General features: G+C 42.2%; 3 protein-coding genes across 3 annotated transcripts; all 3 read left to right on the top strand.

Moving 5' to 3' along the window:
• Nucleotides 1-10,606: 10,606 nt before the first annotated feature.
• pparaa (peroxisome proliferator-activated receptor alpha a) lies at nt 10,607-28,111 on the top strand. The gene is made up of 8 exons (XM_071924473.2): nt 10,607-10,758; nt 15,141-15,374; nt 17,921-18,075; nt 21,718-21,856; nt 23,032-23,231; nt 23,989-24,255; nt 25,010-25,253; nt 25,909-28,111. The coding sequence occupies exons 2-8, from the start codon at nt 15,179-15,181 to the stop codon at nt 26,151-26,153; spliced, it is 1,446 nt and encodes a 481-aa protein (XP_071780574.2). The 5' UTR covers nt 10,607-10,758; nt 15,141-15,178; the 3' UTR covers nt 26,154-28,111.
• A 582-nt stretch (nt 28,112-28,693) lies between these two features.
• On the top strand, nt 28,694-31,626 carry cdpf1 (cysteine rich DPF motif domain containing 1). The gene is made up of 3 exons (XM_071924459.2): nt 28,694-28,841; nt 29,368-29,479; nt 30,139-31,626. The coding sequence occupies exons 1-3, from the start codon at nt 28,729-28,731 to the stop codon at nt 30,265-30,267; spliced, it is 354 nt and encodes a 117-aa protein (XP_071780560.2). The 5' UTR covers nt 28,694-28,728; the 3' UTR covers nt 30,268-31,626.
• Nucleotides 31,627-33,827: 2,201 nt separating this feature from the next.
• LOC144538106 (uncharacterized) lies at nt 33,828-37,112 on the top strand. The gene is made up of 3 exons (XM_078282064.1): nt 33,828-34,512; nt 35,063-35,227; nt 35,760-37,112. Exons 1-2 carry the CDS (start codon nt 34,089-34,091, stop codon nt 35,224-35,226), a joined length of 588 nt encoding a protein of 195 aa, XP_078138190.1. The 5' UTR covers nt 33,828-34,088; the 3' UTR covers nt 35,227; nt 35,760-37,112.
• The last annotated feature ends 26,263 nt before the right edge of the window (nt 37,113-63,375 follow it).

Genomic DNA, 63,375 nt, shown 5'->3' with positions numbered 1-63,375 from the left:
ACAGTGTCCCTATGCATACTTACAGTCTCAGATCTGTCAGGTCGATTTATGTCACGAATAACAATGAAAGACCTCAAGACATATATTACCTCAAGATATTGGCAGTTGTTGAAAGAATATCTCTTCTCCAGTAGACAAGGGAAAAACAAAACTGGTTAGCTCTTGGATTTCATTCAATTTAACATCGTATTCCGTGCTGATGGCACGCAAAACCTTTTGGCAATAAGTAATGCGTTTTTACGCCATTTTATACTTCGATTTCCTGTACTTACAAGACAGTTTGACTGTTGCGTTTTAATTGATGAAATTCCGTGTTTTACAATTCAACGGTAGCATCTACCATCAAAGTATCCTATAATGTTTTATTTTAGAGAGAAAGGGATATAGCAATGTGGATTTGGCCTCCGAGCTGAATGTACACTTCTGATTTATGAAAACACATCTTAAGTTGTGTTATAAAACTGTGGAAAACGGCAAAATTAAAGGAAATGTGAGAGCGAACATAAAAGCTAACACACTACACATGCACACACACACACAGACATGCTCAGACTAACACACAGACGGACTCTCTCTCTCTCTCAGACACACACACACACACACACACACACACACACAGTCACATCGAGGCAAACACCCAGACACATTTGATGCTATGTACCCCACAATGGACCCTGGCTCCTAAGATGAATGGGGTTCCCACGCCTCTCCCAAGGAGTGCAGGGCACAGCCTCCTCCTCTGAGCATTCACACACACACACACACACACACACACACATACCCACTGCAGACACACACACACACACACACACTCAGTCTTACTCAAACACACACAGGTGCACGCAAGTATAATACAGAGCCACACACATACACACACATTTTCGCACTCATGCTCTGGTAAGGTACAAGGACACATTCTAAAAAGCAGACACACACACACACACACACACACACACACACACACACACACACACACTCAAAACATCAATTATTATTCAGAGCACTCCCAGCCATGATAAGCATGTCACATTTAAAGCCGGAGTCTGACAGACTTATTTTTTTAGAAGCGCTTTAGCAATTTGCCTGAAGATGCAGCTTTTAATTTCTTAAGCTGCAAACCAGAGGGGAAATGAAGAACGAGACTTACTTTGGGTATTTCACTCTCAGGCAAGACTCAGTTACACCTCATCTCACTGTGTGTGTGTGTGTGTGTGTGTGTGTGTGTCAGTCATAAAGTCTGGTCTTGTTTTGCGGGGAGAATCCAAATGAAGCAGAAACAAAAGGTCTGTCGGCAGACGAGGTTTGTGGGAAAATCTACCAGTTTGTGCATTTTCTAAAGGTTCACGACTGGCAAATAGAATGTTCTCGAGTGTGTGTGTGTGTGTGCATACGTGTGTGCATACGTGTGTGTTTGTCTGCATTTGTGTGTATGTGTGTGTGAGTTTCAAATTCCAAAATCTATGACTTTCCGAATCAATAAGAAATATATTGTAATATTTATTTTTTGTACCACTATAATTTTTCAGCCATATGACACTGTGTTGTTTTTTTTTTAATCCAGTAGAACTTCCAGTAGATTTTTTTTTTCTATAGAAAAATTATATTTGGGGTTTTGTGTTATTTCCAGTATACGTTTTAGTATATCATTTATATAATTTGAATTTACTCTATAATAGAATGCTAATACTACTCTTCTGAAATGGCTTTCGTTTTGATGATTCATAGTGTGTGTGTGTGTGTGTGTGTGTGTGTTTGTGTGTGTGTTTGTGTGTGTGTGTGTGTGTGTGTGTGTGCAGGTGTGTGTGTATAATATTTACAATATTATAAATAAAATTATTTATTGCAATAAATGTTAAATATTTTATGTTAAATATTTTAAGATAAAATAATTAATAGCGTGGGCAGTTTACTTTGGTACTTGTTCATTTCTTAAAGTTAAATTGATGCTTTTTAGATTTTTGAGATTTCAAACACATTTATAACTTAAACATTATGTTTTTATGAACCAAAATTGAAACATGATTTAAAAAATGGGAAATAGAGAAAATGAATAGAAATGTTGAACAAAAAGCCACAACACACTGCAGCAGAAAACACTCGATACAATTCTAATGACATAATATAATTCCCATTGGTCATTTTCTGAACTGTAGGCTTTTCTGAGAGATGAATCAAGCGTTTTTCAGCGTCGGCCAGTTTATGGTAATACAGTTAGCCTAAATTTGGGCAGTGATCGCTCTAACATATGGTGCATCCGCCCTAATGATACACTGAAGTAGCTGCTTGGAACGTTTATGAGCTTCTGTACTCTGGTTGACATGGACACCTTGGTGTGTGTGAGTGTGTGTGTGTGTGTGTGTGTGTGTGTGTTTAGGCAATATATCTGCACAATTTTGTGTGTGTGTGTGTGTGTGTGTAGATGTGCAGGTGTGTGTAAGTATTAATATATAATATGCTCTCATTGGTTTTTCTAATTTCTTTCTCTTTCATTTACAGGCTGATTATTTGGCTGTGACTTAATTTTCCTGGGCAGACCGCAATATAAAGGTTAGTTTCAACATTTTATTAATTTTGCATTCTTGAATTCTTAATACTTGCAGTTCGTATTTACTTCATATTTTATGAGGTATTTAACTTTGTGTGTCCATGCCACCACACTGCCTTGATTTCCCCAAAGCCCAAATCGTTTTTCCTTCACCTCTCTAGTGGGAAATGACCGTTCTTTAACTCGATGTTTCAGCGTCCCGCAGGCACCCAACACCACTTCAACACTTTGCATTTAGTTTATTGAACACAATCCGGCTCACATTGTTCTCCTCGGCACACAGCGCCGACTGTGGCAGCGAGTGACGCGTCCCATCAAAACCCGCTCCGTCGCGTTGTGTCATGTCATCTGAATCAGTAAGTCTCTGCTCCAGCTCAAAGATAATCTCCTCAAAGGAAATTAGTCGGGGGAAAAAGGGGAAAGAAAAGCCGTCAGCCTAAAGGTCAAATGAAGATTAGAGGGAAACAGTACACGAGGGCACGCCGGCTGGCACCCGGAACTGCACAAAGGCCTCATTGTCACGGGAGCCCAGAGCTCAGCACACACACTCCCTGTGTGCTGGGGGAGACGTGACACCTGTTGGTGGGTTCGCTCCACTGCAGGCAGAGGGAGCGGACGGCTGCTGCAGGACAACAGTGGAGCGAAGTCGAGCTCACTGGAAACGAGATAAGACATTCCCAGGCACACCGACGTCTCGAATATTGGATCGGAAGACTCCCACGTGAACACTGTGCAGGGTTCGAATCTGGCTGTTGGGTTTTTGCCTCACGTCATCCCGTCTTTATCTCCCATCTTTCCCGTCCCGTCCCAGGGTTTACAGTGAAATAAAAACCCCCGAATGACTAAAAAAAAACAAAAAAAGGTCTTGAAAAACCACAGATTGTTTTTGATTTAATTTTTTCAGGTAATTAGTTTGAACCGAACCCTCGAGGCACGCAAGGTCCACTCGCTTCAAAGGGCGGAGCGGCTAATCTCGGATCAGTTCGCTGATCGTTCTTGACAGTTTTAAAACAATTTTATTGTTTACGGCGGCGCGCGTCCAAAACATCGGGGCGGATATTCTTTTAGAGAGGTTGCGTGAGGACACGCGGCCACGAGGCGGTCTCAGCTGATAAGATAATTACTCTTCTACAGACTGAATGTAGATTTCTTTTTACAAAATTGCCGTATAGCAGCGATAACACCTGCACACAGTGGGTGCTCTTTACTTTAGAAACACTGGACTATAATTTACTTCAGATTTAGATGGATAAATGATACACTACCAGTCAAAAGTTTGGACACACCACATTTTCCTTTATGTTTTTACTATTTTCCACATTTTGAACAATAGTAAAGACATCAAAACTATGAAATAACACAAATGGAATTATGCAGTGACCAAAAAATGTGTCAAACAAATCAAAACGATCTCATATTTTAGATTCTTTAAAGTAGCCGCCCTTTGCCTTGGAGGCAAGGCAAAGGGCTTGGAAAGAAATTCAGACATAGGCATCGACTTCACTATTTATATTTGTCTAAGAAACAAATTTCAAGCATTTAAGCAGAAGCCTTTAGATCAAAATGGCTTTAAGAGAATGAAAGACATAGTACATTCAATCAGGTGTGTCCAGACTTTTGCCTGGTAGCGTAGACAGCGTTTAGTGAGAGGGCTTGTCCTCTGTAAACCTGACTTCGACACACATTAGCTGTAATAGAGACGCAGCGAGATGCGGACAGTCGGCTTTGGTGTATATTTTACAGGCTTAGGCACTGGGAAGCTTGTGTTGAGGCCTCTGTGTCGGGGCAGATTTGTGTGGCATTTATGGGATCCCCGGCCTCTAATAAAACAGCCGCAAACTGGTGCGTGCGTGTGTGTGTGTGTGTGAGGACTTAAGGCTGTGACTCACTTTAATAAGTTTGACCCACCTCACCTCCTCACGTCTCCCCCCGTCGCTCCCCGACTGGAAGGGAAACCACAGCAGCGCCGCAGCCTCTCCCGTCTCAGGCAGGAAACTCCCTGAAAACGACCGCAACCTGCCTCCTCTCACCTTCTAGGCCCTCGCCCAAACACACACACACACACACACACACACACGGACACGGACACACACATACAGATCGACTTCTTGTGACACACACGCATGCAACTACACTCAGAGACACACACACGCTTAAGCTGTAACAATGAGAGTTTTAGATTAGTAGTGTGTGCACGTAGGTGTGTGTGTGTGTGTGTGTGTGTGTGTGTGTGTATTCACTAGAGAGGTGTCACCTAAACCAGCAGGTAACAGCATGGCAGCCCTGCTAATTGCCAAACAAGATCCTCCTGAATAATACAGACAGAAGACACTCTCACTCCTCATCTGTGTGTGTGTGTGTGTGTTTCACGCACATACATTGGAGTGTGTACCTGCGTTCGCGTACATGTGTTCACAAGTGCATTCTGGTTATGTACGCTGCTTATTATGTATGTGTATTACATGTGCGAGCCTTCCGGGTTCATGCGGACCCGGGGGTGCCGGCGTTATGCGATGCTAATCTGTAAGACAAGAGGTGAAAGCCTAACCTTTCAACACCCGACAACATCTAACTCTCTCTGCTCTCATTTGTCTCCATCAGGCCAAGGCAACCTGAGAGAGACGAGGTGACTGACCAGGCTGAGCTGAAGAGGAGGTGACCTGTCAAGCACAAGTGGCACACAGGATTTGTAATTGCACAATCACAGCGTATACTAAAAATTAAACAAAAAACACGATTTAGCACGGTTTATTCTGCTCCTATGCCGCGTTCACGTCATATCGGATTTCCCGTAAATACGAACTGCCACCTGGGGAAAAAACGTTCACGTCAACCTCCGAGTCGTAATTACATGTAGGACATGTGGGAATCTTTTGCGGGCTCGGATGTCTCCCACTTGCCGTCCCGAAGTGCGGAAGTGTGTCTGCACAAGCGGTAAACATAGCAGGGAATCCACCGATGTCGGCAGTCAAAAGTAATAAAAATCTAAATGATCAGTTATATTCACAGAAATACAATCGGGAATACAATTGACCCTACTTACGAAAAAGCAAGCAATATCTGCTGCAGTTTGTTTATGGTTGATTTTAAATTCATAAATATAAATTATTTTGGGTGCAGGCATTCCATCGAGTAAAACACGTGAACGCTTTTAAGCTGTAGCAAACAAAATGTCATCTCATCCTTCCACTTCTTCCAATATGACGTGAACGCAGCATTAGTTGTAGTTTTTAAAAGAGGACAGGCCGCTCCCCTCAGTGTTTTTTCTCATTTTCATGGAGAGGTTAGCAAGGCTGAGAGAGCCACTTAGTGCAGGAGGCAGTGGAGAGAAGCTTCTGTCAGGATCTGATCCCAGACCAGCTGAGGTTGCATGCTTTTCCAGAGGCCTTAAAAGATTTTGAAAATGAATGAATGGCCTTGAAAGCACTTTATTTTTTTTTTATTGAAATGTAGCACCCAAATTCATCAAAATGCCTCAGCTTTTTATCTCTCTCCTCTTATCCTAGCATGAACACTTCACACCCCGAGATAATATCTGCGTAGCCGCAGTGTTCAGTTTAAAAGTGATTGATTTGACAATGACGTCTTCACTTGACAGGAGTAAAAAAAATGAAAAGAATATTAAATTTCACCAAACAAGACCCTGAAAGTAATTGAAAAGTCCTTGAATTTGGCATCCAAGTGAGAGTGGGAACCCAGTGTGAAAGAAATAGAGCATCTATTTCCAAAATATGAAACACATCGAGTGTTTCATTCCAAAAAGCTAGGAAAAAAATATAGGTCATTCAATTCTCAGGAATGTTTGTATTTTGTCGACAAAGGTTTTGAAATAGCTAATAACTTGAATGTGTTTCTGTAAGGAGTTTTACTTCCATGCCTCTAATCATTTTATAACAGTAGGTGTCTTTGTTTTTTACATGTTGGATAACTCATTTTATAGAATCAAAATATAGGATATCCCCTTTTTTAATTGCACACTTTGCATTTTCTCTGTAGTTCTGTTCTTTCCCTGTGCTTCTCTTCCCGGTCTCCTGAGGTCGCGTGTCAGTCTGAGTCGATGTTCACTCAGCCGCCCGTCAGGCTCGGGACACGAGAGACGCCTGCCGGAGATAAACTGTCCTTTGGGGTGAGGTAGTAGGTTGTATAGTTTTAGGGTCATTCCCAAGCTGTCAGATGACTATACAACTTACTGTCTTTCCTGAAGCGACTGTGATGACATCATCATCATCATCATCATCATCATCATCGACACAGAGGAACATATCGCTTGGAGTTCACCAATGTAAAAAAAAAAAACGTTTTGGAAGTTATCTCTTATCTCCACTTGCATGTTCATTTTCAAAATAATATACACTGAATGGACAAAATATTAGAGACACTTAACTCTTTTCATGAAGTACACTGATGAGGTGAATCCAGGTACCTTATTAAATCTATATCAATCACAAAGGAGGAGATGTAGATGAAGAGAAGCGGACGAGTTACAGAAGGATTTTTAAGCTTTGAGACAATTGAGATGTGGATTGTGCAAAAGGGGCTGCAACTCAGGAAGATGTACCTGATATTTTGTACATTCAGTGTGTATTCATTTGAAGTTCATTATTCAATATTTCTAGATCCAATTTGTAAAACTGGTAGGAATTTTTCAACTGAGGACTTGAATTATTTACTATGAAAAGTGCTATCATTTGTTTTAATTCAGGGCTGTTAATCATTTTGTAAGTGTAGGAGTCACTTATTTCAAATACGCTTATTACAATTGCAAATGTTGTAACTGAGGCCTTCATGCCTGGAGTGGCTAATATTTGAATGATGGTTTTAATTGCACAGAAACGAAACATAATGTAATAACCTTGTGTACCAGCGATCGGATCCGACCTGCGGACAAATCCTCAGACTCGAAGCTCCCACGATCGGACCACTGACTTCCCTCTGACTTCCCACTGACTTGCATGACTTATGGTGTTCGCACAGGGTGAGGTAGTAGGTTGTGTGGTTTCAGGGTTGTGATTTTACCCCATCAGGAGCTAACTATACAACCTACTGCCTTCCCTGGAGGGCAGCAATACATCACAGTAGAGCCACATCAAGTTCGGACACAGTGGGCGACTAACGGATAAAAACACCCAGTCTCGTCACCTTTTCACTGGAGGAAAAGCTGCCGGAGGGTGTTGTTGTAATGAATAAAAGATTGCCGTTTGATTTCTAAAGTTGGGGTTTCATCGAAGGGGTGAGTGCCGCAGAATCACAATATGCATTTGCAACAAAATTATCACTTACTAATCACTCAGCAGACTTCTGACTGGCCATGAAAGAAAGGGAAGTGCATGCCGAGGAACTGGCTTTAGAAATGGAACTTTATAAGCATCATTAATGTTTTAATGTTGTACTGTTTGATGAATAAATAAAGACTGGATAAAAAAAATAAAAATAATGTCAGAACAAATCATGAGTGGAGTCTAATCTTTTCAACGTGTCCAAAAGTACAGAGGGTGCGGCGGTGATGCATTAGTTGTTGGAATAGTTTCTTGGAAATGCTGGCTTCCTCTGTAATCCTTAAAAGCAACTCATTCTATTTCGAAACCTGGGTCTTAATAGTCTGCATGGCTTAGGCTTTTACATTTAGACGCACATATCTATCTATCTATCGATCTATCTATCTATTGATCTATCTATCTATCTATCTATCTATCTACTGTATCTATCTATCTATCTACTGTATCTATATCCTCAAACGTTTGTGCATCCCTTGTCTTTCTGCTTATTTTTTGTGCTTCAAGATCATTTTAAAGGCAGTTATTTGGGTTTTTCTGTCTGAAATCTACATAACTTATTTCATCAAAGTCAAAGAAAATTCTAGAAAGTAATTTGAAGGTATGAAATTCAAATAAAAGAAGAAAAAAAAATCCAGTGTCCCCCCATACTGTTTAATTTGAGCTAAATGCATCACTGGGAATTATTTGTTCAGCATTTCATATGTTAAACTAACATATTTAGATTGTAGTTATAGGTTTTGAGCAAAAATTTTGATTAAAAACTTCAATTATACTGTTTTTTAGTCAACAAAGCGGATATCTGGTTGCCTAAACGTATCTCAGTTGGATTGCAGAATGGAGTCTAAGTCAGAAAACATGAGCATAGTGTTGAATTTGTGTTTCCTTAATTGGTGGCACAGGAGACTGGAGGTGCCGAGGTATCAACCAAAAAATAAATTATCACCCTCCCACTTGTCTGTGTGAAAATTCATTGGGCACACTCAGTGGAGTTTCATTGTCTGGCTTTGCCATGGAAGTCAGTGGGGAAAGCTGATGGCAAAAAATCTGCTGAAAGTGTGTGTCTCTCTCTGTGTTAGTACAGTATGTATATTTTCAGAGTAGAGACAGATATTGAAATATTGCTGTGCCTCCATACACAGTAGATGGCGCCAAATATTACATGTTGTGTAGGCTGGTGCTGTGTGTGGGGAGTTGGCAGTCCGTACCCCAATAATGCACACTGAGTAGATTAATTGGGAAAACTGCCTTTCTGTTTCTCAAGGGGAATTTCAGCTGTCTGCACCATCTCTGCATCAAACCTTCTCTGTATATATTAAAGGGTCTGATGGGGATTTCAGGTTTGAGGAATGCACTGTCTGCAACCATAAGATCACATCTCAGTGACAAAAACTTAATATAGGCTACATAAGGCTGTATGGTGCATATGAAGAGATCATTTCCAAAATCCTACATATCACTTTTGGGGTGAAATGTATTCCCTGAGGCTCATCATTTAGTATCTCTAAAATGTAGTGGGTCCAGTATATAAAAGCGTTTTCACTTTTTTCAACCAATGACTCAAGTTACCTGTACTACCCTTCAGAAAGTACTAGAATTTGTTTTAATTCTGCGCTATCAGTCATTTTGTGAGAGAAGAAGTTTTTAATTTGATATACACTGAATATCAATCAAAATACTAATTGCTCTTTTTATGAAGTCCAGATTTTTAAACTTTAAACTAAGATGTGGATTGTGAAAAAGGGGCTGCGACTTAATACCAGGAAGATGTCCCTAATATTTTGTATATTCAGTATAGGCTTGTTAGGGTCTATTCCAGATGCAATGTATTGGAGCACCTTCTATTGTGCAGATATTGTGTCTTGTCTAACCCCTAAAAGATCAATTTGGATTTAGGTAGCCTATCAGGCCAATGCCAGACCTGGCCTCACCCCTACTGGCGCCCTTAGTTGACATGCACCACATAACTACTTTTCAGTTAGCTCATTAATATTTAAATTTGACAGTTATGCGGTCAAAGGTGTGCTTTTAAACGGATAGTGTCAGTCGTCACTTCTGATTGGCTGAACCAGTTGTAAAACGTCCTGTAATCTCACACCTTTGACCGCATAATTGATCATTTAAATATTAATGCGCTAACCGAAAATCACCAAATAGCAACCATGCTATTCAAGAACTACATTGTTCTACATTGTTCTATATTGTTATAATGTTTAATCAGTATTGTAAGATTTGCGTTATTTTTTGTTATTACAAACGTGTGTTGCTGCGGTTTTATCAACAGCTTGGTCTCGAGCACAGTCTCGAGCGGCTGATTGATTAATTTTAACTGCTTCAAGAAACAGCCAATCACAATTTAGGACGGAAGTAAGTGTGTTTTAATGGCATTTATGCTTTTATTGGGTAGTTAACAGCAGAGAGAGATAGGGAAGATTATGTGTGTGTGTGTGTGTGTGTGTGTGTGTGTGTGTGTGTGTGTGTGTGTGTGTGTGTGTGTGTGTAGGCTAGAACATGCTGGGTCCGAGGCTGGATTCGAACTCGTTACGCGGCGGGTATACCACGCGCCGAGCCACCAGGAAGTGAGTGTGTCCCGGTCCCGCCCCCGCCAGGCCAGTGTTGACATCTCCAATCACGACACAGAAAGAGGGGGTGGGGGCGGTCCGGTTCCAGATCCCTGCACTCCCATTGGTCGAAACCATAGGTGTGTCAGGAGGTGTGCGCGCCTCGCTCGCTGTCCATCACGACGTTACTTCCTGCACGGGGAACGAGCAGATTTTGACAGGACGGAGGGAGGCACAGGCAACACATCAAGTTTTAACAGAGTTCAGGATCTGTCGGAGCGTCCTGGGACTAATATCTCCTCTTCTGACCACAGAGCTGTCAGGCAGACTTCCATCCCCGCGACATCATCCCGAAATGCTCCCGACAGCAGCCGCCGAGGTAAATAATAGCCCCTTATCTCAAAGCTGTGCTGTTATGTAATTGTGATTATAAAACATTAAGGGGATTTGTTCCTCCTTTTCCCTGCAGTCTGATGGGATTTAACAAACTTCCATTCTTCAGTATTGCAGTTTTCTGACCAAGTGATGTTTCTGAGCCCACTGAAAAAAGATAAAGTGAGTTTAGGGCTTGATTAAGAATAAGTTGCTGCTGTTTTCATTTGTAATGCAACGTGTTTGACCTGCAGTAAAGCTATTCCTAAACAAGAGTGTAACATATAAAAGCATTGCTCATTGTTCTCACTGTTGTGTTGTATGTTGGGAAGGAGCGCCACTTGAACTTCCTGCCTTCACCTGTTTTTGTAATAAACTGTGGTGCAGACACACACACACAAACGCACACACCCACACCACATCAGTATGATGAGAACAAAAGATTTCTTTGTAGAAGACCTCACTGTTTTCCACTGATCCTCCAAAATAAGTTTTCATTTCTTGGCCAGTTCAGCAGTAGCCTAATGCCTCGATCCTCTCTCTGTATCACAACTGAGACACAGAGCCAGAGACAGTGCCAGAAATTGTGTCTGGTACTGTAACTAAATATAGCAATAATATTGTAACTGCAGCCAATGCAGAACTTGGTCTGAGCAAAATGTGGAAGTTTGTTAGGGGAATTTCCCGTACGTCTCTGTGTTGTATGTAGATAACACCTACATACATACACCTGTTGTGCCTCAGCAGATTTTGGTCTGACAGCACAGGGAAAACCTTTTTGTGGAAAGATCAAAGGTCTCTGAAAGGTCAAAACAGCTGATCCTGATTCAGCAGAGTGCAAAGACAATGGGGGGGCAGAGATATTCTTTTATTCCGCACTCATACAGACACTCAACACTCAAATACACAAGAATAGGCCTGTTAGACAGTTGTTGGGTCTTTAATGAAAGGTGAAAACAAAGCATCAATACCCATAATGCTCATTTGATTGTTTAAGATATCGCCGGTACTTTTGAATAATTAATTTCCTGACCTGTTCTGACCTTAAACACAGATGAGCAATGTTTTATTTTTTCTGATTCTGACTCTGTTGTATCCCTGTTGTCGACTGGCTGTCGTCACCCCAGCAGAGCTCTCGTTTCCTCTTCTCCTGTGACCTAAAGATAAACCCTCTGTCTGGGATTATAGTTCCTCTGGGAATTAAAACACAATGTCCTGTGAGGTGAGAGACGGGGTGGGGTGGGGGGGTGGGGGGGTGGGGGGGGGGCTGTGTTTGGATCATCTAAGAACAGGAAACAAAGTCAAACTACCTCACATACTGGAAGAACAAGTGACCAGGAAAGCAAGAATTGAAGATGATATTTTACTTGAACACCACCAGAGTCTTAAGAATGATTTGTCTTTGATATCTTAACACACTCACCCAGCAAAGTTATGCTGTATTGTATAAGGACCATCCACTCTTTCCATGCAGTGGACTCATATTACAGACTAGGAGGATCCAGAAAGAAGCTGTGACCCCTACCTGATTTCACCTGTTAAAACCATTTCAGTCATGAAGGGGAGACAGAGGCTACGGTTACACTTGCTTCAATGTGACTTTTATCATCCGATCACGCCAGAACGCACGTCTGGGTGCACAAAAATTGGATTTTGCTCTCACTGCTGTAAGATCTTTTAAAGCCAGATATGGAAGCTGTCAGGCTTGCATTGTGATGGGAATTCTACATATATTCCTGATGCAACCCAGCCAAATGTAATCTATATCTATCTATCTAGGCCTAATCTAAGATGGAAAACAAGAGCGGGGAAATGTAGTGCAGGTGCAGATTTAGATAAAGCTGCAGGAGACGCATAGCCATGTTTTCAGGCCAAGTGTTGACTGTAGACACACAGTGATGCGATCTCATAAAATCAGATTTTTAGAATAAGCTCTCAAAAATCGGGTCAAAGACAGATTTTTGAGACACAGATTGCTCAAAAGGGGGGTACAACTCAATATTCAAATGGTGGGGACTAATGTTTTGCGCACTCAGTGCACTAACTGTGGTCCAAACTGTGTTTAGCCTGTTGCAGAAAGCAGCAGACTTGGCCTAGTAATCCTTGCCAGGAGCGTCAGTTTGTCAGAGGACAGATGTCGTGCGTCAGAGCAGAGCGGTTACACAACAGCTGCCTGGTCCTGTACGGTCCCAAGTTCTCATAGATCCTCACTCTCTCTCACCCCACTGTTCTCTCTTGCAAATTTAACAGTAAAAATGCTGCTTCAAGCCACATACAGGCTCAAGCATACAGGTACAAGCATGTGCTCAAATTTACACACACACACACACACACACACACACACACACACACACATATAATATTAGCCTATTGTCAGAACTTGTCTCCTGAAATGCTGTAATACAAAGACAAGATAAACAAGAACCAGCATGCTGTGCATCAATCACGTCCTCGATGGCCTCTTGTGCTGGAGTCGACGGTGTGCATGTTTTTTACACCCAGAAAGATAAAGAAAGCACTTTGCCTAATGCATACTGTTGTTGTGTTCAACCATTAGCAGTATCTTAAAGATTTAGAAAGCATATGTTCAGTCAAGACCCTCAGCAGTGAAAACAAAAGTTGCCCAATCTCCCATATTAGCTAACATTTCTCCCCTAACTCAGCTTACAGATGTAGGCAGCTGTGTAAACCGAGATTTTACGTGGAGCTCACATGGGCTAATGGCCCCGCGGTCAAGTGTCTCTGTATATTAGATGATAAATGCGCAAGCAATTTCTTCCCAAATGGGCCAGTAACTTTGTAACTGTTACAAGACGGGTAAAACTATACAGTAACATAAGATCATTGGCTGAATGACAGTGTTTCTTCAGGAATGAGGAGGCTGTGATTACAGGGTTTGATCTTTCAGGATTTTTTTGTTTTCCTGCCTTTATCCTGCATTTTTATGATATCAATGGCCAGAAGACACTTGGTAAAATCCCCATCTGACAACAGCAGATCAGTCTATAGTACAACAACAATTACTGGAAGTCGGAGAGAGTGTTATAGAACATGAACATTTCGCTATGGTGCTGTGATGTTACGTGATGGCTCTAACAGATGTTTTCTGCCCCACTGTGAACAGCTGGGAGTTCGACCAAGTTCCCTCCCACATGTAAGAGACACACTGAGACAGATTAGACAGGCAGACAGACAGCCAGGGTGAGCAGACAGACAGGGAGGGAGGCAGAGAAACAGACAGGTAGTGGGACAGGCAGGGAAACAGACAGAGAGATCGACAGGCGAACAGACAGTCAGAGAAAGAGACATGCAGACAGACAGACAGAGACAGATAATCAGTCATCACTGTAGCTGTCATATAGATTTTAGACTTAGATTTATGGTCTTCAATTTCTACAGCTCTTCACTTCTTTGTTTGGAAGTTCTCCACACACTCAGAAGTTATTTAAACAGTGTTAACACTTAAGAGAGTATTGTGTTTGTGCTTACTGAGCATTTTCAATCTGTCTGTATAGACTCTGGAGACTGTCAGAGGTTTGCAGTAAACTGGGAATGTGTACTTTGGCTGGTCTCAACAGGCAGGTCGGTGTTTAGTCAGTGAATAATGCACTTGAAATAATGCTGTAGTGTTGACTCTATGGGCATGGCTCACTCGCGTCACGATCACCTGTATAGAGCTGAACTGAACCGAACAGCCCCACCCCTCTCTGGTAGTGGCAGCCTGAGATTTATACTCATTGTATAAATACTGTCTGCATTGCGTAACAGATCCCCTGTCACAGGCTCTGGTTTTAGGTGAGGATTGGGGTTAATTCTTATTTATTTGTGCAGATTTATTCGAAATGTGTTGACTGAAACAGCAATCAATTTAGTCAGTGATCCAGCGTGTGTTCTTAGTTTTGAATGTCACAGACAGGAGGGGGGGCAAGGCACCTAGGAGCTCCTTCCACACCCAGGCTTTTGCTTCTGCAGCCTTTTTGGAGCATCCATCCCGGCCCAGAAGTCTTCCTCCTTCAGCTCGGCAGCCCCCGTCACTGCCGGTGTCCACCAGCTGGTTCTTTGGTTGCCGCCATGATAGGCACCAGCCACCTTCTGGCCACCGCACCTAGCAGCCTCTTCCGTGATTTTGAACTGGGTCCATTCTGACTTCTACATCCCCAACCTCCTCTGGGATACAGGAGAAGCTCAGTTGGAAGTGAGAGTCGAAATCATTCCAAACAGAGTCTTCTTCCGCTTCCTGCAGTGATTGGCTCGAAATTGAATTGACTGCAACTCTGGTTTTATTTACATGGCACAGTCGTCTCTCTGTCTCCTGTCAGTGTTGATCTCTTCATGCTTACTCCCTTCTCCACTGTCCCTCCCTCTCCATCCTCTCTCCTCTTATCCCAGTCCGGTGAGTGAGGGGTTGTTTGCCCCAGTCCTGCACCATGGTAGACATGCCGGGGGGTCCCTACAGCCCCCTGTCCCCAATGGGGGACTCCCTCCTGGACAGCCCGCTGTGTGGAGACCTGATGGAGGACCTGCAGGATATCTCCCAGTCCATAGGGGACGACACGCTGGGATCCTTCGATTTCCCCGAGTACCAGAGCACCGGCTCGGGCTCCGAGAGCTCCATCACTCTGGGTGAGTAGCAGTGAGGAGCGTTAGAGAGACCGTCTCATAACTAAAGGGTTTGTCACCGCTTTGATCAACAGCCCTGTGTCCTGTCAAAAAGATAAGAGTGTCAGTTAAATGCATAAATGTAAAGTTTCAGACTCAGCTGCTTGATAGGGCTGAAGAAAGAAAATACTATGTGCACATTGAGTATGTTTACATGCACAACAATACCCCGATTAGTGGGAGTAATCAGCGTAAGGCAACATTTTGATTACAACTCTTACATGGTGCAAAGTAACATGATTTCTCTAATAACCCAGGTTACACGGATTCATTTTATAATTGGGCAACCACTCGTCACTCCACTGCACTGAGCCGTGTTGTTTGGTTTGTAAATACAAACCTGCATCCGGTGACCGACATGCCCAATTTGAAAAAGCCGAAAGAAATCTGACTAAGGTGTTTACATGCCCTAATAAACTGAAAGATTGAGCAGGAATCTAGGAGTATTAACCGGGTTCTGCTTACCTTACCACGATTAAGATAATCAGACAAAGGCATTTAACGGTTTCAGTGGTCGGAGTATTGCCTTAATCGGGTTAAGATCGAATTATTAGTGTGCAACTGTGCATGTAAACGTACTTTGTACATTGTGACGTGCTGATGATCTGTGTCACATGTCCTCCCCCGTCTCTCTGCCATCTTTCCTCTCATTTGCCACTACTGTATACACAGTGTGCATGTAAAACATAATAATTTCAGGTGAAAGCTATAATGCCTAATTGATTTCACATGCTAAAATTCACTTAAGTCATGGAGGGGAGACGTCGATGAAGGGGAGCAGACAGGCTAAAGAAGGATGTTTAAGCTTTGATTCACTTGAGGCATGGATTATACATAATGGGGTCCAATTTAACTTAATTTAACAGTGATCCTGATATTTTTTGCAGATAGTGTGTGCTGTAAAAGATGGCAGGAGTGACAAAAAACTAATAATCTTGCAAAATGAATATAAAAAGTGCTGAGCTGCCACTGCAATTATTTGGGAAAAAGACAACTGGAATGCTCAGGTATTATTATCTCTAACACTAGATATTTAAAAGACACACACACACAAACTCAAAATCACATTGCACATGCCAGTGTTTATTTTGGTCTCATTCAGGAACTACTGCTGACAGGTAATGCTGATCCTGCTATCATAACGCTGTGACCTCCTGACCTTCTGGCTCCAGTGTGCCATTTGCTAAAGAGGCTTGTATAGAGGACTGTGCATCTCCGTGATAACACAAGATTAGATACAACTCTGTCTCTCTCTCCCTTTCTCTCCTTCATGAAATACCATCTCCACATTCCTGAGCGGCACTTGACTAAACACCCGTGCCTTCTGTAATTTAAGAGATGCATCAGCTAAAATTCCTTAAGTCTGCACAAGTCAATTATGGACCAGAGCAGGAAAGTCTGCCAGGACGCCTCAGGCCATCTGGTGAAATGCAGTGTCTGGCTAGGAATTTAGGTTAATTTATCCTGATAGAACAAACTCTGCGTGTTCTGTCAAGACGCAAATGAAAGATCATTTTTATGAAGCTGTACTTGACTGATAACTTGTTTTTGCTCTCACTAGGATGAAGTAGTATAACTGATTTGTTTGCTGGGAGTCCAATATTGTTTCTGAATTTTGTTGAATCCACCTTAATAAGTCTTCCTTTTGTTATAGTTGCTTGTTTGATATGATTGTTTTGTTTGTTTTATTTTACAGCAATTTGCAATTTTAAGAAAATCTAGTTATTATTGTAGCCACTGTTATTGCTAGAGTTGCCATGCTATGGCATTTAGCATAGTTTTGTTTGTGGTTTGACAAGTCCTGACAATCACTTTGAATACACAGACTAAGTTGGAAAAATGGAGCCTGTATATTGCACATTGAAATATTTTCCCTATATTTTCCTAGGTTTGCCCTCTGTTCCCTGGCATGACACTATGCTATGAAAATTAAAAGGATATTGTTTCACTCAGAGCCTGTATATAGAAAAATGATGTTAGTACTAGATCAAAATTCTCCTTGCAAACCAGAATTTAAATAGAAACTAATCGAGATAGCCAAATCCTTAGGCCTACTTAGTGCCCAAAATCCTTTAGCTCCATCCCTCCTCTTACGTAACTGTGAATTTCAAGGATATGCTTATGTCAGCTGACCAGTGAGCCTGGATACCTACAATGCTTTTATTCTAGAAAGCTGTAGAAATGAAGAGTTTTATTACAGAACGGCACATATCCATCTTGGCAAGAAAAAAATCTTTACCTGAAGTTTATCATTCAAAATCTAAAATATAGAGGATCCAGTTAAAAGCTAAAAGTGTTAGCAGTTTGTCAACAAAGGACTTACCTACTATCCTTTAAAAAGCACCTTAATTTGTTTTGTGCTGTGAATCATTTTATCAGTAGTGAGTAGAGCATGTGTCACTTTTTTCTAACGGTGGATATCTCAGTTAGGCGCAAAGCTCTTCAGAGACTGGCCCGGCTCTCAACCTGCTCACTGTGTTCTCTTTTCCGCTGTGTGTTGTGTGCTGCAGACACCTTGACCCCAGCCTCCAGTCCCTCGTCGGGGGTGTTTGGAGCGGCGCCAGGCCCCAAGGAGAGCTCCGGCCCCCTCAGCCTGGAGTGCAGGGTGTGTTCAGACAAGGCTTCGGGCTTCCACTACGGGGTGCATGCCTGCGAGGGCTGCAAGGTGAGAGACTGGAGACTAGAAGTGGCATACCAGTGGCAGCCAGTTACATATCAAATTTTGCCGTGTGAAAATATCTAAACCTCAATTTTCACTTCAACTGAAGGGTCACATGGTCTTCTGTGGGTTGAGAAAATTCTCTGACCTCTTGGTCTTATGAAACCCTTTCAAAACCCACTAGATAATGTCCAAAATGCATTGTCATCAAGCTAAAACCAAGGCTTGTCTTAGTTCCTGAAAACTAGATTTTCGCCCGACCGCGACGATATTGTACATGCTGTGTGTGCACATTTGTACCTGTATGTTTGATCACACCCTGTTTGTTTGACATATTCACGCACGTAATTCATGCACATAAAGGTCATACGAAGATATAAATGTATGCATAGACAAATAGCAGTGCTGGCATGTCTCGTCCCATCTTGGCTATACATCAGAATTGATGATTACTTGTGCTCCAAAGGGAAAGGCTGGTGGAGTTGTTGGCCCTGGTGCCATCTCATGTGGCTGTGCAAGTGGAACAGAGCTGAAGAGAACAAATACCAAACACACACACACACACACACACACACGCACTCAGACACGTAGAAGCTTGGCATGTAGAGGCACCTGACATAGTGGCCAGTGGAAAGTTTCTGAGGCATGCCGCCAGGTCATGTGAGGTGGGGGACAAGGTGGCCTTGGTTGACACATCACCTCTCCCCTGCTTGGCACAGGGCCCAACTGAGTGACGTTAACACACACACACACACACACGCAAGCATACACACGTAGACCTACTTTTGGCACAGACCACTGTTGTGTTAATGCTAAATATTATCTTCTTACAGAGTCAACTTTGTGATGTATGATAATGATTCTCAATATCAAAACTCGTCTACTTGTATCTTTTGTTCTTTTGGCAATGAGAAAAACAGTTGGATGTCTGCAGGACCAAGACGCTCTCTGTAGATTAATTGATTTCCTAACAATGTAACGACAAATCCGAGTTGCTCATAACTGAGAATACCTGAGACTATTTCAGGACCAGCTGTGGTCTCCCTGTGCATCACAATAATTTCAGAATTCAAACCATGACACCCAAAACATAACTGAAACTATTTGGCCCATTGGCCCGGTTGTTTGTCTGGGGTTAAAAACCATCAAGACTTATCATCCTACAGCTTGTCTAGTCATGTGACCCTGTCATAGCTCTCACCACAGGTTGTTGCTACTAAGCTGAGCCTCTATTTTCTCTTTCTATTTTTACATGGCTTTTTTAACTTCTGACCTTGTCTGCCTTCCAGTTTCCCTTACAGCAGCCACATCATCCCCTTTGGTGTTATATTTACCCAGTAACAACCACTTAATGATCCAGAAACATTTTAATCATTTTATTAGGAACAAGCAAGTTCTTTATGGAATTTGAATTTTCTTAATCAGTTGTTTTTAGGTTTATAATCTGGTGTTGGCAGTGATTAAATTCAGAGAGGAAAAAGGTCCTTTTCCCTAGAGGAAGTAACACTCATGTGATGTCAGGCGGATGGAGGATAGAGATGTTTCATTGGCTGCTCATGTTCTTCCTCCTTCTGTGTTTTTTGCATAATTGCCCCTTTTGCCCCTAGCTGGAGCTGGAAACTCCAGCTGGAGACAATCTGGGAGATTTTCTCACTGTTCTGGACAGGCGCTTTGTCCTCGACTTCACTCTAATCTGTGCAGGACAAGAGAGATGGACACAGGGCATGGGGCGAACATTTCACAATTTTCAATCCTCCATCCAAGATCTACAAAATCTCCTATCGATTGCACAATGCACAATACGTACGTGTGCGTCTGTGTGTTTGTGAGCACTCAAACACTCACCAGCTCCCTTCGGACCTCCATCGCTTCATTTATCAGGATGACTGACGCTGCCTGACGCAGCACACAACCTTTTCCTAAGTCGGACCGCCGCTATCCCTGTCACAGGTCAAAGTACTGACATGATGACACAACGTTGCTGGACGCTGTGCACGTGCATTTTGACAGGACTCTCTTCCTAAATTCACCCACCGAAGATAATTACACCATCATGGAAACCTCTCGCTTGTGATATGCAGAAGTCCCATTTCTCAGTTTCCATGCCGGACGGGCGCTGCGTATCATTTTCAACACCTCCCTTTAAGAGCGGAGCGCTCAATAGCGGGAATGTGAATGGAATGTGCTGCGATGCCACGGTGTGAGTGCCTGAGTCTGCGGCGGAGACGGTGTGACACACAGACATACTTTATTACTGTTTCCTCAAAACCCCTGAACTTCTACCTGCTCCCTCATTATAAGTCGGTGTGAAGAGTCCCAGCAAAACGCCTAAACCTAAATCTTTCTCTGTCTCACTTAACAACATTCCCTGTTTGCCCTTAAGGCAGCGTTAGACCATAAATCTCTTTGCTTACGTCTTTGCTCGTATAACTCATGTCTCACAGCTGTAGATCATAGCAAAGCACTATCCGCTGGTTGTATCTTCACACACATAGACATGCAAAGACATGCATACTGCACACACACACATTCACATCTGTTTTGTTCCTCTTCGTTCAGCTCTGTTGTCATGTATTGCTGATGACTATCATATGGCGCTACTCTGCATGCTTTGGCCTTCACAGTTTTTTCCCCTTCACCATTTTCACAAAGATGACACTCAGCCCTGCCCGCAAAACTACAATTTTTGGTAAAAGAACACGAAAAGATGATCCATGAATTTTCCATGTCGGCTGGGTTGATGTATGATACGGAGCCCATAACCACATGTCATAACCGCTCCCAACGTCTCGGCAAGTCGCAGCCAAGGGCTCTGCCTCTGTAACGAGAAGCGCGATGTATTGCGCGGCCTTGTGGATGGAAATATATTGCAGGAATATTCATATAGCGGCCATTTGAAAGTGAGAGGTGAGGAATGTCCGGACAGAAATGCCAGGCGTTGAACACGTTTCAGCGCTGTAGGTGTGTGAGTGGCATAGGATCACATCTCTGACCTTTGTTTGACTGGTGTTGGCCTGCTGCTCTGTATGTGTGTGTGTGTGTGTCAGAGGCCTGCAGGATGTCCTGTCCAATCAGAGTTCTTCTTCCAAAAGGTCAGGGTTGATACTGTACCTTGAAGCCATATTTAAAATGTATGCACTTGCAGTACATTAAGGAATTGTGGATAAAACTCAAATACAAAGGACTTATTCTATAGTAAAATATATAGCAGTCAAACAAGGAAAGTAAAAATGAAGTCACCTTTAGGATTTACAGTACACCAAAAAGTTAGTTTCCTGCCCTGTATGCAACTGTGTATGATCCCACTTTTGAATGATTCAAACCTTTTTCATAAAGTTTGTCACACCCAAATGAGTGAAATATGACTGAAGAGTCCATTTGATACTAAATTTATTAAACACAATTCTGTAATCATGTGCAGAGAGGGCTGCAGAAATAGCTTGTAGCCTCCTGACACTTTAGCGCATATGAAACTTAGTTAAATGAGGGGATCTGGTGTCAGGGAAATCAGTGAAATCTGATCACAAAGGTCACTCAAGAGAAATTCACTGCCGCCTCTCTATTACATGTATGTATTCAGTATACGCCATTTATCAGACACTTGTAGCCAACTTTTGCCAACTCTATCTGTCTCTCTGTCTCGACCAGGGTTTCTTCAGGAGGACAATCAGGCTGAAGTTGGATTATGATAAGTGTGAACGCAGCTGCAAAATCCAAAAGAAGAACCGCAACAAGTGCCAGTACTGCCGCTTCCACAAGTGCCTCTCTGTCGGCATGTCCCACAACGGTAAGGTCTCCGAAATGAACAAACGAAGCACTGTATGTCTATGCTGCAAGATCACAGTGCCTTAGCTCTTATTTTTCTTATTATTACTATTTCTATTATTCTTACTATTTCTTATTTCTTATTTTCCTAGCAGTTCTCTCATACATGATCATTTGAACTCCTCATTATTGGTTGCTTGTTACTGTATGTGATCTAGAAATTGAAGCTTATTCTACTGTTGCACTCATTGTATGTTGATAAGAATGTCAGTGCTGAAAATATATATTGTTAAATGTAAAATTTAAACTGTAAAATTGCTCCATATCAAGTGTATTAGCACTGTAATGTCCTTAAAGCCATGAAAAAAGTGATGAAATAGTCAAAGAGCTAGCTGTTATTTTTATGTAACAACATGAACCTAAACCTCGGCTCCCAAAGTCCTCATTTGACACAGTAGCCACGGGTTTTTATCACAAGATGTTTGCGTTGTTAAGAGTTTCTGTGCTATCTAGATTATCAAAGCCGTTATGATCCCTTACAGCAACAGCAACCCATGTCCTTCTGTGACTTTCTGCGGAGCTAGTCCAGTGTGTTTGCACTGACTGGGTTTTGGTAGAACATTGTCCTGCAGCGGCCTGCTTGACATTGAGAAAGTGCAGGCCCATATAGCCCCACATCTGGAGAGTTATCTGTAGTGATTGCCAAAGGGTCAGTGGGTTTGTTGAGAAGGCCTCCCACTGCAGATAGATCAGTGTCAGAAAACACAGTCAAGTGGGAGACGGCATGTTTCCCTCAGAGGAACAGAACACACTGGATCGTGTGTGTGTGTGAGTGTGTGTGTGTGCTTTTTATCTGTGTGTTTGTATGTGTGCACATGCATGTCTGCTGCAGAGGAGTCTGTCTGATGTCAATAGCACATACCTACCACATAACTATTTATTATGTATAAGGATATCCTTATATGAAGTTTCATTCTAAAATGAGATATCTGCCATTTGGAAAAAAAAAAAAGTATTTTAACTTTTTAAATTATTAGCTATTTTAAAGCCTTTGCCTGCCAAATACTAAAATGTTGAGGCTGAAATAATCTGTATTGTTGAAATGTTGAATGATGAGCTTTGAGTTACAGTTGTTTCTAACAATGAATATATTGCGTTTTGTAAGGAAACCTTTCATATCTATGTCTCCATCCCCAGCCATCCGGTTCGGTCGGATGCCCCAGTCGGAGAAGCTGAAGCTGAAGGCGGAGAGCCAGATGGGGGACAGCGAAGTGGCGAGCCCCATGCTGGCCGACCACAAGATTCTGGTCAGGCAGATCCACGAAGCCTACATGAAGAACTTCAACATGAACAAGGCTAAAGCACGGCTCATACTCACCGGGAAGACCAGCAAGCCGGTGAGGGAAGGGGATGGAGCGAATGGATGGAGGAAAAGGGAGAGATGGAGGGGGTTAGGATATAGGGATGGGACGATATTTTTATCTCACGATACGATTCGATACGCGATATTAGGGTTCACGATTCGATACAACCACGATACGATGTAATAAATAAAAGTTCAATGATACCAAAGTATGACTGTGCAGAATTATGCTTATTTCTGAGCCAGAAATCTTTCTAGCAATGGCACTGGCTTGCTAGAATGTAAACAACAATTTAAAAATGTCATTACAAAGTGCAGATAATATAATTTGGATGGAGAGCTTGTGACATTGTGATGGGCAAACCGTCTCATTTGTGATTACTACAGCAGAATAAAATAGAGCTAATATCATGATTAATTTTTCTGCCCCACGATACGTATTGTCGCATTTTTGTATTGCCATATATTGAATTTCGATATATTGTCCCATCCCTATTAGGATAAAAGAAGAGGAAGGTTGAAGAGGGATGGGGAGAAACGGAGAGAAAACAAAGGGTTTAATCAGTAGTATGGCATCCAGCTTGTACGTCTGAGAAATAAATAGTCGAAAAATTAGAAGAGGAGAAAAGTTTGAGGAGATTCTTTATTCAGTATATTGGTCATCTCTGTCGTCTAACCTCTTGTTCAATGTTTCTATGAAATCAAGAAGACATGAAGGTCTGATAATACCAAATGTATGTCACGTACCAAAACCCGACACACTCCCATCTCCTCTCTCTGTCTCTCTGCAGCCTTTTGTCATTCACGACATGGAGACGTTCCAGCTGGCGGAGAGGACGCTGGCGGCCCACCTGGTGGACGGAGGCAGTCCGGGGCCCGAGGGGGACCTCTGGGCCGGGGAAACGGCTCCCGCTGGGGGGCCCGAGGAGCTCCGGGACAGGGAGGCGGAGGCCAGGCTCTTCAACTGCTGCCAGAGCACCTCGGTGGAGACGGTCACCGAGCTGACGGAGTTTGCCAAGGCCGTGCCGGGCTTCCAGAGCCTGGACCTGAATGATCAGGTGGCGTGAGTTCAAGGGGTTTTTCTGTCATTGAATGTGAGGAAGTACAGATTGTAGGCTTAATTTGTTTTCCAGTGTGATTAGTTAGAAAAAAAAGGATTGATTGAGGCTAAGAATGATCACTGATTTTTCTACAATGATAAAATACCTTCTTACCTTAATTCAAACAAGAGGTGGTTCTATTGGGTTTTGGTGTGTGGAGGAATTTGTTGAATGTGCTCTTTGGTTTAGGATTTTTGCTTAATGGAAAAAAATAGTTCCATGACACTCTTCAATTTAAAAAGCCTTTACTTCATGGCTTCATGTTCAAAAGAACATACACTATCAAAAGTTTGGACACACTTTTTTCTTTATTTTTACAATTTTTCCCATTTTAGAATAACAGTAAAGACATCAAAAATATGAAATAACACAAATGGAATTATGCAGCGACCCATAAAGTGTTAAACAAATCAAAACTATCTTATATTTTAGATTCTTTAAAGTAGCCGCCCTTTGCCTTGATGGAAAGGCAAAGGCTTTGGAAAGAAATTCATACATAGGCATCAACTTCACTATTTATATTTGTCTAAGAAACAAATAAGCAGAAGCCTTTAGATCAAAACGGTTTTAAGAGAATGAAAAACATAGTACATTCAATCAGGTGTGTCCAAACTTTTGACCGGTAGTGTATTAAAACAACTCTGATGCGTTTTGGCCGTGCTGGAGCCTCCTCACCTTCCTGACCTCCTTCCTTTGCTCGCCTCGTGCGTAGGTGACTCTGCTGAAGTACGGAGTTTACGAAGCCCTCTTCACCCTGCTGGCCTCCTGCATGAACAAAGACGGCCTGCTGGTGGCGCGCGGCGGGGGCTTCATCACCCGAGAGTTCCTCAAGAGCCTCCGGCGGCCGTTTAGCGACATGATGGAGCCCAAGTTCCAGTTCGCCACGCGCTTCAACTCCCTGGAGCTGGACGACAGCGACCTGGCTCTGTTCGTGGCCGCCATCATCTGCTGCGGAGGTAACTGACATGGTGGGAAGAGCAGGAGGTGAATAGATAAGAATGGTGTGACAAGTGCGAAATCCTATTCACTTTCTATGGGCAAAAATCAACATTTTCTGTGGTTGCTGTTTCTGTGTTCTAATCATTTATATGAAATGTTGTGGTGTTGTTAATTGCCCTTAACCTTTTCACATCTGTCAAACAACTGCATGATCACAGTAGTTGAATTATCTGGGAGTCACAAAATGCTAACAAGCTAGCAAACTTCTGTGCAAACTTCCGTTCAAGAGGGGAGTCATGTTAGCATTTTGAGACTTCAAGAAAAAAGCATTTTAATGATCATGCTGTTGTTTGACAACCGTGAAAAGGCAATGACAAATGATTTACCCCATTTACATTTCACATAAATTATTAGAACACAGAAAAAGCAACCACAGAAAATGTTGTTTTGTTCATAGAAATTGAATAGGGTTTTGCACTTAGGCGTGGTTTTTGCCGCATCATCGCCATTCTTTCCTATGGTTGATGATGGGAATTGAATGAATGGAAGAGTGCAAGAGTGTGCAAAATTTAGCCGAAACTGAATCTTCCCTCTTCTCCATCCCCTCCATCGGTCTCCACTCTCACCACTCTCTGATCCCCGCTCTCTGATCCCCGTCTCTGTCCTTCCCAGACCGTCCAGGCCTGGTGGACGTGCCTCCGGTGGAGCGGCTGCAGGAAAGCATCGTCCAGGCGCTGCGGCTCCGCCTGCTGGCCAACCACCCCGACAACACCTTCCTCTTCCCCAGGCTGCTGCAGAAGCTGGCCGACCTCCGCGAGCTGGTCACCGAGCACGCTCAGTTGGTGCAGGAAATCAAGACGACGGAGGACGCGTCGCTCCACCCGCTCCTGCAAGAGATCTACAGGGACATGTACTGAGAAACTGGGTTACTGTGTGCTCGGTATATAATATAAACTGGGTGTACATAAACATTTACTGATACTATTATGGATATCGATGTACTGTATGTAGATTATCGTGCGGTTTCTATGGATGCACACCGGTGTTTTCTGCAGAAGAAGAATGGAAAGACCGCTCAAAAAGCATTTAGACCATGTGACACTAAAATGCGCCGCTGGAACAAAACAGAAGTGAGATTCTTTTAGGGGGAATGGCAGCTCTTGCAGGTGACATGGCCCATCTAACCATGGAGACACGGTGATGGACGCACTTTTTTGAAGCGTATGTGCAGAGAATTTACACCGTAGATGTGTATGGATATTTTCAAATGCAGTGACTTGTACTTGTACCCAGTTGGCATGAGTTAAGAGTTCTCCTGGATGAACACATGTACCCTACTTTCAAACTAATAGGGCATATGCAAGCGTGCATCGGTGCACAGTGACTCCTGCAGTCATGCACTGACATTAGATCTTCATCGTGCCTGTGAACAATATTGCACTAAGCAGTTAATGGCCTTGATACAAACTGTACACAAACTGATATGTGTGTTCTTAGCCTCTAGAGGGTTTTAACAAAATTAACAAAACAAGAGCATTGAGCCTTCTCTCAGCCCTGGTGGCTCTGTACTGCTGTGAGATCTTTTTTGCTGGCACAGTTTTTTGGTGGATTTATATCCCAGAGAGCAAAGACGACCCTAAACACCACTGTCATCCTGATTTTGATGAAGAAGGTGGAAAATGACGTCCTAAACACTGTTTCCCCTTAAATACGCTGAGTATATAGAATATTAGGGACACTTACTGTTTTCATGAAGTACGCTGATGAGGTGAATCCAGGTAAAAGCTATTATCCCTTATTGATTTCCGTTATTAAATCTATACCAATTACAAAGGAGGAGATGTAGATAAAGAGAAGTGTAAAGAACCAGATTTAGAGAAGGATTTTTAAGCTTTGAGACAATTGAGATGTGGATTGTGCAAAAGGAGCTGCAACTCAATATCAGGAAGATGCTCCTAATATTTTGCACATTATGTGTATATGATCATTTAAAAGGCCTTTTGGGTGTGGTTAATATCGTTGTCATGCTCTTTGAAGTCCACGAGTGCCTTGTGGAGAGCTGTGAAGTTTCATGTTGGTGTTTGTTTCAGTTTGATTTCACTCATCAAACACATACAGATACATATTTGGAGTAGCTTTGTTAATATACGGGTAGATATATAACCATTTAATGTACTGGACCAGGGAATGTACTCACATAGTATTGAATCGTTAATCATGAACAACACTGCCATCTTTATATACTGAGAAATGTTGGCTAGTCATGAGATCTGGAGTGGACTGGAATGAACTGAATCAATGAAATTAAAGGCAATGAAATGAATCATATGGCTTCAGCACCAACTATAAGGGCCGTGTCCTGATGTGTCTGGATTTATACAGACACAACGTTCACTTTTTGTCCAAATTTGTTTAATTCAGTTCACATTTAATAACCCAGTATGACCCACATTTGATTTATGTTTCAGATCAAGGTTGCAGAGTGCAAAAAAAAGTATTTTTGTACAAATCCTGCTGATAACAAACACAAAAATCTGTTTTTCCATGAAAAAGGCCAGTATTGAAGGACTTATTTTGACCACAAACACATCTATGACATTACGTTAGTTCATGCTTTGTTTTGTAAATACAAGAAGAATGTGATGGCCAGGGTGAAAGGGACGCTTGTATCAGGAGACAGTAAAACATAACACAAAGCTGAGCTGGTGGGCCTTATTTACTGTATTTGGGTGAACAGATTGCACCTCTCCATGTAGTACTGAAACAATGTTTCTTGCTATCATGAAACTGAACTGTTGACCTTTTTCATTATAAGCAATGTACAATGAACAATCATGTATTATCTATCTCAATAAAATCAGGCAGCTCAATGTGATGTTGTAGCCTAAAATAAAGTGACCTGTTTAACTCAAAGTCATATTTTATTGCATTAACTTAATGGCCTGCATGATGATGGCCCATTATGGCCTATTCATCTCATCTGACTGGACACCTCATTTAAATGTAATTAATGACTCATTATCTGAGGATTTCATTGTTTTTACAATAAAAATGCTTTAGATTTCATGAATCTTTGACAGTTTTATTAAATTTCCATATCTCTACTAACATGAAAACGGATCTATCAACATACAGGGGTTTGATACCGTAAATATGACTTAATGTGTGATTATACCTCTTTCCTTTCAGGAATAATGTTCGCTTGAACTTGTGGCATTTCTGATCAAATGTCTGAAAGAAGGCTTATTCATTTTCTCTCATCAAATTAAAAAAAATAATTTTGGTGAATGAGAAAATCAAGGACAGACCTAAGGTAGCGTCTCTTTTAAATATATTTTGTTTGTAGCACGTTCAACTTGTAACAGGCTAATATACATACTAGTTTCTCCCCCAGTCCAGTAGGTGGCGGTAGAGCTCCAGAAAACCACAATAGATGGACTCGACATGAAAACCAGGAACAACAAACTTGCTGCTGCTCTGCTAAACTTCACGATGGAGCAAACTACCAGTGACCCCCCTGAAAAGACATTTACCTGCCAGTTGTGTGGCTTATCTACCCCCTTCACTTACCACGGCCAGAAACCACCAAACACCAGAGCCATTGTGTAAGTGAAGATTAAATTAGTTTATAAACTCGCTGCCGAGTGTCTTTAGCGCTCTGGAGCTAGGGATGCTAATGCTAATGTTGCTAGCTACAACGTTACTGTGTGTATCATCCATACAATGCGTTTTAATCTCTATGCCAATACGGCATTCATTCATTAAATAGCCCTCAAGAGATGTGTACATTGCATGTTAAACAGTTACTGTAGTTGAACACGTTCCTGTTTTCTCTACAAACCATAGAAAGCTAATAATGTATTGATTAGACCAGGATTAAGGGCTTGATGCTGATTGGTCGAGCAGTAGAAACAGATCTACCTGAACAGGGTTATCAGAAAACTGTGTAGCCCTTAATTGGATCAGGATTGGAACAAAAACTTAATTGGAACAAAAACTTGCAGGACAGGAGGGTACACGAGGATTGGATTAGGAAACACTGGTCTAATCAATACATTATGAATTTTGGGAAATGCTGGATTAGACCCTGCCTGTCATTCATCTCCTGTCTGTCTTTCCATCATCCTTTAGGTTGCTTGAGGAGTGTTTTGTGACCAAGGACCCCTTCAGTCCAGACAAGGAGAAGTTTCTTGTGTTGGGGTCTAACTGCAGTCTGTGCAGCAGCTCTGTTTGTGTTGGATCGGTAAGTTTCTCTGCCAGTAGTAGAGCTGCTGACTGTTTTCCAAGTTGTATGACTGTGTATTTCAGTTTAGCACATGATTAAGGCCTTGAAGCACTGGTGTTGTCATCCTGCTCTTGGGGCGAATGACATCATTCTTGATAAGGGGTGTGTGGGTGTGTGAGAGAGGGAGATGAGTGAGTGTGTGCGTGCTTGCATGTGTCCTCCACTGGCCTCTGATGGCATTTTATCTAGAGTACAGAAGCTCCTAAACTAAAAAAAATGTAGGAACAGAAGAAAGTAATTTAGGAGCATGATCATTGATAATTGAATATGCTCATCCTTGCTTTGAAAATCAAGTTGCAAATGTGCTCCTTTGTCAGTTTTCTAGTTGGCATGAGTCAACGTTTTACAAGCATATCACTGGTGTTGTGGAAAAACATGTAACTGTGGTTTTCAATGTTTTTCTTAGATGACTATGTCAACTTTAATTGTAACTGTGCTGAGTGAGTTTCATGACTCTTAAGCCCTTGAAATATGTTAAAATTTGTTTATAATTTTATGTCAGTGAGAAAATAAACTTTAACCCTGAGAGAACATACTTTTTGCAGGTATGTGATTGTGCAACAATAGCTGAAACGGCAGCACTGGTGTTGAACCTCTTCTGCTTTCTCTTCTTTCAGGACTGCAGTCTTTTCTACACTAAGAGGTTCTGCATGCAGTGCGTGAACAAGCACTTGGACCAGTTCCCTCCTCAGATTCAGGCTGAGCTGGCCAAGAAGAAGCAGGGCTCCAAGGCTGCCGTCTCATGACACCTGGATCCAGACTCGGAGGTCTAACCTGGGTCCCCTGCCCACCAACCTGAGGGAAAGACTCAACGGCGTTTGTCTGCACCGGTACCGCTCTGTACCTGTACTGGCCCTGCTGTGGTTTTGGTGCTGCATCACACAAACAATCCTGTTTGTGTAAGAGAGCAACATGCAGAAACCAGAATGAAACCTCCCAGTAACAAATGTGTTTGTGTGCAACATGCAGAAACCAGAATGAAACCTGCCAGTAACACATGTGCCTTGCCAGCACTCTTCTGTTACACCCGTCCTGAACTGAACTGTGGACACAGCATATTGGAAAAACACACTGTACTTAGCCAGTATGGCTATGGCATGGTACATTTACTGTATGCAGGGGAAAAAAACATAGAAGAGGCCGTTCTTGTGGTGTCAGGCATGGATGCATCTGGGGTGTGAAATTAACACCAGCCACCAGCAAAACGCTGGTCAGTGCTTGTGGCTCTACTAGTCTACCAGGTTTCATTTGTTTCCCCTAGAAGGTTTTTGTAGAAGTGAGCAAGTGGCAGGTGTCACTTTTGTTCCGGGACTCCTGTTGGGCCTTGGTCCTGTGCCTGTGGCAATTAAAAATGGCTCCCATTTGGAAACGTGATGTCACGTATATGGACAATTGCACTGTAGTTGCTCAGAAGAGGCATTTCTATTGCTTCATAACTTTTTTTTATTTTTTTTAGAGGTTTGGTGAATTTTCCAAAAATACTGAACTGAAAGGATGTAGGAAAAATACTGCAGGACCTTTTTAAAGTGCATTTTCTACTGTTATTCTTTCACAGTATTGACTAATAACTGGCTATGAATATGGTGATTTTGTTCAAAGAGCTAGAATTTAATATTTCAAATAATTTCTTCTTCTTTGAATAATTTGGCACTGCTGACTGTTAACACCCACAGCTCGTTCAGCCCAACTCAATTACTACTATATATGTCTTAGAAGAAGATACAGAGATTGTTTATTACATTCCCCAGGCTGGTTTTTCCAGGTTGGTAACTAGGCAGACTGCATTGAAGTGATGTAAGAGAATCATGTAAGAGAATTGTGTAAACAAGCAGATCGATGTTTCCACACATAATTTGCTTGCTTAAATCTTTCTTTGAATTTTATTATACCCGTTGCACTCTCAAAAAGGATGTCACACCTTCAGTGCGTCTTTGTATGGGACATCACACATTTTAATTTGATGACGCATTCCTTTTCAAGAGTGTACTACTGTCATCGCGTTCATTTATGTGCCATGGGTCAGGGGGTGCAGTGTTGACTTCTGACCCAAAACAGTGTGCATAATAATTCTGTTTCTCTTCGCGCTTTATCTCATAAAACTATAAAATCACATGGACCGTGAACTTTCTGCATTGTTTTGTGACTATTGGGTTAGGATTACACTTAATGTGTTACACACTGATGGAAAGTCATCCTTTTTTTTTTTTTTTTGACAGAATTCATGCGTCATTCCACTACAGATGCATTTCACTGCATTGCGGTGCAGGTGTTGCATGTGTTGGATTTATTTTATTCTCATTTTTTAACATTGTTTTTGTTTTTAAAATGCAAACTTCATGGTGTCAAACCTAGCTTGAAAATAACTGCTGTCCTGGCAAACAAAGACGCCCCCCAAAAAATTGGAAGTTGTTTTTCATACTGTACAAGAGTGAATGGCAGCAAATGTCTTCTTCTGAAGGTAGAAAACGAGCCCTCATGTCTCCAACTATGCTGACTGTGTGCAGACAAACCAGGATTAATGTAAAAGACAGGGGCAAACTAGAGGGTTGGCACAAACTTAAACACCAGTATTATCCTTTAAGCCTTGGTTATGCATGCGTGAACTAAAGCGAATGTTCTCTTGCCCCATTTCTTTCGAGCTCGTCTAATCAGTTTGATCACAATACGTTTTGAGCCATGGGATCCTTATCTAGAATTCTGCACATAGTTTGTAATGCAACATGAATGCATTGCGGATTAAGTGTGATCCTGGCATTAACATTGATATCGCAGATGGCCTCACTGTATTTATCACAAGATGCTTGGCTGTTTTCAGGGGTTAATTGAAACGGCATGGCCTTGAAGGCAGGGCTCAGTGATTTGACTGGCAAATGCTCCGGAGGAATGCGGGGTGACACCGGCTAGAGAGAGTTCAGAACAGGACATCATGAACTCCTGGGCACAAGGGAGCGCTTACTGTTGTTGACTTCTTCACTTACAGGGTTCCTGTGCTGGTCTGGAAAGTCTGGCATGTATAGAAAATTATTTGGATAATTTCCAGGTCTTGAAAAGTTGGGGAATTTCACAAAAACCATGGGAAAATAATGTTCTGTCCCACTATGCATGGGAAGACACGTTTCACGCAGTTATAGAGCCACTGTCATTTCACATATTGTGATAGCTGTTGTAAAGATTAACTCCCATTGTCATTTTGCCCAGCCGCTATCAGCAAGCATCATATTAAACACCGATCAAATCCTCAAATCTAGTCACGGAAATAAAGTCTGGTAAAGTCTGCAATTTAGAAATGGAAACTGTGGGAGAATCCTGTAACTGTACCTCAGAAGAAAAATGGCTGTGAATTTTCGAGGTATGTCATCTCCAAATCGAGTATTTCTTTAAGAGCTGCACCACTTGTGTTGCCTTGGTGGTGTTTCACTCCCAAGCACACGCAAGCAATTACAACCAACCAAGCACGCAACCCAAAGCCCTGGCACCGGTGCCAAAGTCTGACAGCGATAGGCTCCGTGCCAACAGTGACGGAAGGCCTTTTTACTCAAGAGCTGATGTCATCCCGGTGCAACGAGCTGATTTGTGCATAAGTAGGGGTTGGGTTTCCCAATAAAGCCTCATGTCAGTGTCCCTCCATAACCCTGGAAGCGGTGACCTCAGCTTAACTGAATAGATCTGCATTGATTCAATCAATCTGCCTGGACAAAGTGTGCTGAAGCCACTCATGATTGATTGATTTATCTATCAATCTCTCCATTTATCTATTTAACCTTATTTATCAGATTGGTTCATTTGATAGTATTACCATATGAACCTCATTCTACTCCTGCAGCAATAGAAATCTGTTAATAGCCATGATGTGAATGAGTGTTCCAGTTTTCTTAACAGTTTTTTTTTTTATTTTTTACATTATAGGCATTTATCTGATAATCTCATTCAGAGCAGTTTATGAAGTATTGACACGTGACTGCTGATGGGATCAAACCTGTGACTTTTTGGTTTTCAGTTCACTAGGCCATTTTCATAAGCTTGATAAACTGACAGTCACGTGAAAATGGAATGATAAAACAAGATTATGCGCTTCTTTACAACTACAACGTCCCTTACATTTGATTTTTCTTATGTATTAAGCCCATCCAGTATATTAATTATGCCATATTCAAGTATGGAGTTAATCCTATCCACTCGTGTGTGTTGTGGCCCCGTTCAACTTTAAGAGAGCACTATGGGCGGTCCTAGTGCGCAGACCAATGAATCGCCTTCTCTGTTTAAATAGACCTCGATGTCAATTTTCTTCCTTCACTCGTAGCTCCCTCCTCTAACGCCATGTTGGCTGTTGTGACCTGACTTGTTGTTTTCCTCTGCCTACTACGGAGTTGACAGGAGTGGCCGTTTTTTAAACCCCCGTGCACTTTGGAGACGCTTTATTCCACTTTGCGCGTCCGCGTTTGGATGATACGCGCAGAATATGCATGCACTAGAGCTGTGACTTTGCATTTGAAAGGAATACTGCTTGGAGAAAAACGATCTTTGTAAGGGTTTTGGTTGTTGTTGGATTCTTTTTTTCCCTTGTCATATGTGCAACAAAATGTCAGATGTTCGCCTTTCTAATGCGAGCCCGACATTGGAGAGGGTGGATGCACGGCAGCCGGACAACGCCAAACCCCCGGTGTGCAGAAACCTTTTCGGCACCTATGACCGCGAGGGGTTTCAGAGGGATTGCAGGGCTATGAGGCTCGAAGAGGTGCGGGCTTTCGAAGAGCGGTGGGATTACGACCCCGTTAACGACACACCGCTCTCTCCGCGCACTTGTGAATGGGAGGCGGCGAGTGACGCACCGGAGTTTTATCGCAGACCGCCTCACCAGCACCACAGCCCCCCTGGAAATGTGGACTTGCACGGCAATAACAACCAGCAGGATGCCGCGGAGAGGAACGGGAGGCAGGCGGACCCCCAACCGGCCAGACACGGTTCAAGGAAAAGACCTGCAGGAGCTTCAGGTGATTGACTCCGCTTATTCCGCTTGGCACGCATTTAGATTCGCTGTGCAGCGCTACAGCAAAGTAGACCACAACCTCTTCATCTACCCGGGTGCATGAGTGGAAAACAGCGCTTTGTGGAACATTACGGGTAGAGAGTCCGGGGTTCAACCGGACGACCCGGGTTGATGCCGCCGTGTCGGCAAACATCCGCCCTGCCCGAGTGTCCTTGAGCAAGGCACCGAGCTGCGGAGGAGGGAAGGGGAAAGAGAATTATCCCACATACATCAATACAGCGAGACTTTACTGATCTATGTGGAATAATCCTCTATTCAGGGCGACGCGGTGTAGCGCTCAGATTACATTCTTCTTCTTCTTGAGAAATGTGGCATTTTTCAACTCGCAAAATTTGCCCCAACCCCGGTGTATCATGAAATCTGAAGGTTTTCCAGTTCGGCTGTCAGGTGCCTTTAGGTGGGACGTGCAGCTCCGCACTGCAGCTCTGTAAACTTTTTTTTTTTTTTTTTTTTTTTTTTTTTTTTTTTGTGTCTCTGCGCTTCTCTTCTGCCAGGTGGCTGTTCGAGTGAGTGTCAGAGTAAAAGGTCGCATACCCACGAAGATGATGATGACGATGATGAAGACCAGTCAGGATGTCCAGGAAGCCAGACAGTAACATCCGCGGAGCAGACACCCGGCAGGCCAGACAGCAGGACACTACGCGCTGAAACAGTATGAGGTTAGAAGTCATTTTGTCACTATTGGACATTCATACGATATTATGTGATGTGGAAACTGTTGAAAATGTTAAAAAAAAAAAACGCGTGTAAACTGTATGATAACACACTAATCTTAAAGGTATGGAGCTTAGAATAAATTATAAACTGCTTTTAGGATTGTGCAGGCCAATAGTTAGTCAATAGTTTTGTTTTTAAAGCAGTTCATCCCCAGCATCAATAAGCCAAACATGTCTAGTGTGAGCTTCACCTAGGTAAACATGCCTCTCTCGCTCTTCCCTGCACAGCACATAGTAACACGTCACCGGCCCTTGAAACCGCTTGCAAGTTTGCATGGTGGCTTTTTTTTTTTTTTTTTTTTACAGTCTGCAGCCCTTCATACTATGACTGTTTTCCCTGTCATAACTGTGTGTGTGTGTGTGTGTGAGAGAGTGTTAGTGTGTGTGTGCACGCCTGCATGGGAGATATCAAGCATGAGCAACTGCTTTTTCAATTGCACCATTCAACAGCCTATTTCCTCTTTATGTCCCGCAGAGCAGGGAGTCGTGTCGCTGGTGGGATACTGTAGCCTCTCTCAGCACCTGACAGACAGACGGACAGAGGGAGAGCGGAGAGAAAATCAAACGCAGCCTTTTTCCTGGGACGGGAGGAGGAGGAGAGGCTGCACAAGCACTGAATATGTACACTATCAAGTTTTGGCACTCAGTTTAATTAAATTGCCTCAAAAGCAGCAGACAATGTAGCAGTGTGCAAATGGAGTCCTTTTCCTTTTTGCTCAGTTTTTTTTTTTCTACTACCTATGTTTCAGATGTAGCACATACAAAAAAAATGTAATGCTTTTCATACTTATGTTAAATATATTTGAATAACTGTGTGAATTTGACTCGGGAAATTGCAGTGCAATTTCCAAAAGAGAACTATTATTTTGTTTTTAAAAGTGGTCATATTGTGTCCTTATTCAGGTAATTGATATAAGTTAAAAATGCAGATTTCAAAAGTCAGGGTTATGTGGAAACAAATGTCTTCACTTTTTTTATGGCTTTATTTGTCCCAGTGTTCATATCTTGTTTTGAAGGCCCAGAGGTTTGGAAGCTGGTCACACTGTAGGTTGAGGGTCCATGTAACTGGGGCCAGCCATGACAGATAAAGTTTACATGCAAATAATGTCTCCTTATTTCCCCTGTTTTATTTTTTTTATTTTTTATTATTTTTTTGAGGGATAGATTTTTGCCAAAGTTTGTGCCTTTATCTTTTTGGGGGAGGGGGGGAGGTGGGGTGGCTGAACTGCTGAGCAATACCCAACCAAATTTAGCAGTATTTGCTAATAGTCCCACTATTTTGCTTTCTGTCTTAAATTAGGTGAGTAGAATATTTTAGTGGCTTATAATAGGTCACTTATCCTCCCTGAAGTAATCCATGGTGTAGTCCAGGTTAACATAGATATGAGACAAGTGTTGTTTAAATCACTGGGCTACACTTTATGCAAACACAAATATGTGAATTAGTCAGCGATTTGTCTTTGTGGTGTGGAATTCATGTGGAACATGTAATTGCACTATTATGAATTTTTTTGTGAGGGTAGAAAAAGACAAAGTTACACTGCCGGATGAGTTGGTGTAAAACTTTGAAGTGTACCTGTGTGTATAATTTTTTTGTAAAAACACTGAGAAAATTATACTAACTTATTTATGTTGAGCTTTTTGTGGGTGTATGTATGGCTTTCCAAAGTGACATTTTGTGCATTTCTGTAAATATATATTTTCATTATTTTGTTTTTAAGGTAAATAAAAGGTTGCAAAACTGAGCCTAATAATCAATTTTACATCCTGTATGTTTTGTATTTTTTTCTGAAATCTGCAATTTGATTAAAAAGCATTGCTGGTGTAATTAATGCGCTCACTTATTGATTGCAAACCCTACAACCACTCCTTCTCTCCACCCTTAACAAACAAGCTCACACATCACACACACACACACACACACACACACACAATTGTAATCTTCAGTGATTCATCCCATGTAAACTACTAGATTATCATGTGATTGCATAGTTTTACAGGATAGGGCTACACCCACGTTATTAAAGGGTATTAATGTCTTGAGCTATTACACACCAGTCAAGAGATCACTACCTATACTGATCAACTGATCAACAGGCTGACCACTCTAATGAAAATAATCATCAATAATATTACTATAGGGACTTACAGTGTGTCAGTGGTGCTCTATAGTGAGTTTAGAGTGACTTTATCTTACTTTATGGTATTTTTTAATTTCCTATGGTATTTCTATAATATTCCTATAGTTTTACTATAGGACTTGTAGTGTGTCTTTTGTATTCTATAGTGAGTTTATAGTGACCTTATCTTACTTTATGGTATTTTAATCCCTTGTAGCATTTCTATAATATTCCTATAATTTTCCTATAAGAATTTAAAGTGTGTCTGTGGTTATCTACAGTGAGTTTATAGTGACCTGTTCATACTTAATTGTATTTTTTTTTTTTTAATCTCCTATGGTATTCCTATAATATTCCTATAGTGACTCAAAGCGTGTCTGTGCTCTATAGTGAGTTTTAGTGACCTATATTATCGTATTTTATAATGCAGTGACTCAAGGTTTTACTGTGATATCTGTATAGTATCCTTCTCAAATTAATTATAGGATGATTGGAGGATATGATTGGAATCAAACCCATCACACACCGTGGAGAGAGGTAAACGGCACACACTGTCTCTCAGTACGGCTGCACATCTTGAGGGCAGATTTAACGCACCACCGTGCTGGCTGCGGCGGATCGTCTCTCTCCACTCCTGTCTCCAAAAGTTGAAAACAACAAGGGCACGTCCTGAGGAAACTAAAAAAAAAAAAAAAAAAAAAAAAAGTTAGTTATTGGCTTTCCCTGTCTCCAATCAGAGCGGGGATAAGAGAAGCAGACCACTTAGGAAGCAGCCAGTCAGGAGGATGTGGGAGGGAGCCCGGGACAGTACAGGCTGTTCTTTTCATAAAACACACACCTCCCAATTAGTTTCATTGGCTGCCTTTTTCCTGTTGATACCAGCGCGTGTAGGAGTCAAATACACACACACACACACACACACACACACACAGGAGAGAGAGAGAGAGAGAGAGAGAGAGAGAGAGAGAGAGAGAGAGAGAGAGAGAGAGAGAGAGAGCCGTGACGACAATTCTCTACAATATTCCTATGATATTCTTATAATATTCCTATAGTATGTCTGAGGTAAAGGCCTAATGAGTCTATTATGACCTTATCTACCACTGTGTCACTGTAATATTCCTTTAATATCCCTATAATATTCCTATAGGGGTTGACAGTGTGTCTGTGGTGCTTAATAATGAATTTATTGTAGCCATATTGCAGTTTATGGTATTTTTTTTAATCTCCTAAACTAATACTATAGGATTTTTCTTTGACCTATGATATTTTAAAGATTTCTTGTGATATTTCTCCTTCTAAACTGTGTTATTTTCTTAAAGGAATGTAGAATATCGTAGTGTGGCAAAGCCAATAAGCCATATTTCTGTGGTTTAGTGTTGTTTTAGACAGTTCAAACACTCTGGGCATGATTCATATAGATACTTGAAGGCTAGGTTTTTTTTTTCTTCATTTCCAGGAAGGCCGACCCCATGTTCAGGTCGAAAAACTTACGTGACGCCAGCAATTACACTGCATTAAACATGTCTGTGGACATACTTATGTTTACTGTACCGGGTGACATGACCAATTGCAAAAGCAGCTTTTAATTCCTCAGGGGAACAACAAGCTCCTCTTTCAGACTGTACAGGCTGCATGCACTGACATCTGTGCAGCTCAGAAGCACAGCAGTGTCATTTAAGTCAAGTATTAGGCTATTTTCATTTAAATTTCATTATATGTTTAAGGATATCAAGGTTAGAAAAGGCCATAGACTTACTCTGGGGATGTGGTGCATGTTGTTCATTGTTGTGTGTGATATGCACTACTTTCTGTACTGGCCTAGAAAACTGAATTTCTCTTGGGACAATAAATGGCATTGTATCTTGTATCACAGGATATTCACAGAAAATGTCACACTACACTGCAGTTTGCACATTGCAATTTGCACGTAGGCTTGGCAGTTAGTGAGAGGATAAATATATTTCATCTGCCTGTGGGGAGAAGTTCATTTGAGGACATTTTCAGCAGTTAGTGAGCTACCTCCCAAACACACAGCCCAAACCACTAATAATATCAAATGTAATTTTTTAGGAAGTCATATCATATGGATACTATATTAGGGAAGTGTGCAGGCAGAAAGAGCCTTATAATGCATTTACACTTCAATCTTTCTAAGGAGCAGGATCAGCATGCAGGGAGTTGGAGGAAGCAAGTGGAAAATACCTCACTGGTTATGTGTACATCTGGTAGGCTTAGTCGTCATCTCTAAGAATTGTAAAAACGTCTCCAAATACATTTTAATTCATTTTAAAGTGTTCGGCAGTTACTGTTCAATGACCATATAAGGAATATATACAGTAGCATGCGGAATACATAACCAATCATGACTCTCTTGTCTGACTAAATCATGCAAAATTCGTTCCAAGGAAAAAGTTTCATGTTGAAGTGACTCATGACATTACAGTGAATAAAACAATGAAAGTTGGCCGATGTTTCTTGTAAGTGACAATGAGTCCAAGTCTTTGAAACTCCCATTTCCTTCTCATTTCCTCAGGTTCCCACCTCCAGTGTCGTGGAAATATCCTCCAGTGAGATTCGTATGAAGCTACACTGTAGGGTCAAAAGGGCAAAAAAAAGTGGATGCTCAGTCAGACGTTGCCACATTTCTCCACTATAGGCAAATATTCTTCAGATGAATGCACTAACCTGCCTAATAAAGAAACATTACAAAATGGTAACGTCACTTTGTGTTACGGAGAATGAGTGAGCAAGCCAACACGCATGTATAATTATGAGGGTGTGTGTGTGTGTGTGTGCGTGTGTGTGTGTGTTTGTGTGCAATCACGGATGTGTACTTGCACACTCCTCCACTTTACTGCCTCCTCCTTCACAGTTTGCAGTCTTTCCTAAGCCGGACTACTACAGCAGATCGTGCTGTGACCTTGAGATCCAGCTCCTACGATTAGGATCTGGGCCCAGAACCTTCAGGTGGTTGCAATTACATTTTTTGCTCTGTGTCCACGTAAAGGCAAACGACCTGGCCAGCAGTCCCGGCAGATGTGGAGCTGAATGGCAGCGAACAATATCTGAGCTCAGCAGACGGCGTCGAGGCCGACGGGCTGCGGGGAACGCGGAAGACGAGATGAAGAGCTGCATTCCAAAATGCAATGCAGCCATTTTGGAGGCAGAAAAAAATCATCTGAACTTTGTCATTCAAAGTCAGTCTGTAAGACAGCTGTAATCAAGGGTCTAAGTTTCCTACTATCTATAGTATATTTAAAAAGTAGCATGATTTGTTTTAATTTTGTGCCATTAATCATTTTGTGAGCATATTTTCGCTGTGTTTGGTGAAAACCTTGTAACTACAATTTTGTTGATTTTCATGTTTTCACTTCAACTTAAGGATCACATGGTTCTCTACAGGGTGAGAAAATTCTACACCCCTTGGAAAGATGGAACACTTCCCAAACCTCAAAAGACTCAAAAATGCACGGGCATCAAGGTAAAAACAAGGCCGTGTTTCTTAGTTCCCGAAAACTTGACATATTGGAGATACAACAGCAGCGGTACGCATCACTTTTTCAAACGCTTACCATCTCATATTGGAACGCAGCTCTTTAGATGGATTAGGGAGAGAGAGAGAGAGAGAGAGAGAGAGAGAGAGAGAGAGGTAAGAAAACGCTGCACTGAAACGCAGCCAAAAACGTTCTTCGAATTCACCAGAAGGGAAAGAGGTAAACCTTCAACCTCAAGGTGGTGCAGGAAGAGAGGCAGCGGCGCTCACAGATGACATCACCACTTTAAAGGATTTCAGAGCGCTCTGCCAGGCATGACCTCAAAACCACGGCGGATGGAGGGTAGTGTATGGGCGTGTGTGTGTGTGTGTGTGTGTGTGTATGTGTGTGTGTGCGTTACCCCAGACTGACCCCGTTCATTGTTATAGCTTGGTGAGAAATAGACACACACTCAAACACACACACACAAGGCCTCGGCCCTGAGTTGCCTCTTACCGACTTCTCCCACATTACCTCCTAATGTGAAGTATGGAGAGTTTAATCATGAGCCGTCCTGAGTTTGCTTCCAAGTCAGGAAAACACTTCCATACCCCCAGAGCTAAATTAGCAGGCCCCTAATTGTTGCAGCAGATAACGAGAGGAGAAATGGGTCATAAAAGTCTGACATCTTGGAGCTGGCGCTATGAATAGACATTCAGCAGAGGGCCTACAAAGCATGAGCTCACTATTTGGCAATCCCTCCAGGGGGGGGAAAGGAGGCTTTTTACGAATGTCTTATTTTATTTTGGAAATGCAACTTCCCCATCTGTTTCGTGTTGTTATTAATTTGGCTGATTTTTTTTATTTTTTTTATTTTATTTTATTTTTTACAAGGGACGCTTACTCTTTTATTTTTCCGCCTCTCTCTGCCTGACGGTCATGTGCTCTTGGCAACCGTTGGTTTCTGTCCTTTTTTATCAAGTCGTATCAGAGCGAGAGAGAGAGTGGGAGAGAGAGAGGTAGAGAGGAAGCAGAGAGAAAGAAAGAAAGAAAGAAAGAAAGAAAGAAAGGAAAGAAAGAAAGGGGAGAGAGAGACAGAGAGAGAGAGAGAGGCAGAAAGAGGGAGAAAGAGGGGGAAGATGGATAAGAGATAGAAAGAGGGGGGAAGAGGGAGGGGAAAGAGGGAGAAAGTGAGAGCGAGAGAAGGAGGGAGGAAAGAGAGGAGCGGCTCCTTGGCTGTGTCTCGCCCCCGGCCGGCCAAAACACGTCCCGTTCAGGATGTAAACAAACTAATCTGCCAATGTGAAGTTTTTACACATTTTGGCTGGGCTGTGGGCCTTGTGACTCATGCAGCCTGGCTGTGTGACCTCAGAGGCTCACTGGCCCGCTACGTGTGTTTTCAGTTCGCTCTGCAGCCACGGGTCACTAGGAGGGTCCGGGCCTGCTAGAGTATGTGTGTTCTCTCTTTTAGCAGCCACACACACTGCACACACATTCCATATATTGAAAAAAAAAACCCATCTGCCTCCAGTATAATTGAAAAACATAAATACTGAGGCAAGTGCGAAAAATGACTAAAATGACTAAAAGATATTCTTTTTAGTGAAATTGTACTTATATATGCATGCACTATAGTTATGTACCATTTAAAAAAAAAAAAAAAAAAATGACACCCAAGCTTACAAAATGCTTCATAGCATAAAAATAACACAAATTATGCTACTTTTTGAAGGAGAGTAGGTAACTTAAGCCCTTATTTTAGAGATATTGAATAATGAATGTCAGATAATAATATTTTTTCCAGAATTGATGAATAGTGTTATGGAAACAAACTTTTTTTATCAGCTGAAGACTGGTGGAATGTCCTCGAGGGCGCTGGACTTTCTAGTTTTAATACCTGCACACACACACACATACACACATGAACACACACACACACACACCACCTCTGCCCCTCTTCCATCCCTTTGCGGGTCACATGTCTTTGATTTTTCTCATCTGGCCCTGAGGGTTTGATGACATGCGTGCGTTCAGGGAGAGGGAAAAACAACACGGTTGGAATAAGGCAACAATCAACTGCTGAGGTGACCCGTGCTCCAGCTAATGACCTGGGGCCATGTCTGTTCCCCTACATACATCACGGTTCAGGCAGCTGGGAGATGGCACGCGAGACCCAGCCAGCCACAGAGTTACCCCTGGGTGTGCGTGTTTGAATGTGTGAGCGTGCATTGGGACAAGCATAGGAGTTTAAAGGAAAATTCCACCCTAAAACCCTAAAAATATACTATTAACACTGTTAAAAACTGCTATTGACGATGTACCTTGCATTTCTGAGTCCATTTTGCTGTTCGGTGGTGTATTTTTCTTATTCTTGCAGATAACTGGCCAAACATAGATGACATCCCATCATGTTGTGATATTTTCAGCGCAGCTACAATGGAGTTTAATAGCAGAAAAATGTTCAACTATCTAAAATATCAACGGTAAACGTCAGGTTTTGGTGTCAGTCCCTCAGAATCAAAGACAAAAGGCTTCTTTCTAGACATTTTGCACCGACGTTCAGCAATCATACAGGGTGAAATCCATCATATTAAAGGCAGCGAGACCAATTTCTCCACCCACTGTAGCCTCAATAGACCAGAATGCAATGCAGCTACAGGACATCCTGCGTTTTGAGTAAGGGGCGCGATTGTTCTTTTTTCTCGACTGGAAAAACTCTCTTGCTCTTACGATGTTATCACTATCGCTCTATTTACACTTAAAACCCACAGCTGAATACTGTTCACACCTGTTCTCTGGGTATTGTTGAAAGGCATTCTGGGAAATGTAGGAAATCAGTAACTGAGGTAGAAGTAGAAGAGGCAGGTTGAGAGAAAGTGGGTGCAACAAAGAAGTAAATTATAACACTTCATTACAAAACAACTGGAATGCATTGAACATCACAAATTGATGATATATAACAGTGTAAGAGTATCAGAAAGTGGAACTTTAATTGCTTGCAAGTTTATGTAATCTTCTTGAAATGGAATATTAACCCTGTGTGTGTTTTGTATGTTTTTGTCCATGTGTAGATGTCTGTGTTCATGCAAGCATCTAGATCATGTCATTCTAGCTGTCATATTTTGTTTCTCTGATTCCTTCAGTCACATATCGACAAAAGCTAAACTTCCACTGACAAAGATGCTCTTATGATAAGTAAGGTTCGATCCCCGAAACGGAGGAGATCCAACCCCATCTAAAAAAATCAGTATCAGTTTAAGCGTCATCTAGTATAAATGATCTATTTGAAAGGCCTTTGGATGCTGCCAAGAAAAACCCGGGGGTGGGCACTGATCTGCCTGCATCTCACCTGAATAAAACATTAACAAGAGTGTTTGCCAATTGCGAAAAAGTAAACAACTCCGATATGAAAACCTGGCTGTGGATGATCTCTGAACAGTTCGCTCACAAGCTGAGGTTTTTGGCGATGAGTAATGTTTGACCTGGGGACGGATGTGTGGCTACAGGAAGTATCAGCGTTCGTAGGGCCATGGCGAGGTCAAACCGAACCCCTCTAATGTGTGTGATTGGTCTTGTGATTGGGCGACGCGGCGGTCGAATGTTAGGGGTTAAAGTGTGTCCGATCCCTACAAGGGGCGGCGGCGGGGAGAATGTTTTCTTATTTTCTGCGGTTGAGAGAAGAGGTCGAGGGAGGGTCAGGGATCGGGTGACGAGGGAGGGACTTTTTTTTTTTGAGATCCAAATTTTAGCTCATACAGTTTCCCCAGCTCATCTCAATAGCTGTATTATCAGTCTGACTGTTCACTTATCTTTATTTATATCCTGCATTTTCTCTCTTTCCAAAGCTGATAATATCATATTATGTATCCTGAACACATTAGCAGTAACTAGAAGATCTGGCAAGAGTTTGATATGTAGTGATATTTGGGATGGGGAGGGTCACAGGATGATTATGCCTCTCTGTTTTCACCAACATTTTTACCATTTTAGGCATTTAGATGACGCCCTTCCACAGAGTGACTTACAAAAAGTGAGCAGTGTCTTCTTGAAGGACATTTTCAACGGGACAGGACTGTTGATGGGATCAAACCGGTGATCTTTTGGTTACGGGACAGCCTTTGCAACCACTAGACCGTCCCACAGGCCCAAATGTATGACACAGCATATATAAAGGCAGAGGGTGGCATATGAGTGTAACCGCTGCTTCTGCTGAGGTGAAAGCAGAGGCTGGATATTAGAGTGTCTGTGTTAAATGTCAGGACTCATATGACTGAGAAAGGGTGAGAGGAAAAGGGGGGCGAGAGAGATGCTCAGGCTCACTTTTTGGCCTGATTAAGGACACGAAACCACCTCGTTTGTTTCTTTTCTTTCTCCTGCCTCCTCTCTTCCTTTCTTTCCTTCTCTCTCTCTCTCTCTCCCTCTCTCTCAACTGCCTCTGCACCAGCCAAAGATAAGTTACACGGCTAGATTGGAAAGCTTTAATGTACTTCAGGTAAATCTCTCTCTCTCTCTCTCTCTCACACACACACACACACACACAGACACACTTGAGTTTTCACATACATAAACACATATAGGGCAGGATAGGTGAAATTTCGGCTATGATTTTGGGGGAGGGGGATGTTCTGAACTACTAGCAAGGCCATTGGTGACACCAGGGAATTGACCTCTTCCACGGGAGACCACCTTGCCCTGTGGATGACCCCAGTGTGTGTGTGTACGTGTGTGTGTGTGTGTGTGTGTTTTGACTGTGGATAATAATGCATAACCCTAAGTGAGAGACAGATCCAATGAAGCCCTGGTGGGAAAAGGCCATGAACTCTGTTACCAACAGCTGGAGATGGAAGGTGTTAGGTTTCTTGTTTCTCTCTTGTTCTGTCTCTCTCCTCATGTCTTTTTTCCTCCTATCTATCTATCTCTCTATCTATCTATCCACCCCTCTTTCTCCCCCCTGTCTCTCACAGTGCAACTGGATGGTAATGGCTATCCATTTTAAAGTACCATAACTGGTTCTGGTATGTGTATCAGAAAAGTCTCAGGAACTTTATAACTTTTTTTCTTTGAAAATTGAACATTTACATCCTTATTTATGTGCTTAGTAAATTTCAAGACCCATGAAAGCCTCTGAAAATTCTTTCTGTTATTCAAAAAATATACATGGTTTCTGAACCAAAAATAAGAATGTTTTTCTTGATTCGTGAAAAAAAAAAAAAAATCTTGGCAACGCAGTGTTTTCATTCGCGAGGAACGATATGTAGACTTGGGATGAGTTCCATTTTCGAGAAACGTTCTGCTCTGCTCTTCTTCTCCTCTGCGCACGGTCACTCAGACGGGTGAAGGAGGGCAGAGAGGAGGAAATAACTCGGAGCGTTGAGATCCATCAAAGGGGCGGTGGGTGGGGTGGGGGGGGGGGTCAGAGGCCTCCTTTCAACCAGATGACCTGGGTTCAAGGCCCCTGTATGGGCAGGCATCCGCCCTGCTGAAGTGTCCTTGAGCAAGACACCGAGTCCCTTGTAGCCCGACCCTGACCTCTGACCTCCTCGCCAAATTTCAAAGCAGAATATCCCTGCGAGGATCAATTAAAGGAAAATTACACTGTCAGATATTTTTTACACTGTTATATATCATCAGTCTGGGATGTTCAATGCATTCCAGGAGTTATTTTGTGATGAAGTGTGGGAATTTACGTGTTTTGTTGTACCCACTTTTCCCCAAACCTGTGTGTCTCAGAATGTTTCCCACGTTTCCCAGAATGCCTTTCGACAACCCCTTAGAGAACGGGCGTGAACTTGTTGCATCCAGCTGTTGGTTTTACATGTAGGTGGAGAGAGCGATAGTGATATTGATAGCATAGTAAGAGCAAGACTCTTCTCCAATTCTCCAAGAAGCAAGAGTTGCGGCCCTTAATTACTCAAAACGCACTGCATTCTGGTCTATTGAGGCTTGACATTGATGTTTTAGACAGCTGAAAGATTTCTGCTATTAAACTCCATTGTAGCTGCGTTGGAAATATCTCGACATGACATGACGTTGTCTAAGTTGTGCCAGTTATCAGTGAGAATAAGAAAAATACACCACCAAACAACAAAATGGGTACATCAAAAGGTAAAAGTACATCACTGGATGATAAATTACTTGCCCACAGTGTTTTGGCCTATTTTATTTTTTTACTTTAGGGGATTTTTTATGCTTTGAAAAGTAAAGTTGACTAAGAATACACTCTCATGTACAACAAAAGCCTAGAGAAGTGTAGTTGCAGAGGGAGGGAGGGTTACACACACACACACACACACATACAAACACACACACACAACCCACACTCAGGCCTGGGAGCTGCCCAGCGCAACCACAGTCTTGCGCTGTTGGCCACCGAGCAGCTCCACTCGAACAGTCGGGAGTCCGGTTCAGTGAGAGGAGAACGCATCTTATTCACTTCCCCTGCCCAGATTTATCCTGGCTGTCTCGATTCCCCCGGATAGATGATTTACAGATGTTGAAACCCGACCAGCGCAGCATCAGCATGTTGGTCAGTATCAGGGCTTCTGCTGCGAGAGGAGATAAGGATTAGAGATTGTGACGGGATTGGCCGGTTGAAAACAGGTAACCCGTCATCAGCCTATAAAAGAACACACAAAATGGAGTCAGGATCGCAGGTCCACTTCACTTCCTCTATTATATTTCTAGTCATCTGATAAAACACAGCAGGCCCACGCCCTCCACAGGCCCAGCTGAAAGCTAGACTACTGTCTCTGTGTAGTTATGGCAAAATATGAGATATGGCAGTCAGACCTGCATTTTTTTTTTCCAGACCTTTATCTGATACTTTTATCTGAACAACATATGATGCGTAAGCAAGCAAGGGTTCACTGTCTGGCTTAAGGACACTTTGGCTGCTGTAGGGATTGCACTTGTGACCTTTTAGCTGCAGGACAGCCTTGGCACCAGTTGCGGGCTTTGCGGATTATTTGATTATTGTCGCTCTTCTTGGCATGGGTGGGCGTGCATAGCTGCATAGTGAGAGATGGGCAGATAGAGAGGGAGACGGAGAGACATTTGCGGTGGTGTGTGTGTGTGTGTGTGTGTGTGTGTGTGTTGGTAGTGTGAGTGAAAAAAGAGAGAGAGAGAAGAGAGAAATGTCTGCAGGCTTTTTTTTTTTCTTAACCTCTGTGGTGTCAGGGTCACCATGGCACACAGACACACACACAGACAAACAGACACACACACACACACACACACACACACACACACACACACACACACACACCCTAAAGCTACCACTTCCCACACACTTTCACTCTTTAAACAGCTCTTTTATCTGGTTTCAAGTTAGAGACTAACATTTTGAACCAAGCAACACATGCAAAGGGGACATCCGGAGTTTTTTTGCATCTACTGGATCAAACAGGGGCACAACCTGCACCCACGCCTGCACTGGTGAACCATGCGTGTGTGCATGTTTATGTGTGTGTAGGTGAGAGAGAGAGAGAGAGAGTGAGAGAGAGACAGAGGAGGAAATAGCTACCTCTAACAGAAAACAACACGTCTATCTCCTGTGAAACCACAAGGCAAATGTCACATCCAGCACAGCACTGTGGAGAGGAAAACCGCTGAACCAAGTTCTCACAAATAAACAAATAAATTTCACCCGCTTTTAATTGTTATTGAAAGGAACAAAGACTAAAAAAATCAAATCAAATGTTAGTAAGTATTACATGATTTATGTGACAAATGTCTGTGTGCAAGCTTGTGTGTGCATGTGTGTGTGTGTGTGTGTGCGTGTGTGTGTGTGTGTGTGTATGTGTGTGTGCATGTGGGAGACAGGGGTTATACTGCGGGAAGTCTTCACCGAATATTTCAAATCAATAGTCGGGAAAAAACACTGCAATCAGCTAGGTCAACATGCCTATCTCTCCTATGAGCATTAACCATCTGTTCAAGATAAATGGACACACGCACACACACACACACACACACACACACACGAGTCCACAGTGGAATCAACAACACACACCTGCGTGCAGCTGGTCTGAATCCAAAAGCATGGCTCATTTTTATGATTGATCATGATGCATGTACCCTGTGATAAGCTGTAATGTTGATATATCGGTCGATTATTAACCATAATTAAGGTCTGGGATCACATGAGTAAGCCTGTTTACATTGGGTTTGTGTCGAGTGCAGTGGCACAAAGGGCAGTGTACACAATCAACTGATAGTCGGAGAAAAAAAAATAAAAATTGCACACCGTTTTTGCCGTTCAAAGTTCAAGTATAAATGATAGAAAGTCATCAGTTCAGCAATTTTTTGTCCCGCCGAAAGTTGAACATTCATTCATTTCTCATAAATCATTCAGAATTTCTCATAAATTATTCAGAACTCCTGCGTTACCTTTTATACCATAAGAAGTATCAGAATCTGTTTTGGGTTTGTATATCTCTCTTGTATATCTCATTTTTCAGGAATTGCTTTCACATTTTTGAAACGCAGTTAAGCTCTTTTTTTTTTTGAATGAAACTCTCCATATGTTCTGCATTGCGCTGTCACATCTGTGCTATGTTTATTTATCCTGTAATTTATTACACTTTTGCTTATCTGTCTACTTCCAGCTGCCAAGGTTTAAACAGTGTGCTTCTGTAGACGGGAGCGTGTGTGCTTACCTGTAGTGATGTAAATTATTAATAAGGCTGAATGGAATTTGCCGTAAATTATCTATGTTCAGTCATTTTATAGCATATTTTTCAATATTTAAAAAAAAAAAAAAAATCATAATCCCCTATACTGTCTTTTTTCAAACATCTGTAATAAAGTTAAGGCTGCACTGGGCAATTTTGCACATTGGCGGCCTCAAATGGCAGGAAGAGGTAGAACTGTTTGAAATTTAAAGACAATTCCCAGAAATCATATAACATGACGTCAGTAAACTGCACACAGCACGCCGGTCTGTGTCCGCCAAAGGGACGAGAAAGGAAAAAGATCTAAGATGTAAGTTTCTATTCGTCACTTTCTGTGCACGGAGATTCCTGCCAGTCTCCATACCTGACACCGGAATTTCATCTGGGCAAACAGGACGTATCTGTGGTGTCTCTTCTCTGTTGCAGCCCCACTTTGTGATTTAGGCTGATGTGTGTATTTTTACATAAAAATCGTGTCTAGGGCTGCTTTCCTAGATTGCATTGTGCATTACTTAAAAAAGCATAAACATTAGCTTGGACAAATTAAAATTGATTTTGACATATAAAAAACCGGGTAAAAAAATCAAGATAAGCCAGTTTTTGCCATTACTCTAGATGCTACTCTTATCCAGAGCAACTTACAATTGATCTTATTCCTACAGAATAACTACAACTGCTTCAATTTAGCAGTGAAGTTAGCTAGCTGATATAGTGGGCAAACTATAGTATATTACCATAAAATGTGAACCTATATACGATGCCGTTTCTAATATGTTTTTCAGAGGGGAATGTGTGAAATGATAAATGTTGGTCCAATTCCTGATGTTTGTATGATCATGCGTCTTGGTACACAACAGTAGAGGAGATAGATGGGCTGTAGAGTGTGATTCAAAATGGCCACCGTTATGAGTAAGCAGGTACTGTAGGGGCTCAGCATCTTGCTCACGGACATTTTGAAAGGGCCCACGGCTGCTGACAGACGACCACTGCCGGCATCAAACCTGACGCCCTTTTGTTTATGGGACAGTCCCTCTAACTGCCAGTCTTATTATCAACATGTAAATCGCTCTGCGGTCTGAGACTCAGCTCCATCTGTTTGTCGCCAGTACAGGAGACTAACTTTTTCCAGCGACTTCCACCATTTTAGCAGAATAAAATCGGATCTACAAATGATGGTTGTCTACCTGCCAAAGTGGTTGGTAGACAAACTTAACAGCTACAGCAAAACTTCACCAGAGTTTGACTGGTGGCTGGTGTTAATTTCCCACTCTGTCTGTCACACTGGCCATTTTTGCAACTGAGTGCATTCTGAGTTTCCTCTATGGCTCCAAGGAGGCCTATAAAATGGCCCATAATTGTTATGTAGATGAGCGATGAGGTTATGTCCTGGGGTATATAAATATATCTTTATCTGTGTGCATGGTAGGTAATGAGCAGTCATTATGATAGGGGCTGTCTGAGATTGCACACTCATTCATTGCCCTAGGGCTCCACTCTGCTGCACACACACGCACGCATGCACACACACACACACACACACACACACACACACACACACACACACACTGCTGGCAGTTTTCTCTCCGGCCCACAAATGGATAAAAGGAAGGAAGGGGAAAGAAAGGAGAGCGAACAGAGAGCGGATAGCTGAAACCACAGCTTTTCACTGGGGAGGGAAGGGAAGGAGGAGTTGGAGTCTGAAGAGAGAGAGAGAGAGAGAGAGAGAAAGAGAAATGGAGTGAAAGAGTGAGAGAGAGACAGAGAGAGGATCAGAGAGAGAAACAGAGAAATGCTACCAACCAACTGCTGGAATGTCTTGGCATTCACAGAGAACTTCAGCCATTACTAGAGAGAGAGAGAGAGAGAGAGAGAGAGAGAGAGAGAGAAAGAGAGAGAGAGCGAGAGAGAGAGGTAGAGAGAGGGAGAGGGAGGGAGGGTGTGCTTGGCGCCAACAGCCTCTAAATCAAACACAACAACCACAGAGGGGGGAAACCTTGAACCCGCCACTAGGAAACCATGAATTTGATTTTCACTTTATCGGTGTCAGTTCTCACATTTTCTATTGTTAGAATTCCTGTGCCTCATTCAATAATCACACATTTACACATTTCTCTGGTGTTTGATAGAACCAAAATGCCGCTAGTGTAATTTTCACCAGAAGAGCACACACAGACACACACGTATTTACACATCAACCACGCCCCTCCACACACATGTACAAACTTCCACCATTGCATACTGCATAAAAAAAATCACTTAATCTAGTATTTAGATAATTCCACTTGTTTCCAAAGCAGTTTCCCTTGTTTCAAGAATATTTTGGAGGGTGTTTTTTTCAAAGGTGGCATTTTCTTGGAAGGTGAAATTTTACTAAAACAAGTGACAAAATCTTGAAATAAAGCGTGAGCTGTCCAAGCGGCCAAAACCACGGGTGAATTTTGAAGCCAATAAGGAAGTGGCTGAAAACTGCAATTCCTCTAACGTCTGCTAGATGCTGGCTTCAAAAAGACTCCAAACCCGGCCCAACTCCATGCAAGTCAATGGGACCACAACCCAACTTCTCACTCAAAATATAAAGTCAATAAATTTTTTCGACAAGAGGTTATGGTCTCAATAGCTAATTTCACTTCTTCTAATATGTGTCCATATGGCGATTTTCAAAATAAGTGTGTCATTAACGGGATATAACGGTTATAAAACAGGGTTGTTTTCCTAGTGATTGACAGGTCGCCTGTCCAGTGATTGACAGGTCGCCGATGACGAGCCAATAGCAGGCGGAGCTGCGACTCTGTAGACGACCCTCGGATTCACTCTGGCTGCTTTGGCTCCAAAAAATGTCAACATGGCGGCGCTCGTAAACCAAATCTTTTGGCTTCAAAACGGCCCTTCAGAAACCTATCGGTGACGTCACACTCACTACGTCATTTTATAGTCTATGGAGCTGTACATCCCTTGCTTTTTTGGGGGCTCTAATCAAAACTTAGGGGGGCCACATGCTCCTCCAATACTCTTGCTAGGCTAAAAAGGATCACAATGCTAGCTACTAGCTTGGTTTTGTTAGCTAACATTAGCTAGTTCCTTGCTTACTTGGCTACACACAGTAGCAACAAAGCTATTAAAGTTTTGCTTTTGACACTCATGATATAAGAAGACTTGAACATACCGAATTCCTCCTTAGCACAATAACATACCTTAATTCTTTTTTAATTTTTTTCCTCTCTCGTCTCGGCACCTGAGCGCTACTGTTGTTTTGACATGTTGCCATTTGACTGCTGTGAATTGCTTCATGATGACTGACAGTTTGACAGGTTGTGATTGGCTGACTGGTCTGCTCCATCAACAATGAAATAATAGTGGTGGTGATGCGAGGCCGGGGCCCTATCAAGTCTATTTCTTACGGGCACACTTTTTTCATACTGAGATACTCTCTTCATTCTTTAGGTCCACAATTTTTTAAACTGATTTTTGTTATGTGAGGGCCTCTAAAGGGAGCCGGGCTCGAGGTGTAGCGACTGATCTGCTTGCAGGACGGGTCGGCTATGATTAAAGCACTCCACTTGGTTCAAGATAACCTCAATCGACGAAATGAATTGCCAAGATGGATGTATTTTGCAGTGTGTAATTCAACTCTTGTCCAGCCAGCAGGACTAAAGCCTTCAGGTAATAGATGGTCAGTCAGTCAGGGGGCCGTTCTAATAAAACCACCTTCCATTACCTTATTACCCCTCAGGGAAGCCATTTTCTCAATTGGGTCAATCTACAAAAGCGGGGAGTGGTTTTATTACGTCTCTCACTAATGTCCAGTGTTGTTAAGTACAGAGCAGAAATGCTGCCACCTCTGGGCGGATCGCTGGTCCACTTCAAAGGTATTGGAGCGGTGCAAGGTCAGCGGTCAAACTGTTTGTCTTCCTCCCAGCGGCAGTGGAGTCAGCGGCCCAGAGTGAAGGTAGATGGAGAGAGATAGGTGCAGATTTTATCGGGCTTGTCCATGTTTTGTAAAAGAGTCCCATAGACATTGAGGAAGGCGCTCAAGCAAAAAAAGTCATACCTCATGTCATACCTGCATTAAATTATGTATATTATGTAAGGACAACCTCTTTCTGTAAAATAGATTGACAAAGTGAATCTTAGTGATAGCTATGATCCCATACAGATTTCATCCATTAAACCCACTTCAACCGTGAAGGGCAGAAGGGGAAGAATTGGAGACGAAAGATTAAAGAAGGAATTATCGTGTGCAAACCTTGTATTTCCAAAACGTTAACTTTTAAGGAACCAAGAAATACAGCCTAGTTTTAAGCTTGACCATGCATTTTACAATGGGCTTTAAAAAACACCAAGGGATTGTAGAATTTTCCCATAGAGGACCACATAATCCCTCAATTGATTTGAAACATCAAAATCATCAAAATTGCAGTCACAAGGTGTTCACATGACAATAGCGATGTTTAAGCCAATTTAAATAGAAATAGAAATTGTGCAAAAATAGGTTGCATCTACTATAATGGTCATAATATTTTGCTGTTCTTCTCAGATTATCTGTTTTGAGTTGAAATGATGGTGAATTTAAAATATAATACTCATTGTATGACAGCATTTAGTGATTAGTATGGTAATGGTGCATGTGCTATAGTTTATGTTTCTCCAAAGATCTTGGACAATTCAGTCGAAATTTGTGAACATGAACAACTCTCTGCCAATGCTACAAACCTGGAGAAATCTGGAGCTGATCCACTGATAATAAATGAGAGGTCAGTTTGGACACTATGGCAGAGTCCAGATTGATTTTTGAGTCACGTGTACGATTTCTGTGTCAGCATCACTATGAAATAAAGATCAGAATGATAGATTAACTTTCTGTGAGTGTATGAGAGGTCTGGTAACCTGTGTGTGTGTGTGGGTGTGTGTGTGTGTATGTATGCGTACACACACACACACACACGCACCCTGCAGTTTCATGCAAATTTGAATTGCAATTTGAATGTGATACGGTCTATTCATTCATTTGGAGTTCCTCGGCCAATTTTAATCATCTATCCATTTATTGGATTGTCAGATAAAATCAGACCTGCAGGCTAATGAACCCAGTGAACTCAAATCCCATCTGGTCATTTGGTTTCTTTCAGATGAGATAAACGCTGTTCTTTTTTTTTTTTTTACCTCCACAGTTATCGGGTTTTTGCATGTAATCTTTGCATGTACAGCAGGGTGACAGAGTGATTAGGGAAACCATCTTTCAACTGAAAGACCTGGGTTCAAACACGCATCCGCCCTGCTGAAGTGTCCTTGACCAAAACACTGAATCCCTACCAGCTCCCTGCGTGCTGCTCTGAAGCTGACCTTTGACCTCTCTGTGGAGGGGCTGAGTGAAAGGAGAATTTCCCTATGGGGATCAATAGAGTAACACAAAATAACCTATAAAAAAGGTAACTAATCCATTACTAATCCGGTTGGGTTACGCATAAACATGTTGGAAGGGAAAAAGGCATTTATTTAGGCATTTAAGGATTGTGAGATAATCAACATTAATATAATTTGCCACATGTTGAAACAATGGTCGATAATGGGTGTAGTTGATAATGATAACACTAATCAAATTATAGTTTGAAAATTGAGATAAAGTGTTTGTTTAACTGCATACTGTATGGATTTGGAGGCAAAGCATTCACTGATTAAATGAAAGTAATCAGCTTTAGCTTTTTAGCAGCTTGTTGATAATCTGTAGGCCTAAAATTCCCATTCCTGGCCACCAGTGTTTCCAGTTTGCAATGTACACAATGTATTTTTTTTGTTTTTTTTTCACTTAGCACAGGTGTATTTGCATCTATTGTTAGGGTGTTTTGGCTCTGACCTAACTAACTGCTGGCTGCTTGTAATGTTGGTGATCCTGGAATCTGCCTTGCGCTACACTAACAAACCGCAAATAAACAGGGATTCATTTCTTTCCTCCTATTTTTGGACCAGTCACAATTAAAACAAAAGCAAGGGAGGACTGTTTTCCATCAGCCTATGAAGAGATTGTACCAAAAATGAGATAACCACCACATGAAAAAATAGATATCTGCTCTGACAAAATGATTTATAGCACACACTTGTTGAAGGATAATAGGTAAGTGATTGGTTGACAAAATTATCATTTTACAGATTTAGAGCATATAATAGTGGGATGATGAACTTCAGGTAATGATTTTATCCCAAACTGATACATAACATTTTTGGAAGTGAACCCCTCATATGCTCCAACCACCAAGCGATAAGTCAGTGGCTGGTAGAAAATATAGTGGAGAGTATTGGGGCCCAAATTCATGCCTTGTCAAAACAGGACATACTACAGCGGCCATTAAATTGGAAGGAATGTAGAGCGAGCGTCTCGTAATTTCTCTCTCTGTCTCTCTTGGCCTCCGCCACTCTCGTTGCTTTTGGAAACGCAAAATGAAAGACAGGCGCTGGTTCGCGTGCTCAGGGTCTCACCGCACTAAACCCTGAGGGCAAGTGTGTGTGTGTGTGTGTGTGTGTGTGTGTGAGTGAGTGGATGTTGGGTGATGAAGGGCTTGTGGGGGACAAGAAGCGTATTTCACAGGCTAGACAGATCAAAGAGTGACGACATAGTTGTTTATTAAAGGTCTCTCTCTCTCCCTCCCTCTCTCTCTGTTCACTGGGCAACTAATAAAGTCCACTAATCTAATTAGGGCCTGCTTCTAGAGACCCACTGGAGCCTCATGTGGAGAGAGGGGAAGAAAATGAGGGATAGGGAGAGAGGGAGGGGGGGGGGGGCACTGAGAGAGAGAGAGAGAGAGAGGACAGACAGAAAGTCAAAGAGAGGCAACATGATGAGGCGATGAGTTTTTTTAAAAATTTTCAGTCATTTTCCGTTGATTCATCATTCATTCATTATTAGTTCTCCTTTTTACTACTATTTTGTCTCATACTTCCACTCTTTGTTTCTTTGTTAAATGAAATGTTCTGTCTATTGGAATCTTTCTTTCTATTTGAGTCTTTTTGTTTGTCTTTCTCTGTTTTAAATGAATCTTGAATCTTTCTTTCTTCCGTCCTTCCTTTCTTCCTACTTTCTTTCCTTTCTTTGCGGAGTGCGGCTGGGGAAATTCTCCAGGCTGGAGGGTGAAGTGTGGGTCTTTCTTCCTTTCTGCTCCGTTCCTCACCTCTTGCCCTTGCTGTGTGACTGTGCGTTCAGGCACAATAAAGCAAAGCTTCAGGCTCTGTTCTCTGAGGACAAGGCTTTATCTCTGACAGCCATCTGAAGTGGAAGATCTCTCCAGGTCTCCCAAAGGTGCCTCACAAAAGGCGTTTAAGGCGATCACGGAAACACATGACAAAGACACTTACAAAACCCTCACTCACATGAAGATAAGAAGCCAGGCTGCACAAAAGAGGCAATTGTTTTCTTTATCAGTTGTATGAGCAGGAAATTAAATGATCATGCTGTACAGATAGAATGGATAATGAATACGAGTGGGTGCTTTTTAAATTTCACGCCAAACTTTGGATTGACAGTCGACAGTAGATTTTACACATGGGAGACATGCGAGGCATTTGATTTGCTGCCAAAAAAATACAAACCCCAGAATTTTTTCCATACCAAACAGACACATAGGGTTGATGAACAACGCGATAGTGTTGCTTTGACACACGCCGCACACATAAACAACACACTCAACAAGCAGCCCTTCACTCTGTCTCTGCTCCTGTCTCCCTTTCACTCCACACTCATTCATTTTCAACTTTTCAACTTCATTATCGCTGTGAAGAAGCCGCTCTCTCCGTCTTGCTCTCAATCAAAACACGAAAAATTCATTGCGGCGTCACTGCTATTAAATAACCATGAGATGCATGGAGAATGACCCACATGAAGTATGCAAATAACCCAACTGCCTTTGACAGAGGTAAAGCTAGTTAACTTGGTGCAACAGCATGTTGACGCCGATAATGTTGAAAAAGCGACACTGCAGTTTTTCAGCAACAGTTGGGTTTTGTTTGGGTTGTAGTATAGCTGACGTTTGATTTTACTATACGAGAAGGGTGTGGCCGTGCCTCGAAACAACACACGCACACGCACACACACACACACACACACACACACACACACTTTTCCGACTTTAAAGAGACAATCTAGCCATGAAAATGTGGAATTCATAAGCAGCTCTGCTCCTGTCTTCTTCTTTCCTCCTGTGCAGTGGCTGGTGACTGTGGAAATGAAGGTTAAAAAAACAAGATTTCACAGTTGTGGCATAATGATTAGTAGCTCAATGGCATCAACATTATCCCAGAGGTCACAGGTTCAACTCCTACAACACTATCATTGTTGCACCAAGGCATTCGGATGTGACCTTTGAATATGATGGATGAGTACGAATATATTTGCACTTATACTGTTAATGCCCTGTAATGCCTCTGGAAAGTGTGACTTGAAATTTCAACAAACATGCACAGATACACACTGGACTAACTGAATTCACTACTACCACTAAAAACCAAACTGGTCCGACCAGCAGTTCAACTAGTCAAACTATTTTCCTCCAAAAGCGCGGGGCGGGGAAACAGGTGCAGAGGTGTTGGCACGCTGCCCTCTCAGCTATGCAGGCAGGGGACATTTCAAAACAGATAGAGGTACTTTCTTTTCCTACTCAACCATAAAGTCTCTCAGGGAGGGTAGACTGCTGGAATCTGAGCCAACTTTTTCTCTCTCGCATACCTCTTAAAGATCTATGTGATACAGTGCGTCAACTTGTAGCTACACACCACAGGCGGCGATGAAAAACAAAAATCTGGGAAGCGTTTCAGAGTTTTCAGTGTATAGCCTGACGTGTGAAAACGAGCAAGAGAGCAGTGTGTTTTCACCAGCCGGCCGACCAGAGTCAGGAGTGTATTATGTGTGCCTTTGTTAGTGTGTGTATGTGTGTGCATGCGTGCCTTTGTGTATGTGTGCATCATACATCAGCCCTCCGTCCTGCTGCAGTTTTTTTGGTGTGCGTTAGCTTGGTTGTTGTCTAGCTGTAGTTTGCTAGCCTTGTACGCTAGCTGCATAGGTAATGGCAAAAGAAACATCACTATAGCAACGTTATGGGGTCAGAGCAATGACATGAATTTCAAGTTTTAATTTTATAATGTTCACATAGTCTACTCTATCCTCTCCTCTTTTTATCACAAGGTCTGTTTTTTAGTAAGTAACTGTAACTTTTGTACATTTTAAATGGGCTGCTTCTTATTTTTACTTTCATAGATTTTTACACCAGTAATATTACTTAAAAGTAAGTCAAGTCTCAGCAAAGTGACAGCACTTATACTTGAATTGGGGTATTTCCATACTTTTCCGAGGGCGCGGCCACGCGGGGGCTTTAACCTGGGTTTTCCCATCGGAGGAAGGTCTCTATACTGATGACGCCACCCTGCTGCTGATGGAAGAACAACACTTTCTCTAGACAGACTCTCACTGAGCAAAGGATCAAGGAAAGAAAACAATTTCCCTATTGTTCTGCCACATTGTTCATTTGCCTGGGTGTCATAAATAAATCTCCCTTTAGCGGATATTTAAATGTCAGTCCTAATCTTCTCTTATTAGCATAATATAAAACAAAACAACAGCAATGTGTCAGACTCTTAGATGATTAGGCCCACAGGGCTTAAAGAGATTCAAATAAAAGAAATCAAGATGTCCATTATCACATTTGATTTGATAAGTTATCCCAGTATGTTTGAAATTATACAAATACTTTTAAATACCGTTTGCATGCTCTTTATCTCTCTTTCTCTCTCTCTCTCTCTCTCTCTCTCTCTCTCTCTCTCTCTCTCTCTCTCTCTCTCTCTCTCTGTCACACACACACACACACATACACACACACACCATAATGTATGTGAGTCAACTGGACTATTCCTGGCATACCCATCTCCCCCATGTGCATGAGAGCAAGCCACTGGGATACACAGGCTAAGATAAGATTACTCCCTCTCGCTCTCTCCATCTGTCCTCCCTCTCTATACATCCTCCAACTCCCTGCACCTACTGTAACACACACACACACACACACACACACACACACGCACACCTCGTCCTCCTCTCTCCTCCCTGAATATGAACTAAACAGGGCCGATACTCCCTGCCTACCTGGTCATCATACATCTCCATTCTTCTCTTTATCTCTCTCCTTCTGCTCTCACTCTCTTCACGCCTCCGTTATCTCTCTGCCTCTGGTTCATGTGGGGTCAGTGCTGATGTCATCATGAACCCCTCGGCCCTGTTTGAGGAACGTGCGTGGACGGCTGTGTAGATGCAGTTACTGTAAATGGATGATGGTGTATTCATGTATTTTAAAGTAATAACTTATGACATTTTCATAAAAGTAAATGTCCGTTTTTCTACTCTCTATCAGTGGTTGATATTACACAATAGTGATTCAACCTTGACCCAGTTCATGAAAGCTTTTACATTTGCTGTTCTAAAAAGAGCACCACCTACAGAAACTCAAACTTCATCCACAGAAAAAGACGTCACAGTACTGGATGCACTGTTTGATTGACAGGTGATCTCTAGGAAGTACAGCACCAAAGATTTCTCCAAAATTAAAACACAAACACAAGTTTCATTAATTGTCACTTTAATTGTATTTTTAAATTATTTTTGGACTACAAATCTGCCACCCACTCAAGAGAAAAACTTCAGCTTTGCCAAAACAAAACAAGCACAGATCCTGTACAGACCCACGGCCCGTGTGTTCAATTCAATTCTATGCATTGAAGCATTAAATAATTCCACTAACATTACTTAAATACCACAAGGTAATAACGTTACCTACCGTTAAAAGTTTGTAGGGCAGCAGAAAACATGTTGTTGGGTTACTGTTTACAAATCGCGCTACAAACACAGGCGAGTTTGGAGCAAATGGTGGAATGTTAAGTTTCACTTTTGTTTTCACAGCAGGAGACTCTGTTGGATTGAGTTCAATGCTGCTGGTCTGCTGTCTGTACATCTCCAAATGACAGACATGACGTGATGCGCACATCAGGCGCATTAGAGATCGATTTAGATCAATTTCTCTACACATTGACCAATATGATTTTGTGCCTATGTATGGGAAACACTGCATCTCTTAGTCAAAGACGCCCTGTAGAGGCCATCTGATGAAGCGACATCTCACTAAGCGACAGGTGACTGCCTGACCTGAATTTGGGAAAAATGTGGGAAAAAGAAAGGGGTAAATAATTTTAGGCATGTAATTTTAATATTTTTGAGGCACAATTATTACATTATTACTGTCATGTATCGGGTTAGATAGGTCACATGTCTAAAGAAACAGGAAGTGTCTGGGAAGGACGGATGGAGATAGCCAGGAGGCATGTAGTTGTACGATCCGCTGTTTGGACAATAAAGCAAGCAAAAGCAGAAGCTCCATGTCATGATTCAATTCTGGATGCAGTATCTAATTAAGTATCAAGATAGGCACACAACAATGTCGACGAGGATGTCGGACTTTTGAAAAAAAAGGTGCAGCTAAGTTAGCTTGAGTTTCGGTTAGCATGGAAAAGTCAAGACTTCAGCCGTTCACATGTTATACAGACCCAGCTACGCTAGGACCAAGATGGGCGCGGTGGCTAACATCGTTTGAGTTATATGCGGATGGGAAAGGACTAATCATTAATGAGGATACAACGGATGTTACAATACAGAGGAGACGAGCTCTACTTTTGCACCTCGCTGGACCGGATGTTCAGGATATATTTTCGATTCTACCGAACACTGGAGCAGCAACGGACTACACAGCTGCGGTTGACGCGCTGAATACATACTTCGTTCCCCAAGTCAATGCAGCGTTTGCCCGCCAGACGTTTCACAAGTTGTATCAGAAACAAGGTGAGACTGTGCAACAATTTTCTACATGTCTTAGACAGACAGCCAGAGATTGTGATTTTTGAGCAGATACAGATAACCAGATAAGGGATACAATTCTGAGTAAGTGTACATCATAATATATCCGCAGAAAATTACTGGAGGAAGGGCATGGACTAACACTCACACGCACGTTGGAATTGGCCTCACAGTGTGAAAGAATCGAGGAACAGATGGCAGCTATGTCTCTGCATGGAGAAAAGAGGGAGACAGAAACTGTTCATCGTGTCACACAAAAAGGAGGGAAGTACATGAAAACAAGAGGAAAGATAATGGATAAAGAAGAGGGCAAAACAGAGAGAAAGTGTTACAGATCTGGTTACACTGATCATATGGGAAAGGATCCCAAATGCCCTGCACGTGGACAGACATGTCACAAGTGTAATGGTAAAGACCATTTCTCAAAAATGTGCCGCACAAAAGGATCAAAGAAACAAAATGTGAACATTGTTGAGGTAGAACAAAAAGAGTTCGCATTTATTGTAAAAGAGGATGAAATGTCAGAGAAACTTACCTTTTGTGTGGGGGGAGTAGACTTGGAAATGTTAGTAGATTCAGGTGCTAAAAGTAATGTGATAGGAGAAAATGTATGGGGCAGACTGAAGGCAGAAAAGATAAAATGCTATTCATATGTGCCAAAAAAACAGAGAAATTTGTACCCATATTCATCCAGTCAGTCATTGCCAGTCAAGGGGGCAATTGGTAACCAACCACAATTGGTAACAGGACTGATCAGGCAGAATTCATTGTGATTAAAGGCAATGGTGAACCACTCCTGGGGAAAAAGACAGCCATGAAGCTAGGAGTGCTGAAAATAGGTGAAAATGTCTCAGCTGTTACAGACATTAAATACACACTCTAGCAGCAATACCCAAATGTGTTCAAGGGAGTGGGAAAGTTGAACACCAAGCAGATTAGCCTATACATCGACCCAAAGGTGAAACCTGTGGCCCAACCACTCAGACGCATACCATACAACCTCCGGGAGGCTGTGGAGAAAAAGATAAAAGAATTGATGGACATGAACATTGTAGAACGTGTCGAGGGCCCCACCCCCTGGGTAAACCCAGTGGTTGTACTCCCAAAACCTGACAAGGATATCAGGATGTGCCTAGATACGAGAAGGGCCAATGAGGCAATCGTGAGGGAACGGTACCCTATTCCTACTGTGGACGAAATACTCCAAGGCATGAATGGCTCCACTATATTTAGCAAGCTAGACCTGAAATGGGGCTACCATCAATTAGAACTGACCCCAGAGTCACAGGAAATAACTACATTTGCAGTACACAACAGAGTATAGAGATACAAGAGACTGATATTCAGTGTATCGTCAGCCAGTGAGCAATACCAGCATGAGATAGCCAATGCATTAGCTGGCATTGAAGGTGTCGAGAACATCTCAGATGATGTGATAGTGCACGCACCAAACCAGGAAATGCACTACAAGTGCCTGCACGCCGTCATGAGGAGACTCTCAGAATGTGGACTAACACTGAATCCAGAAAAGTGCCAGTTCAACATGGACAGACTGGTATTCATGGGGATACTTCTGTCACAGAAAGGTATCAGACCGACAGAAGAGAGAGTGAGAGCTGTAATGGAAGCCAGAGAACCAGAGAATGCTACACAGGTGAGGAGCTTCCTGGGACTTGTTGGTTACAGTAGTAGATTCATATCACAGTTTGCAACACTGTCAGAGCCGCTACGACGTCTGACCCGAAAGGACACACCATTCAAATTTGGACCAGAACAGAAACAAGCATTCCAAGCTTTAAAGGATGAGCTAGCCAGAGCTGGTACCCTAGCCTACTTTGACAAGGAAGCACCAACCAAGGTGATAGCAGATGCAAGTCCTGTAGGTTTAGGAGCAGTACTAGTGCAGGACCAGCAAGGAGAGATGGTACCTGTGTGCTACGTGAGCCGC

This window comes from Centroberyx gerrardi, chromosome 24 (genome assembly GCF_048128805.1).
Source record: "Centroberyx gerrardi isolate f3 chromosome 24, fCenGer3.hap1.cur.20231027, whole genome shotgun sequence".
NCBI lineage: Eukaryota > Metazoa > Chordata > Actinopteri > Beryciformes > Berycidae > Centroberyx > Centroberyx gerrardi.
This window is presented reverse-complemented; position numbering and strand designations above follow the sequence as displayed.

What these genes read in the sequence shown, in the direction of transcription:
- pparaa (XM_071924473.2), top strand. Translation starts at nt 15,179, where the DNA reads ATGGTAGACATGCCGGGGGGTCCCTACAGCCCCCTGTCCCCAATGGGG. An exon ending in ATGCCTGCGAGGGCTGCAAG is followed by an intron (nt 18,076 to 21,717) that starts GTGAGAGACTGG and finishes TGTCTCGACCAG; the next exon opens with GGTTTCTTCAGGAGGACAAT. An exon ending in GCCTGGACCTGAATGATCAG is followed by an intron (nt 24,256 to 25,009) that starts GTGGCGTGAGTT and finishes CCTCGTGCGTAG; the next exon opens with GTGACTCTGCTGAAGTACGG.
- cdpf1 (XM_071924459.2), top strand. Translation starts at nt 28,729, where the DNA reads ATGGAGCAAACTACCAGTGACCCCCCTGAAAAGACATTTACCTGCCAG. An exon ending in CCAAACACCAGAGCCATTGT is followed by an intron (nt 28,842 to 29,367) that starts GTAAGTGAAGAT and finishes ATCATCCTTTAG; the next exon opens with GTTGCTTGAGGAGTGTTTTG. An exon ending in GCTCTGTTTGTGTTGGATCG is followed by an intron (nt 29,480 to 30,138) that starts GTAAGTTTCTCT and finishes CTCTTCTTTCAG; the next exon opens with GACTGCAGTCTTTTCTACAC.
- LOC144538106 (XM_078282064.1), top strand. Translation starts at nt 34,089, where the DNA reads ATGTGCAACAAAATGTCAGATGTTCGCCTTTCTAATGCGAGCCCGACA. An exon ending in AAGACCTGCAGGAGCTTCAG is followed by an intron (nt 34,513 to 35,062) that starts GTGATTGACTCC and finishes CTCTTCTGCCAG; the next exon opens with GTGGCTGTTCGAGTGAGTGT.